The 72,089-nt window shown below is 39.3% G+C and overlaps 1 protein-coding gene and 2 long non-coding RNA genes across 3 annotated transcripts; 1 reads left to right on the forward strand and 2 right to left on the reverse strand.

The window, feature by feature from the left end:
- Window positions 1–44,571: 44,571 nt before the first annotated feature.
- On the reverse strand, window positions 44,572–45,573 carry LOC120908265. The gene is made up of 3 exons (XM_040319181.1): window positions 45,333–45,573; window positions 45,174–45,265; window positions 44,572–45,102 (listed from the first exon to the last, which is right to left on the reverse strand). The coding sequence occupies exons 1-3, from the start codon at window positions 45,388–45,390 to the stop codon at window positions 44,653–44,655; spliced, it is 600 nt and encodes a 199-aa protein (XP_040175115.1). The 5' UTR covers window positions 45,391–45,573; the 3' UTR covers window positions 44,572–44,652.
- An 11,007-nt stretch (window positions 45,574–56,580) lies between these two features.
- On the forward strand, window positions 56,581–57,008 carry LOC120908260. The gene is made up of 2 exons (XR_005741103.1): window positions 56,581–56,709; window positions 56,793–57,008. It is a non-coding gene; the product is annotated as an uncharacterized LOC120908260 (long non-coding RNA).
- A 5,562-nt stretch (window positions 57,009–62,570) lies between these two features.
- LOC120908261 lies at window positions 62,571–63,458 on the reverse strand. The gene is made up of 3 exons (XR_005741104.1): window positions 63,317–63,458; window positions 63,197–63,256; window positions 62,571–63,133 (listed from the first exon to the last, which is right to left on the reverse strand). It is a non-coding gene; the product is annotated as an uncharacterized LOC120908261 (long non-coding RNA).
- Window positions 63,459–72,089: the final 8,631 nt, after the last annotated feature.

Below are 72,089 nucleotides of genomic sequence, written 5' to 3' on the forward strand. Positions count from 1 at the left end.
CGCTTCTTCTTGTGTGTGCTTTACCGTTGCTCACCGCTTCAAGAACATTGCTGCTCACACACACGTCAGTCTGTGGCAAACAATTGGAGGGGGAGGATGTGTCGGTTTGCTCCAGAAATCGTGTGTGATTTTGGTGTTCTGGATTTGGTTCCATCGCTGTTTGTTTTGGTGGAATTGAAAAGGTAAGAATCATCAACCGATGTAAAACTGGGAGAGTAAGATGATGCTGATGGTGACGGATTATTTTCTTTGTTTCTTTTCCTGCTTTCATCCACTGATGGCGTCGAGCATCGCCGAGGATGTGATCGAATGCGGAATATCCTAAACGAGGAGCTTCATTCCGGATTTTGTTTGCAATAAGGTAAGTTATGATAACACACAAAGCATACCAAAAAGAGTGAGTAATCTTATTCTTAACTTTCATTTCTTCAACAGCGCTGAACTCATCCTCCAGCTTACAACGAACGGTCAACGGATGAGGAAGGAGAGGAGGGACGGCAAAGGTACACGCACAAACGTGCACACCTCAGCCTTGTCGGAGAACGAGAACACGGGAGGGGGAGACCGGCAACGTAGGTTCTATACGTTCTTCATTTACGCTCCCTTGTGCGTTCGTGCGTGCGTGCACGCGCGCGTCTATGTGTGTGTATGTGTGTGCATGCCTGCGTGCGTGGCTGTGTGTGTTTTTGCCGCTTCGCTTAACGAGATCCTACGGGATCACCTTGTGAAAAACACCAAGAGAGGGGGGAGGGGTAGGTGTATGTGTATGTGTGTGTATGTGTGCTTGCATGCGTACGTGGTTGTGAGTGTGTTTTTGCTGTTTCGCGATCTCCTACGGAATCAAAAGGGGGTGGGGGGGAAACACGAGGGGGGGAGGAATGAGGTGTGTATTTGTGTGCTAGCCTGCATGCGTGTGTGGTTTTTGTGTGTGTGTGTTTTTGCGTTCGCGTTCTCCTACGGGATCACCTTGCGAAAAACACCATGGGGAGGAGAAGGTGTGTGTGTGTTTTCTCTTCTTTGTCGTTTCGCACTCTCCCGTGGGTCTCCTTGTGTGCGTTAGTTTTTTGGTTTTTCAAGAAGAAAAAAAAATACTTCGAAAAATACCAGTGGGGAGGGTGTGTGTATGAATGAAAGAATGTGCTTAGAAAAAGAAAGTAGAAAAAAAAAAATATTGAACAACGGATTCGTAAGTGTGTTTGAACTCATTGCTATCCGAAAAAAGCGAAGGGGGGCTCTTGAAATGTAGTACACATGTATGCAACATGTATCGTGTCGCCGCGACGGTGTATCTCGCTCAATCCGTTAAGCCTGAAAAGTGCTTCTATCGGATCGTCTAATCGGGCGCCATTTAATCAATCCGTTAGCGAAAAGTCGCATGGATTTTGGTACCGGGGTAGGTGCTCTGTCAGCTGTTCGATGTCTTATAGACCTGTCATGATGCACTGCAATACGCCTTTCTTTTCGTTTCGAAAATGAAGCATTTTCATAGTTTAAATGAATATCCACCTACAGGGGTAAGATTCAACTCATAATTTACTAGTTATTCACATCTATAATAACATAGAAATCATTCAAATTTAATATTGAAAAATGTAAACAAACGTCCATGCCAAAACACATACAGTGCATACACATGGATTATGTACACACAATAGTTTAATACGTTTCAATCCTTTATATTTGATGTTATAATTGATTGAAAAGTTTAACAATAATTATTGATAGCTATTTTAAATATTTTGCACGCAATTTTAAGAAGAAAAAGAGACAAACTACGTAAACAAACTTAAAAATGTCCCGAATTGAATTCTATCTACTGTAGCTGTGAAGCGTTTGACAGCCAAGGTACTCACAGCACAGGTGGGTATCGAACATCACAGACAGAATCAACTGACATGTTCGACTCGACGTTTTTCTTGTTTGTTTGTTTGTGTCTGACAGTGCACCTCCATTTGATTATATGTCGGATGTCGTGTTCGATTGCTGCTAGAGCGCCGCCTAAAGCTGGCCCTACACGCTGCATTCATGTATGCGACTACAAATGACAGCTACACATTTTCTTTTGTTCTATTTGTCAAATGTAGCTACACGATGTAGCTATCGTATGGGAGCTTTTCAATCCGTGTATGTTCAGCTCAAGGTGGATTTAAAAATATCAGGTGGTGTACTCTAGTGCATTTTGACAATTCGTCACTTGACGTAAGGTCCCCAGGATTCAAAATTTGTTTACATTAATTAAATTTGTTCATATAATTTATCTACCCCATTTTTTCGAATAAATATTCTTTAAAAATATATTTTGGACTTTGTGAGTTCTTATTTAACATTGAAACATACATTAAAGTGTGTTATTTTGTGTTATTCTGTGAATTTATTCTAGAATTCTTTGTGTTTTCGACATTTTTGATGATAAAAATTAAGAAATCATTATTTTTTTTTTCAATTTTTACCTTAATTCCTCATTATCTACGAGCCGCATGGACAATGTACTTGAGATTAGAACTCATGCTAGCATGATTTTAAATTTCGTGCATAAACAAATCATCAAATCTTTTGTTAATATATTACGTTTTTTCGATAAAATCAATAGACACACTAAAATGCACATAATAACAAAGAAATCTGTTATATTTGCTAAGCTTTGTGTGCGGAAACCAATGGTCAACGGTTCTAAAATGACGTAAAGTCCCTCAACTATGGCGACCCCCCAAAGGCCCTAATCCACCACCTGATATTTTTAATCCACCTTGGAGGTGCACTGTCAGCCACAAACAAACAAACAAGACAAACATGTCAAATCCCATACATTTTTCATGTTCGATGTCGTGTTCGATTGGTGCTTGAGCGCCGGGTAAGCGGTGGCCACATGAAGCAACGATATAGCACACAAACAAAAAGAGAAAATAAACAATCAAAATTCACATGAAAGAGATCAAACAAAGGGAATACGGAGCAAAACAGCCTATTTATGAAAAAATAAATTATTTTGTTCTGTCTGTGAATTCTCCCCACTGTCAAACAGTGTGGCCAGATTATTTTGGCGGTTTTGGTAGGCGCATCAAAATTTCATCGGTAGTTTTCGGTAGATTAAAACTCGAAACTTAACTGAGTTAAAAGAAGTGAAAGCGAAAGAAGTGTTCAACGGGGGGTGGGGGGGGGGCTTTTGGTTGCGCTAATGCGCAAAATGAAAGTTCCATCTCACGAGAATATGCATCCTTTATCTAGGAGATGGATTAGATTTGGTTCAGCGGTCACACAAATGAAGTTCTTTTTGAAGTGTCGCTCTGAAAATTTTACTAGGAATTCTAAGCCAAAGAAGGACTAGATGCTATTTTTTTTCCCCAGTTCTTTTTCTCGGGGCTCCACGCGACCGCTTATGGCCGCAGCAGTTTGATTAATTTGATTGTTTTGATTGTTTGGCTGAGTGTTATAGTTCAATGATTAAAAAAAATGAGATTTTTTCCTTCAAACTCTACACTTTCCGTAGACATTGGTATTTCTGGTCACTTTGCCCACATACAAAAGCTTGCGGCAAAATCGCATGCGGCGAAGTTCTGACCGTTCCCTCAAACCGATCATGCGCGTTAGGCGGCGCTCTAGCAGCAATCGAACACGACATCCGACACGAACAAACCCATATAATCAAGGTGGAATGTATAATGAGGTGTAGTTATAGCGCTTTTGGCGATCCCCCCCCTGGGCTTCGATTTTGACAGATGGTTTTCCGCTTGTAGATGTATTGATGGATTTTTTACGTTTTGCATGGTCAATATTTGGTGGAGATCAATTTGGATGAATAGTTTAGTTTATTAGAACACAGCCCGTGATTTCCAATGAAAATTTTCCTAGGAGAACTTGAAACGTTCGCCAAACGCGGAAAACTAACTGTCAGTTTTCTTCGTCGATTCTTCTTCCACCTAGCTGTCAAAACGGGCTTATAACTTGACCTGATATCTTTACGGTCCTTGCATATAATCATATGGAGGTGCACTGTCAGACACAAACAAACAAACAAGAAAAACGTCGAGTCGAACATGTCAGTTGATTCTGTCTGTGATGTTCGATACCCACCTGTGCTGTGAGTACCTTGGCTGTCAAACGCTTCACAGCTACAGTAGATAGAATTCAATTCGGGACATTTTTAAGTTTGTTTACGTAGTTTGTCTCTTTTTCTTCTTAAAATTGCGTGCAAAATATTTAAAATAGCTATCAATAATTATTGTTAAACTTTTCAATCAATTATAACATCAAATATAAAGGATTGAAACGTATTAAACTATTGTGTGTACATAATCCATGTGTATGCACTGTATGTGTTTTGGCATGGACGTTTGTTTACATTTTTCAATATTAAATTTGAATGATTTCTATGTTATTATAGATGTGAATAACTAGTAAATTATGAGTTGAATCTTCCCCCTGTAGGTGGATATTCATTTAAACTATGAAAATGCTTTATTTTCGAGACGAAAAGAAAGGCGTATTGCAGTGCATCATGACAGGTCTATAAGACATCGAACAGCTGACAGAGCACCTATCGAACAGAGTCGTGTTTGTTTGTCTCGTTCGATTGGTCCCAGAAGCGCCGCCTTAGGCTGCGCTCTGGCACCACTCGAACACGACAACCGACTCGAACAAACCCATATAATCATATGGAGGTGCACCAAGGTGGATTTAAAAATATCAGGTGGTGGACTCTAGTGCATTTTGACAATTCGTCACTTGACGTAAGGTCCCCAGGATTCAAACTTTGTTTACATTAATTAAATTTGTTCATATAATTTATCTACCCCATTTTTTCGAATAAACATTCTTTAAAAATATATTTTGAACTTTGGGAGTTCTTATTTCTCAGGTCTCGTAGTACAGTCGTCAACTCGTACGACTTAACAACATGCCCGTCATGAGTTCAAGCCCCAAATAGACCGCGCCGCCATACGTAGGACTGACTATCCTGCTATGTGGGGAATCAATTAGTCACTGAAAGCCAAGCCCACAAGTGGGTAGAGGCAGGCCTTGACCGACATCGGTTGTTGAGCCAAAGAAGAAGAAGAGTTCTTATTTAACATTGAAACATACATTAAAGTGTGTTATTTTGTGTTATTCTGTGAATTTATTCTAGAATTCTTTGTGTTTTCGACATTTTTGATGATAAAAATTAAGAAATCATTATTTTTTTTTTCAATTTTTACCTTAATTCCTCATTATCTACGAGCCGCATGGACAATGTACTTGAGATTAGAACTCATGCTAGCATGATTTTAAATTTCGTGCATAAACAAATCATCAAATCTTTTGTTAATATATTACGTTTTTTTCGACAAAATCAATAGACATACTAAAATGCACATAATAACAAAGAAATCTGTTATATTTGCTAAGCTTTGTGTGCGGAAACCAATGGTCAACGGTTCTAAAATGACGTAAAGTCCCTCAACTATGGCGACCCCCCAAAGGCCCTAATCCACCACCTGATATTTTTAATCCACCTTGGAGGTGCACTGTCAGCCACAAACAAACAAACAAGACAAACATGTCAAATCCCATACATTTTTCATGTTCGATGTCGTGTTCGATTGGTGCTTGAGCGCCGGGTAAGCGGTGGCCACATGAAGCAACGATATAGCACACAAACAAAAAGAGAAAATAAACAATCAAAATTCACATGAAAGAGATCAAACAAAGGGAATACGGAGCAAAACAGCCTATTTATGAAAAAATAAATATTTTTTTCCGTCTGTGAATTCTCCACACTGTCAAACAGATTATTTTGGCGGTTTTGGTAGGCGCATCAAAATTTCATCGGTAGTTTTCGGTAGATTAAAACTCGAAACTTAACTGAGTTAAAAGAAGTGAAAGCGAAAGAAGTGTTCAACGAGGGGTGGGGGGGGGCTTTTGGTTGCGCTAATGCGCAAAATGAAAGTTCCATCTCACGAGAATATGCATCCTTTATCTAGGAGATGGATTAGATTTGGTTCAGCGGTCACACAAATGAAGTTCTTTTTGAAGTGTCGCTCTGAAAATTTTACTAGGAATTCTAAGCCAAAGAAGGACTAGATGCTATTTTTTTTCCCCAGTTCTTTTTCTCGGGGCTCCACGCGACCGCTTATGGCCGCAGCAGTTTGATTAATTTGATTGTTTTGATTGTTTGGCTGAGTGTTATAGTTCAATGATTAAAAAAAATGAGATTTTTTCCTTCAAACTCTACACTTTCCGTAGACATTGGTATTTCTGGTCACTTTGCCCACATACAAAAGCTTGCGGCAAAATCGCATGCGGCGAAGTTCTGACCGTTCCCTCAAACCGATCATGCGCGTTAGGCGGCGCTCTAGCAGCAATCGAACACGACATCCGACACGAACAAACCCATATAATCAAGGTGGAATGTATAATGAGGTGTAGTTATAGCGCTTTTGGCGATCCCCCCCCTGGGCTTCGATTTTGACAGATGGTTTTCCGCTTGTAGATGTATTGATGGATTTTTTACGTTTTGCATGGTCAATATTTGGTGGAGATCAATTTGGATGAATAGTTTAGTTTATTAGAACACAGCCCGTGATTTCCAATGAAAATTTTCCTAGGAGAACTTGAAACGTTCGCCAAACGCGGAAAACTAACTGTCAGTTTTCTTCGTCGATTCTTCTTCCACCTAGCTGTCAAAACGGGCTTATAACTTGACCTGATATCTTTACGGTCCTTGCATATAATCATATGGAGGTGCACTGTCAGACACAAACAAACAAACAAGAAAAACGTCGAGTCGAACATGTCAGTTGATTCTGTCTGTGATGTTCGATACCCACCTGTGCTGTGAGTACCTTGGCTGTCAAACGCTTCACAGCTACAGTAGATAGAATTCAATTCGGGACATTTTTAAGTTTGTTTACGTAGTTTGTCTCTTTTTCTTCTTTAAATTTCGTGCAAAATATTTAAAATAGCTATCAATAATTATTGTTAAACTTTTCAATCAATTATAACATCAAATATAAAGGATTGAAACGTATTAAACTATTGTGTGTACATAATCCATGTGTATGCACTGTATGTGTTTTGGCATGGACGTTTGTTTACATTTTTCAATATTAAATTTGAATGATTTCTATGTTATTATAGATGTGAATAACTAGTAAATTATGAGTTGAATCTTCCCCCCTGTAGGTGGATATTCATTTAAACTATGAAAATGCTTTATTTTCGAGACGAAAAGAAAGGCGTATTGCAGTGCATCATGACAGGTCTATAAGACATCGAACAGCTGACAGAGCACCTATCGAACAGAGTCGTGTTTGTTTGTCTCGTTCGATTGGTCCCAGAGCGCCGCCTTAGGCTGCGCTCTGGCACCACTCGAACACGACAACCGACTCGAACAAACCCATATAATCATATGGAGGTGCACAAGGTGGAATGTATAATGAGGTGTAGTTATAGCGCTTTTGGCGATCCCCCCCTGGGCTCCGATTTTGACAGATGGTTTTCCGCTTGTAGATGTATTGATGGATTTTTTACGTTTTGCATGGTCAATATTTGGTGGAGATCAATTTGGATGAATAGTTTAGTTTATTAGAACACAGCCCGTGATTTCCAATGAAAATTTTCCTAGGAGAACTTGAAACGTTCGCCAAACGCGGAAAACTAACTGTCAGTTTTCTTCGTCGATTCTTCTTCCACCTAGCTGTCAAAACGGGCTTATAACTTGACCTGATATCTTTACGGTCCTTGGAGGTGCACCAAGGTGGATTTAAAAATATCAGGTGGTGTACTCTAGTGCATTTTGACAATTCGTCACTTGAAGTAAGGTCCCCAGGATTCAAACTTTGTTTACATTAATTAAATTTGTTCATATAATTTATCTACCCCATTTTTTCGAATAAATATTCTTTAAAAATATATTTTAGACTTTGTGAGTGCTTATTTAACATTGAAACATACACTAAAGTGTGTTATTTTGTGTTATTCTGTGAATTTATTCTAGAATTCTTTGTGTTTTCGACATTTTTGATGGTAAAAATTAAGAAATCATTATTTTTTTTCAATTTTTACCTTAATTCCTCATTATCTACGAGCCGCATGGACAATGTACTTGAGATTAGAACTCATGCTAGCATGATTTTAAATTTCGTGCATAAACAAATCATCAAATCTTTTGTTAATATATTACGTTTTTTTCGACAAAATCAATAGACATACTAAAATGCACATAATAACAAAGAAATCTGTTATATTTGCTAAGCTTTGTGTGCGGAAACCAATGGTCAACGGTTCTAAAATGACGTAAAGTCCCTCAACTATGGCGACCCCCCAAAGGCCCTAACCGTAGCAATAGACGATGCGCAATCTCAGATTGCGCATATATTTATCTGTCAAACGGATCGGTTTGATATATTTATCTGTCAAAAAATATTTTTATATCTCGGACATATAATCTTGAAAATTTATGCGCAATCTTGGCGCAATCTGAAATTATATGGAAAGGACGTTTATAGCTCAGGGTTGGCTACGCAAAATGACATATGTTTTGATAAAACGAATATATGCGCAATCTGAGATTGCGCATCGTGTATTAATACGGTAATCCACCATCTGATATTTTTAATCCACCTTGGTTCAGCTGTCATATTGTGGTTGTCAAACATAGTTGGTTGTGTTTATATTATGCGGAGATCACTCCGGTTGTGTTTTTGCCGTGATACACAAAGTTTCTTTTTTTTTTTACAGTGGAAAAATGGAAATAAATCAACTTCTTCCAACTTTAGCGGCTGAAGTGGCTACTCACATGTTGATACTCATAGAAGAGGAAGACGAAGAACTGCAGCAAGAGGAAAATGCACGGCGCTGCTGGATGACCGATCTATTTCTGGAGAGGGAAAGCGTTTGGACCCGGCTGTTTAGGGCGATAGATGGCGAAGGACCAAACAACCGGCTAGAAAGTTTTCTACGTGTGAATCGCGAAGAATTTTACTATCTTTTAAATCGGATTGGTCCAAAAATTGAGCGACAAGATACAACGATGCGACCTTCGATCTGCCCGAAGCAACGATTATGCATCGGGCTTCGCTTTTTAGCTTCGGGAGACTCATATGAATCTCTTGCTTTTTTTGTTTAGGGTAAGTTTTATGCAATATTTGAACGATATAAAATGATAATAATATTACCATTTGTTTTAGGTTTCTAGCAGTTCCGTATCCCTTATTGTGCGTGATGTTTGTACACACATAATAAATGAATTGAAGGAATACGTTAAGGTATTATTTCACTGATTTAATATGATAACAGTTCCATATTAATACTCTCCTCTTACTTATAAGATGACCACTTTATCTAAGCTGTTTGTATATATAGTAATTTTAAGTTTGGTTTCGTTTTCTGGTGCTCGTGTTATTATAGTCTATTTTTCTAAAACTAATATATTGCCTAAAATTGCTGTTATACTATTTAACAAATGAACTTGTTGCAATAAACAACTATTCAGGTCATGTCACTAACGCAACCACAGGTTGAGAATATTTCTTTTGGTAATAATAATAATAATAATAATAATAATAATAATAATAATAATAATAATAATAATAATAATAAATGGGCCTTTTATTGCGTCAGTGCTTGCTAAATAAATTAATAACTAATTCTAAATAAGCCACACAAGAACACCCATTATTTTAATTCGTTTTTATTATATCTGATCAATTTATCAAATACATCAAATAAATCTGATTGCTATGCTTGTTAAGGCCAACGAACAGGCGACTGTTCATTTTGAAACAAAGTGATATATCACAGTAATTTAGCGTTTACTTTAAGTTTGCCTCTTTCTACAGCTTGTAAACTGGACGTCTACTTGGTATCAATATAACAAACCTACATAAATGCATTTTCTTATTTCAACATCCCAAATGTGCTTATATATGATTTGTCGCCTACTGAATTTATTATTTTAACTTATTTCGATCCATAATCATCATCAGTAATTCAAAACAATAGACAGTCAGTTTGTATCAGTTCAATCAGTTTTTAATTGAAAGAACAAAATAATTAAAGACACCAGCGAGAAAACTAGTTTTTCAAAAAAAAAAAAAATGTATTCCTCACTCATGGAGTCCTAAACCAGATCTGAACTAATTGCTGACAACTTGGCTAGTCGTCGGCTGGCTGGTTCGGTCGATTATTGCTGACAACTGTGACATTGCTGACTGTTACTGCAGTGTGGCTGCGCACGTGGCGGTGGCTGAGCGTGTTGTAAGTTTGGTGTGAATGAGTTCGGGGTGACGATTTTGAATGTCATGGCCAAGTAAAATGTAGATATATATTATAAGGCAGGCACATTATAAGCCGTTTTGGCAAATCATTCAACGCTAACTTGTAGTGTACTTAGGACGAGCACGCACTGCATCCGTCTAGGTCGGTGAGTTAACGAAGAGAAACGAAGATAACGATACAGAGCCCTTCGTTTAAGGGCAGCTTTAAAGAAAGCCGAAGGCGTACGTCAGGCCCTTGTCACTTATACGTTAAAAACTAGCTTAGCTTACATGTGTCGAAAAGAATGGGGTAAACGAGTGTTAATACTTAAATCTATATAGTCTGCGCGTGGGCTGTGTCAGATTTTTATAGAGCACTAAACTATTTGCCGCAACCATGTTGCGTTTTACACAACAGCTTGTTGTTTGCGTTGCCGTAGTTACCAACAAACCCTGTATTATATATTTTTTAAAGAATGAATAGTGCTTTTTCTATTGTTAAGTCTATGAATAGTTTGTCCATCAATCCACACAGCCCTGACCATGTTCGATGTAAAACAAATGGCTGCAACATTAAAACCTTGTGAACACGCAAAAAGCTTAATTATTTAATTTTTTGGCGTAGGATTATGCTAGAAATGACTGAATTCATAGTATAAAAATTATATTGACGGAAATAAATTTATGTCAAAACGTTTTTGAATATAAAAACTATTGCACATTGAGATTGTACCCTACTAAAAATAAAAAACTCAGTTAAACGTAAGGTTCACTGGACAATCTTTTTACTAACTAACCATAAAAATAGGAACGAACTTTGTCTTATAGCACAGTTAATTTTCCCAATGTTCGTTCCAACGTGCTGGGGAACTTTCATTTAAAATTTTATCAGTCTGGATTGGATGTTTCTACTATTATTGCTAACATAACCGCATATCACGAATTTAATGCAATTCGCGTCTCACGTCATACCCTCGCTTGATTCAGGTTTGCAAGTAGACACGATCTACACGGATTTCAAGGCCGCCTTTGATACCGTTCCCCACCACCTTCTGCTGTTAAAACTAAAAAAACTTGGTTTTTCTAATATGTTAATTGACTGGCTTTATTCTTTTTTAAACAGCAGGTCCATTCGTGTAAAAACCGACACTACCTTTTCTTCGTCCTTTTGTCCCTCCTCTGGAGTGCCACAAGGCAGCGTCTTGAGCCCACTCTTATTCGTACTTTTTGTCAGTGATGTTCATGCAATTCTCCCGTCGGAAGGTCATTTACTGTATGCTGATGATTTAAAAATATATTTAACTATCAGTACGAACAGCGACTGCCTTCGGCTCCAGGAGTTTCTGAACTCATTCTCTTTATGGTGCTCCTTCAACCAGCTAAGTCTTTGCCCTGAAAAATGCTCTGTAATATCCTTCTGTCATAACCGCAACCCTATCCATTACGAATATTCGCTCTCCTATTCTGTGCTGTCTCGAACCTCCCTTATACGTGATCTTGGCGTCCTTTGGGATGATACATTATCACTAAACGAACATTTAGAGTCGGTTGTCGCAAGTGCTTCTAGAACGCTGGGTCTTATATGTAGACTTACCAGAGATTTTCGTGATCCACTTTGCCTCAAGTCACTTTATTGTTCTTTAGTTAGATCAACATTGGAATACGCTTCAGTGGTCGTTGGTCCAGTCCGTTCTGGATGGATCTTAAGATTTGAAAAGGTCCAAAAGCGTTTCACTAGGTTCGCTTTTCGACGAATGGCTGGCCCCAATGCCGCTATGCCCAGCTACGAATCTCGCTGCAATTTACTAGGTCTAGAATCCCTGGAAGTAAGACGCTCCCAAGCGCGCGTCCTTTTCATCGGACGCATGCTCAATGGGCTTATTGATGCTCCCACTCTCCTTGAGAAGATTGGCTTGTACACACCCTCCAGAAATTTAAGGGCACGTAGCGCACTAAACATGGTTTCTCGTCACACCACATTTGGTTCCAACGAGCCTCTTCTCCTGTGTGTTCGCACTTTTAATACTAGCACAGATCCTCCCCACCCCCGTTTATAATCCTTTATAATCCTTTTCCCTTTTCTTTTTATAATACTCTTCCCTATCCTCTTTTTTTCTCATCCTCTTTTTTCCGACTATCATATCTAATATTATTCACTCTTCTTTTCTTACATTTGTATTTTATTCTAATATCTGTTTTTCATGTGCTCAAAAGTTCGCTTTAGTATTAGGAATTTAGATAGGTTAAGTTAGGAATTAGTTAGATTTAGGAATTGTGAAACCATCAGGCTGACAATTTGAATAAACTTGAAATGAAATGAAATGAAATGAAATATCCCTTCATGGGCATTTATGTTGTAGGCTAACGTGGACGAGATGGTTTGATACTGGTGGGACAAAATGTCAAACTCGCGACGTAAAAGACGCATTCGCATATAGCTCAGTGTATTTTCTTGAAAATCGCGCTGTTTATCATACTATTTTCCGGTTTCTGTATAATCACAGTATTTTGGAACACGGTTCCATTATCGTTCAATAGTGCGTTTGTCTCTGCTGACCCAAAATACTCCCGTAAATTTCGTTTTTCGGATCGCATCTGAGTTCGCGCGTCCTGACCGCCATCGCTCTTGTTGCTGCAACGACAACCTGCATCGTTCCCGCAGAATGGCCCGTATTTGCAACGCCTGCACCATGGAAATTGCGGAGGCATCTATCAGCTGCTGCCTGTGCGACTCTCCATTTCATCAGCGCTGCACTTCGGTTCCTGCTGATCTGTTCCAGCGCATTTCGGAATATAAACAAATACACTGGTGCTGTGTTGGCTGCAACAACGTATTTATGAATCCGCGCACCAAGTTCGTAAAAGATGCAGCCATGCAATCTGGCTTCCAGGCGGCAATTACAACAGTAGCCGAAAGCATCAAGACCGTTATGGAGCCTTTGACTAGTGAAATCAAATCTGGGTTTGCACGGTTGAGCCAACTCGATCTAAAAACTCCACGTAGCAGTCACCCTCCCGCAAAAATTCGTCGCATAAATCCATCCAAACGTTTGTTTTCTGATGTCACTAAGGACAATCACGCATTGTTTACATTCGGTGCTACGAGCAATCAAAGAAATAGCCAAAACAACAATACGGAGCGAATTGTCGATATTCAACGCAAAACTCATGCACCACCTGTAATAACTGGCACAAAAAAGGATATAGCATCTTTTCCTATCAAAATAGTTCCCGCTCATTCAACGGTGCAAAAATGCGCGCTGTATATTTCCCGGCTCTCTCCCGATACAACCAGTGACCAAATTGTACAAATGGTCAAACAAGCTTTATCGATTGATGATGCTACTGCATACTGTCTTATTCGCCAGGGTACAAATACAGCGACACTCTCATTCCTGTCATTTAAAGTGTTAGTGCCTTTATCACTACGTGACAAGGCTCTTTCCCCCGACACCTGGCCCCTTGGCCTGTCAGTACGTGAATTCATTGACTACCGAAATCAACAACCGGGTGCAAATTTTTGTCTACAACCGCCAATGGGTCTCTCCACCCCTACAACTTTGCCTACGGTGCTAAATATTCGGTCACCGCCACTGCTGGACCACACAATTCTATCGGCACACACTCCACGCACTTCACCAACACCGTAGACCCACTAATATTTTCCGGTATTCATTTCACGCGCATTGCACACACTCACAGTCACACAAATAATCCTGACATGACTCATGAATCGAGGAACACTGGCGCTGAAACAACTTTAGTGAATGTTAATTGCACTTACCTGACGAATGTTCTTCCAGCAACAAACGATATTCTTTCTGCTGAGGCAGTGCTTGACGAAGGGCGCACGCAGCTTGATGATCGTGAGACCAAAACAAACCATCGCCATAGAACGGACACTACACTCACACAATCGCATGACTATCATGTCAATCCTACAGGGGTCGCCTGCCGTAATAATCAAGGACGAACAATGACGAATAATGACCTTAGCATTTATTACCAAAACGTTCATGGACTACGCACTAAACTTGAGGATGTGTACATTGCTTCTAGTGAGCTTGATCATGATATTATTGTTCTCACAGAAACATGGCTTGATGATACCATACTTTCGCAGCAAGTAATCTGTGACAAATACGCTATCTATAGAAGCGATAGAAATGCTAATAACAGTGCCAGACAGATAGGTGGTGGTGTCCTGATTGCTGTTTCCAAACGTCTCAAATGCCTTCCTGTGCACACCAATATAACGAGTATCGAACACTGCTGGGTTAAAATCCTGTTGCCTTCAAGTAAAATATTTGTCGGTGTAAGTTACATCCCTCCTGACCTTAGTACAAATACTGCAACTATGACTGCTCTCGACGAGGCTCTTGATAGTGTGAGTGTTTCTATGAACGACAACGATACGATGTGTCTGTTGGGTGACTTCAACCAACCAATGATCTCCTGGCGTGCTATCGATAGGCACTATGAACCCGCGTCATCCATGCCTGGTCAAAATCGCTTTTTGGATTTGATAAATTATCATTGCTTAAAACAAATCAGTGGCATAGTAAATGACCTAGGAAGGCAATTGGATCTTGTGTTTGTTTCAAATGATCTTGAAGATAGCGTGCCTGTGCAGTCAGTCTATGTCTCCCTTGTCGCGATTGTTCCGGTTGATAACCACCATCCACCATTGGAAATCAAGCTGCAGTTTTCCCACACTAGTTCAGACGATAATTCCGGCATAGTCTTGCCTGGTGCTGTATCTGCTTATAATTTTGCCAGAGCTGATTTTGTTAGCATAAAGCAAGCGTTGAGGGACACTGATTGGACTGGACTTCGAAACATGGATGTAGAAGCTGCTTCTGAATACCTTACGTCAGCAGTGTCAGACATTATTGAGCAATTCGTACCTAAACGAATATTTACAAATTCTCAACCATGGTGCACTAGATACCTTAAAAGGTTAGAAAGAATGCGTCGTTCTGCGTATCGTATATTCAGTCGTACACGCAATGAAGCCGATAGAAGCAATTTCCTGGAGGCTGCAAGAATCTTCAAGTTTCATAACCGAAAATTGTATGCTAATTACATTCGCCGTGTCCAGATATCCATTCGGGCATGTCCAAAATCATTTTGGAACTTTATGGACCGTAAGATGAAACGTACTTCCCTCCCATCATGCATGACACTTGATGGTCGATTGTTTACTGACACGCGAGAAATATGTAATGGTTTTGCTGAGCTGTTTGCGCGTAGCTGCACGAGCTTTCCCGAACAAAACCAGAAGATAGAGGAAGCGTTACGTTTCGTGGCACAAGACTCCGTTGACATTTTATTGCCTTCTTTTACTATCGATGATGTTCGTTCAATGGCTTCAAAGCTGAAACCCTCCTTAGCCTCTGGACCCGATAACATTCCGGGAATAGTTATCGTATCATGCATCGATGAATTGGCTTCACCACTAGCATCCATTTTTAATAATTCACTTCGCACTGGTTTCTTCCCTGACCTATGGAAAAAGTCATGGATATTTCCCGTTTACAAAAAAGGCGACAGAACTTCCATCTCAAATTATCGGGCTATTTCGATGCTATGTGCTCCCAGTAAGCTGTTCGAATTATTAGTCCATAAACATATAATGCATGGTGCTATTAACATATTTACACCTTTGCAACATGGCTTCCTACCTGGACGCTCCACCGTCACAAACCTAGTGCAGTTCTTGCATTTTACTTACAAGCAGCTAGACAAAGGGTTCTAAGTAGATACTGTTTACACTGATTTTCACTCTGCTTTCGATAGCGTCAATATCCATACCTTGACTAGCAAACTTTTAAAACTTGGTTTTCATATCAGCATAGTTAGGTGGCTGAATTCGTATCTGTCGCGTCGTTCAGTACGTATTAAGATTGGAGATTGCATCTCTAGTGAATTTAGCAGGGTCTCTGGTGTTCCTCAAGGCAGCATTTTAGGGCCTCTATTATTTAATCTCTTTATTAATGACATTGTTTACGCTATACCTGACTGCCCGGTGCTACTGTACGCAGATGACCTTAAAATGTACTTTCCTGTGCGTAGTTCTATTGACTGTCTCCGATTACAAGGCTTTCTTTCTGTTTTTAACCTTTGGTGTTCCTTAAACTGTTTGTCACTCAATGTTAGTAGAGTGCTCGGTCATTTCGTTTACTCGTGCGAGAACTCCATTATGTTTTGATTATATTCTTTCTGACACTTTATTGCCTCGATCTGAAACTGTTAGGGACTTAGGCATTATATTAGACACGAAACTTGTTTTAGACAAACAATTTGACGACGTAATTGCTAGGGCTAACAGGACTCTTGGACACATAATTAGAAGTAGCAAAATGTTTCATGACCCTCTCTGTTTAAAATCACTTTACTGTTGCCTTGTTCGTCCTTTGATTGAGTACGCTTCAGTTGCTTGGTTTCCGGAGCAAGTCACTAGAATTGAGAGGCTTGAGAGGATCCAGCGAAAATTTACCCGGGTAGCTATTAAGCGGCTTCCGTGGAGACATAACGACGTGCTACCAGCTTATCATACGAGGTGTCAGTTGTTAGGGCTTGAAACTTTGGAAAAGAGAAGAATGGTTGCCCAAGGAATTTTTATGTTCAAACTATTAACTGGAAGAATCGATGCACCTCTATTGCTAAGTCATGTAAATTTGTATGTCCCTACTAGACCTTTAAGAACTCGACAATTTTTAATAACTGACTTTCGTTATCGTCTTTTCTGTGCTAGGGATCCGTTGTTATTAATGTCCAAGAATTTTAATTTATTTTCAAATTTTGTAGACCTGTCCTTTAGTGTACCGAAATGTACTAGCGTCATTCGAGATTGCATTACGTCTAATTTTAGGAACACATAGTTTATAAGACATTAGTTTTAATTGTGTATGTAGGCCATGGAGGCTCGATACTCTATAATAAATAAATAAATAAACTCACCATTGACGCGTAAGCGGTCATTGGTCAATGTGTTTGTGCAATCCATCCGGGTCATCGTTTGCGCGGTCAACGGGGTTGACCGGCGAACACGCCGGCATTTGACAACTGGCAAAAGCAGAAATCACACGCGAAGGGAACGGCGGGAATGTTTTGTTTTTGTATTTTAAATGTTAGAATAACGTCTAAGTTTTATTGTATAAGTTCATGTGTCGTTTATATAAGAACGCGTGTACCTCTTTGTGTACGAAACAAATGAAAGAAAGGAACTGAACACTAATGTTTTAGGTTGTCATACAAACAGAGAGATTTAATCGTTTTAATACATAGTTTATAACAGTGATAATGGCTAGTATCATTGAATCTGTTCGTAGCGGGAATGTACGGTGTTCACAAGAAATTCTAGGGAAGGCAACACATTTCTCGTGCCCGTTTTTCCAATGTCGCGGTATAGCAATAATTTAAAGCAACTATCTAGTAAGTCACGAAAATGAGTGTCGGGACGTAAGCCACCGCTACAAACGTATTCAATAATATCCGCGAATATGTATGAGTTATTGTAATGATTATAACATAACGGGGCGGTCCTGGTACAGTCGTCAACTCGAAGGACTCAATAACATATCCGCCATGGGTTCAAACCTAGAACGGACCGTCCCCCCGAAGCTAGGATTGACCGACTACGTGGTAATGAATTAAGTCCCGAAAGCTTGTATATAGGCCGGCATGTCCGCGTAGGACGTTACGCCAAATACTTCTATAGAAGAAGAAGAACAAAACGTTGTTTAATAATATTTTTTTCAAATAACTTTGCTTTACAGTTGCCGTCTACTGCTACAGAATGGTTGAAGATTTCAAAAGGATTCGAGGAAAAATGGAATCTTCCTCATGTAATTGGTGCCATTGATGGAAAACATGTCACCTTAAAACAACCAGCTAATAGCGGAAGCCAGTTTTTCAACTATAAAAGCACTTTCAGCATTGTTTTGCTTCGCATAGTAGATGCTAATTCAAATTTTATATTTGCTGACGTCGGTTGCCAGGGTCGAATTTCTGATGGTTGAGTGTTAGCAAACAGTGCTATATACCAGAAACTGGAGCGCCGGGAGCTAAATATACCCTCTCCTGAAATTTTACAAGTTCCTTACGAGATCGAGGTTCCCTATTTTTTTTTGGGTGATCAAGCGTTTGCATTGAAAGAATATTGTCTCCGGCCTTTTGCTGGAATGCATACCGCAAACTCAATAGAACGCCACTTTAACTACAGACATTCGCGAGCTCGTCGAACGGTAGAAAACGGTTTTGGCATTGATGTAAAGGTCTGGCGAGTTTTAGCAAAACCAATGGAATTAGAACCACAAGTAGCTGAAAAAATCGTTCTGGCAACAATTCATCTACACAACTTTAGACGTCGGCACTTGCTTTGGAATTATAATACAACTCTTCTTGCACCCACAAGAAATACGGCATCTAGATCCTCTTCCTCTCAAGAGTCTAACGTTGACTGTTAGAAACTGGCGCTCTAACCAAAAAAGAGAGAACAAAGTGAATTTGTTAGGTAAGCACTGAGGGTGCACCAAAAAATTAGTTTTTTTCTTTATTCTCTGTTATCTTCGCTCTTGGGTGTTTTTATCGCAATTGATCGTTTCCGCGGTTTTTCTGCCTTTTTAACTGCTTGCGCACACACAAAACATCGCCTTAGCTGACAGTTTGTTGGAACCTTATAACAGTTTCCAACATTCTCCCCTCCAGTGCGACAAAGTTAGCTCTCTTTCTAACCACCGAACTAGACCACGTTAACTGTTGTCACACTCCTATTCTGACTGTCAGCTAATGTTTGTTTACCTTCCGCAAAATAAACGTGGTTACTCGTGTAGCTGAACAAAAAAGACGGATTACCATTCATCTCGATATTGTTGTGTGCCTAAACCGATCAAAACTGTTTCTACACATAAGTGGATCGCATACTACACACATGAATTTGTTCGCTGCGGACAATCTTTTGTAACGGCGCCTCTCACTTTACCTAGCGAATTAGCTATCAGCGCAGTACGGAGAACCGTGCGCTCCCCGCTTCTGTACCTCACACCTCTCCTCTGTACGCAATGATTCAATCGCTCACAGCTTCTGCAACCGGACCGCACACACATACTCGCAGAGTACCACGATACGCACGGATGATTTGGCATGAGTATCCTGACGTCCTATTATCTGCTGCTGAAATTAAATTAAGTTTTTGTTTCAGCCGTACATACCGCCACAAGCCGTTCATTATTCCATGAGGTAGTCCAATGTTGCACTGCAGCAGGCAACATTTAGTGGCAAGATCCCTCACGATCGACCAGACCGGATCCCTTCTCGACGACACAGAAGACTCCATCCTCCCAATCTCTCTGGATTCCGGGATAGAAATTCTGTTCCTTGACGAACGTGGGACATGGTTCGAGCCGTCGCGCGAGTTTAGTCTCCACTCCAGTGCTTCGTTCTACTTGCTGCAGCTCCTCAGGCCATGGTTTCATGCTCAGTCGTGGCATGACTTCTTCGAGCTCGATTGCAACGCAGGGTTCGAAGTAAGCACCTGACTCCGATGGTTCTAAAGCTTCGCTTTCCTCGATCAATTCCTGTCTTTCAAAGGTGACCCCACCACTTGTAGCATCTTTCAACCCCGCAGGACGCAGCCAGAAACGGTGATGAGCCTCGATGTACGTGTCTTCTAAGACAGTGTTTGTGTGCAATGTCGCGTTGATAGTATTAGTGAACGATTTTAGATTGTGTGTGTTGTGGATCACTGCGCGGTTATGACGTTTATCAGGGCATGTGTGTGTAGTTGTGTCGCCACTGACGTTCGTCCGATTCGCATCACCATTGCGGTCGAGGTCAATACACGGCGGGGAAGGGGTTTGACCCCGGAACATGTCCCCGTGCGGCTCGTGATGCCCGTAGCCAAATTGATCAGGATACGGTGCGCCCGAACGATCTGTTGCCCGGCACCGTTCCTCATCCTTTTCAAGCTCACGGATATCATTTAACTCACGCTCTAGTTGCTTTATTCGTTGCTGTCTTTTGTGTGATTCGCGGATCTTACGCTGGGTCTCAGCGTTTTGCAGACGCAACGCTTCCGCTTGCGTAAATTGAAGCACCAATTCCCGATAGACACGATACGCTACGTCCCGATAGTTGGAAAAGGTCTCACCTACGTTGCCGGTAGTCATTACTGCAGCCCTGGAGTCATGCATCCAATCTGTCGCGATGTGGTCCCGCACCTGCATTCTTGGTGTCGCGTCACGGCCCGTGACGCACCTGCTCGTGCCCGCCTCACGCGAAGATTCTGCTAAAGCTTCACACATTACGAGCGAGCCAAAAGACGTTGTGAAGGAACTATTGCGTCCTGCCGTCCGACTCGCTACGGGAATGTTTGCTTTCTCCCGTTCCACTCCGTGTAAATACTGCATGAAATCCATGGTGTTTGCACTACTCGACCTAGTGAACGTTTTCCTTTTTATCACGCGCGCGATTCAACACTAACGGTACTTCGGTGGCTTCCGATATTTTTCGTTTCGCGATTTAGTTTTAAGCGTCGATGTGTTCCAAACTAATTTTTTGGAATGTTAGAAACTGGCGCTCTAACCAAAAAAGAGAGAACAAAGTGAATTTGTTAGGTAAGCACTGAGGGTGCACCAAAAAATTAGTTTTTTTCTTTATTCTCTGTTATCTTCGCTCTTGGGTGTTTTTATCGCAATTGATCGTTTCCGCGGTTTTTCTGCCTTTTTAACTGCTTGCGCACACACAAAACATCGCCTTAGCTGACAGTTTGTTGGAACCTTATAACAGTTTCCAACATTGACCCTACTACAATGTTACCTCTTCGACACGTTCCGTTGAGGCCGTCTAGAGTGTTGCAAAACATGCGATTACACTTAGCACGACATTTAAAGTTTAATGATCCATTACCATTTGATTTACCGCAACCGCGCAGAGTTGTGTAATTTTCGGAAGCATATAAACCACCACGTACTAATTAGAATTATGGTATTAAGCGAAAGCAAATTTGTATTTGATTTTTGTGTGCATTGCGAAATCTTTATGAATGTTTCCTATTTTTCCTAACACGTTTTATATTTTCCTTTCGTGGAAATAAAAATCATTTATTTGTGATTTGTAGCATTCTTTATAAATAAAGGCACCGTTTACTTGAGGCAAGCCTCGCAAGTTAAAAAGCTAACTGTGGTGAACTATATACTAATATTATTTTTTAAAGAATAGTAGAATTCTTTACATGGCAATTAACTCAATGTGTGCATACAATCTGAAAAACCAAGGAAGAATAACTGAAACTAATAAAGTTCCTATCGTTATGCTAAACCGATGCAAACATGAAATGTAAGGCGTAGGCGTACATACAAAATAAATGTCATTATTACTATGAATGATACGAATAAGTTTTTTTTATAAACAGGAATTATCTTAAGCAATACGGCCTTTTTGGACCGTTACTCCTGGACAGTAAAAACAGAAATTTCGGATTTTCACAGTTCATGGAAAATAATTACAATGCTCAATTCAGTAATTCATAAAATTCATTAATTCCAAAAACACTTAAACTATCTTAACAATACATAATACATAACAATACATAATTCACTTATTCATAAAATTCTTAAATTCCAACAAACACTTAAACTATGTTAACACTTAAATTTTAATCCTACAGATATGCATGATCATGCATCGAGGAGGCATGTTGGTCCACATAAAATTGATCAATTTGATCATTCATGACCGTCGTTATGGACCTGATCAGTTTAGCACAGAACTCTGGATGTTTATCTTCGAAGGTGGCAACTTGTGCCTCTACAAAGTTGCCCAGAGCCCGGGCTTTTGTGCAAGGTGCAGCAGCAGTAGCAGTATTAGCAATGCTTTGAATGGCTGTCAAGCATTCGCTAATCTGACTTGATCGAGTCGTTTCACTAAATTTTCTTCCTTTGGACGCTGTGCGACCCTCTAGCATGCCACTAGAGGAGCCAGTGGAGGATGTTGTGGCAGTTGTCGTGGCTGTTGTTGAGGCAGTTGAACTGCATGAAGCGGCGGTTGCAGGAGCGGTCGAGATAACAACAGGTTCCCGAGAAGTTCCTTCAAGATTTGCCTGACATGAGAACAGAAATGCTATATTAATTTACTCCTCCACAAAACGATACATAAACACTGTCTACTTACAGTATTGATTGGACGACGTGGAGCTGTCGTTTCATGTAGAAACGACATATGCTCGTAGGCATACCAAACCTCCTTCAATAGCTCGCTGGAACCTGAATATTTATACAATAGAAACGATCTTAACAAATATGAAGTAATAAAATAGCTAAATTTACTCACCGGAACCTGTTGTCTGACTCAAAGCGATCTCCTTTTTTGTCCGCCGGTAGGAATTCATTAAATTCCTCCATTTAGCATGAACGCACTGTGGATCCTCCTCCAGCACGGATGCTATCTGTTGCCAGGCTTGATGCCTTATTTCGTTATTTTTATACTGGCGATCAGTATCTAACCAGATGCACGGATAAGTTTTCACCAAATTGATCAATTCAATGACTTTTTCCTCATCTTGAATAGGCTAAAATAATAAAACAACCAATAATTTAGTGTGTCATTCTATGAGAAAAGGTGTAACTTACATTTTTATTCGATTTTTGGGCGGTTTTAGCTCCTTCCATTGTTAAGTGCTGGCGTGGTTGACTGCTATTCGAAATTGTCCGCCTGAAAACTTCCAAGGAATCTCCAAACACAATACCAACAAATCCCCACATAATGTATCGAACTTTTTTTTTCGTATACGTTTATTAAAGCCTCATTTTATTCTCAATATTATTATTGCCCTCAAATAAAACATTACATAAAATATTTTTAGTAATTTGTATTTATTTTATCAGTAACTTAAATAAGCACGTAATTTTAAATTTTATTTCACTCAAATTTAAAAATTGAATTCGATGATCATCCCTCCCTTCAACACTTGAAACAGTAATGTAAACATAGCAGGTGGAAGACACGTCACTTGTCGCCGCTCGTAACCCGCATACATCGGGTTACGAGCGGCGACGAGCTGACAGATCGAGAACAATGGAAATTTGTAGCTGTCATTTGTAGCCGCATACATGAATGCAGCGTGTAGGGCCAGCTTTAGGCGGCGCTCTAGCAGCAATCGAACACGACATCCGACACGAACAAACCCATATAATCATCACAAACAAACAAACAAGAAAAACGTCGAGTCGAACATGTCAGTTGATTCTGTCTGTGATGTTCGATACCCACCTGTGCTGTGAGTACCTTGGCTGTGAAACGCTTCACAGCTACAGTAGATAGAATTCAATTCGGGACATTTTTAAGTTTGTTTACGTAGTTTGTCTCTTTTTCTTCTTAAAATTGCGTGCAAAATATTTAAAATAGCTATCAATAATTATTGTTAAACTTTTCAATCAATTATAACATCAAATATAAAGGATTGAAACGTATTAAACTATTGTGTGTACATAATCCATGTGTATGCACTGTATGTGTTTTGGCATGGACGTTTGTTTACATTTTTCAATATTAAATTTGAATGATTTCTATGTTATTATAGATGTGAATAACTAGTAAATTATGAGTTGAATCTTCCCCCCTGTAGGTGGATATTCATTTAAACTATGAAAATGCTTCATTTTCGAGACGAAAAGAACGGCGTATTGCAGTGCATCATGACAGGTCTATAAGACATCGAACAGCTGACAGAGCACCTATCGAACAGAGTCGTGTTTGTTTGTCTCGTTCGATTGGTCCCAGAGTGCCGCCTTAGGCTGCGCTCCGGCACCACTCGAACACGACAACCGACTCGAACAAAACCATATAATCATATGGAGGTGCACCAAGGTGGATTTAAAAATATCAGGTGGTGGACTCTAGTGCATTTTGACAATTCGTCACTTGACGTAAGGTCCCCAGGATTCAAACTTTGTTTACATTAATTAAATTTGTTCATATAATTTATCTACCCCATTTTTTCAAATAAACATTCTTTAAAAATATATTTTGAACTTTGGGAGTTCTTATTTAACATTGAAACATACATTAAAGTCCCAAGCTCCCGACCACGCTGGTTTTCGCTGGTCTTTTCGGGGATAATTCGTTAACGAATTTTCCCCGAAAAGACCAGCGAAATACAGATCATTTTCGGGGATAGTGAACACACGTGAAGGATGAACCCATGCAAAAAAGAGCTAAAAATAGAAATGAACATTCGGATTCATTCCCTTCCCTCATATTCCAATTCATGCTCATGCTTCATCCTTGATGCTACCAACCACATCGCTAATTCTACTTCGAATCACTTTGCCAGTTGCGCCACCATTAGTGATGGGCGTTTCGGTGCGCACCAACGGCTCCGGAGCCGGCTCCGGACTAACGGCTCCGGAGCCGGCTCCGACTTTTTCCCGGAGCCGGCTCCGCTCCGACGGCTCCGGAGCCGGCTCCGCTCCTACGGCTCCGGAGCCGGCTCCGCTCCGACGGCTCCGGGGCCGTCTCCGCTCCGACGGCTCCGGAGCCGGCTCCGCTCCGACGGCTCCGGAGCCGGCTCCGCTCCGACGGCTCCGGAGCCGGCTCCGTTCCGACGGCTCCGAAGCCGGCTCCGCACCAACGGCTCCGGAGCCGGCTCCGCACCAACGGCTCCGGAGCCTGCTCCGCGCCAACGGCTCCGTAGTCGGCTCCGGACCGACGGCTCCGTAGTCGGCTCCGGACCGACGGCTCCGTAGTCGGCTCCGGACTAACGGTACTCACGGCTCCGTTCCAATGGCTGCGGAGCCGGCTTCAGGCCCACCGTTCCGGGGCCGGCGACGAATCAACGGCTCCAAACCAACGGCTCCGAACTAACGGTTCAATAGAGACATCATTGTATGATAGCGTAATAAAAAAACTAATATATCTTCTCGCACGTGTGGAAACCAATACACGATGTGATTGCAGTATTGACATGCATGACGTTGTGTAGCATTCGTTGGTCTCGCCTTTCTTAACAATATTCAAAAGACATCGATGTTTTTTTTTTTGATAAATTCTTTTATACATGACTTACTCCGCTATTTACGGATTTTCTCGATTGAAACTTCATTGAAAAAGTTATTTTGGTCCTTTGTGTTAAAACCGGCTCCGGAGCCGTTGGAGCGGAGCCGGCTCCGGAGCCGTTGGAGCGGAGCCGGCTCCGGAGCCGTGGGTGCGGAGCCGGCTCCGGAGCCGTTGGTGCGGAGCCGGCTCCGGAGCCGTTGGTGCGGAGCCGGCTCCGGAGCCGTCGGAGCGGAGCCGGCTCCGGAGCCGTGGGTGCGGAGCCGGCTCCGGAGCCGGCTCCGGAGCCGGCTCCGAAATTGTCTGGAGCCGGTCGGAGCCGGCTCCGGCTTCGAGCCGTTTTGCCCATCACTAGCCACCATATTATTATTCATGATCGTGCTATTTGCTTGTTTTGTTGTATGAAGGGGTACTGATACTAAATGAATTAAAAGAAATAAATAAAACAATAAAAATTGACTATTAAACACGCATTTCTAACAATGAGTAAAGGGGTCTGAAGTTACTGGAGCTGCATGTTTTAAAAAGAAATCAAAACTTTAAATCATCGATGAAAACAATAAAAATGGAATTGAACTCATGTCGACCATGGTGCAAACATTACACCATTACCATTTGACCACTACTAGTTCATGAACATGAATCGTCATCTATCAGTTTTAAACTCTTCAAATATAGCACAATGAACAAAGAGATGTGTAAAAGTTCATCGATGCGTGTGAGAGAGTAGAGCTGATGAATAGAAAGAGATGGCATGAGTTTATGTTCATTATCCCCGAAAAATTTCGCTTGGGGTGTGTTATTTTGTGTTATTCTGTGAATTTATTCTAGAATTCTTTGTGTTTTCGACATTTTTGATGATAAAAATTAAGAAATCATTTTTTTTTCAATTTTTACCTTAATTCCTCATTATCTACGAGCCGCATGGACAATTTACTTGAGATTAGAACTCATGCTAGCATGATTTTAAATTTCGTGCATAAACAAATCATCAAATCTTTGGTTAATATATTACGTTTTTTCGATAAAATCAATAGACACACTAAAATGCACATAATAACAAAGAAATCTGTTATATTTGCTAAGCTTTGTGTGCGGAAACCAATGGTCAACGGTTCTAAAATGACGTAAAGTCCCTCAACTATGGCGACCCCCCAAAGGCCCTAATCCACCATCTGATATTTTTAATCCACCTTGGTTCAGCTGTCATATTGTGGTTGTCAAACATAGTTGGTTGTGTTTATATTATGCGGAGATCACTCCGGTTGTGTTTTTGCCGTGATACACAAAGTTTCTTTTTTTTTACAGTGGAAAAATGGAAATAAATCAACTTCTTCCAACTTTAGCGGCTGAAGTGGCTACTCACATGTTGATACTCATAGAAGAGGAAGACGAAGAACTGCAGCAAGAGGAAAATGCACGGCGCTGCTGGATGACCGATCTATTTCTGGAGAGGGAAAGCGTTTGGACCCGGCTGTTTAGGGCGATAGATGGCGAAGGACCAAACAACCGGCTAGAAAGTTTTCTACGTGTGAATCGCGAAGAATTTTACTATCTTTTAAATCGGATTGGTCCAAAAATTGAGCGACAAGATACAACGATGCGACCTTCGATCTGCCCGAAGCAACGATTATGCATCGGGCTTCGCTTTTTAGCTTCGGGAGACTCATATGAATCTCTTGCTTTTTTGTTTAGGGTAAGTTTTATGCAATATTTGAACGATATAAAATGATAATAATATTACCAGTTGTTTTGGGTTTCTAGCAGTTCCGTATCCCTTATTGTGCGTGATGTTTGTACACACATAATAAATGAATTGAAGGAATACGTTAAGGTATTATTTCACTGATTTAATATGATAACAGTTCCATACTAATACTCTCCTCTTACTTATAAGATGACCACTTTATCTAAGCTGTTTGTATATATAGTAATTTTAAGTTTGGTTTCGTTTTCTGGTGCTCGTGTTATTATAGTCTATTTTTCTAAAACTAATATATTGCCTAAAATTGCTGTTATACTATTTAACAAATGAACTTGTTGCAATAAACAACTATTCAGGTCATGTCACTAACGCAACCACAGGTTGAGAATATTTCTTTTGGTAATAATAATAATAATAATAGTAATAATAATAATAATAATAATAATAATAATAATAATAATAATAATAATAATAATAATAATAAATGGGCCTTTTATTGCGTCAGTGCTTGCTAAATAAATTAATAACTAATTCTAAATAAGCCACACAAGAACACCCATTATTTTAATTCGTTTTTATTATATCTGATCAATTTATCAAATACATCAAATAAATCTGATTGCTATGCTTGTTAAGGCCAACGAACAGGCGACTGTTCATTTTGAAACAAAGTGATATATCACAGTAATTTAGCGTTTACTTTAAGTTTGCCTCTTTCTACAGCTTGTAAACTGGACGTCTACTTGGTATCAATATAACAAACCTACATAAATGCATTTTCTTATTTCAACATCCCAAATGTGCTTATATATGATTTGTCGCCTACTGAATTTATTATTTTAACTTATTTCGATCCATAATCATCATCAGTAATTCAAAACAATAGACAGTCAGTTTGTATCAGTTCAATCAGTTTTTAATTGAAAGAACAAAATAATTAAAGACACCAGCGAGAAAACTAGTTTTTCAAAAAAAAAAAAAAAATATTCCTTACTCATGGAGTCCTAAACCAGATCTGAACTAATTGCTGACAACTTGGCTAGTCGTCGGCTGGCTGGTTCGGTCGATTATTGCTGACAACTGTGACATTGCTGACTGTTACTGCAGTGTGGCTGCGCACGTGGCGGTGGCTGAGCGTGTTGTAAGTTTGGTGTGAATGAGTTCGGGGTGACGATTTTGAATGTCATGGCCAAGTAAAATGTAGATATATATTATAAGGCAGGCACATTATAAGCCGTTTTGGCAAATCATTCAACGCTAACTTGTAGTGTACTTAGGACGAGCACGCACTGCATCCGTCTAGGTCGGTGAGTTAACGAAGAGAAACGAAGATAACGATACAGAGCCCTTCGTTTAAGGGCAGCTTTAAAGAAAGCCGAAGGCGTACGTCAGGCCCTTGTCACTTATACGTTAAAAACTAGCTTAGCTTACATGTGTCGAAAAGAATGGGGTAAACGAGTGTTAATACTTAAATCTATATAGTCTGCGCGTGGGCTGTGTCAGATTTTTATAGAGCACTAAACTATTTGCCGCAACCATGTTGCGTTTTACACAACAGCTTGTTGTTTGCGTTGCCGTAGTTACCAAGAAACCCTGTATTATATATTTTTTAAAGAATGAATAGTGCTTTTTCTATTGTTAAGTCTATGAATAGTTTGTCCATCAATCCACACAGCCCTGACCATGTTCGATGTAAAACAAATGGCTGCAACATTAAAACCTTGTGAACACGCAAAAAGCTTAATTATTTAATTTTTTTGGCGTAGGATTATGCTAGAAATGACCGAATTCATAGTATAAAAATTATATTGACGGAAATAAATTTATGTCAAAACGTTTTTGAATATAAAAACTATTGCACATTGAGATTGTACCCTACTAAAAATAAAAAACTCAGTTAAACGTAAGGTTCACTGGACAATCTTTTTACTAACTAACCATAAAAATAGGAACGAACTTTGTCTTATAGCACAGTTAATTTTCCCAATGTTCGTTCCAACGTGCTGGGGAACTTTCATTTAAAATTTTATCAGTCTGGATTGGATGTTTCTACTATTATTGCTAACATAACCGCATATCACGAATTTAATGCAATTCGCGTCTCACGTCATACCCTCGCTTGATTCAGGTTTGCAAGTAGACACGATCTACACGGATTTCAAGGCCGCCTTTGATACCGTTCCCCACCACCTTCTGCTGTTAAAACTAAAAAACTTGGTTTTTCTAATATGTTAATTGACTGGCTTTATTCTTTTTTTAAACAGCAGGTCCATTCGTGTAAAAACCGACACTACCTTTTCTTCGTCCTTTTGTCCCTCCTCTGGAGTGCCACAAGCGTCTTGAGCCCACTCTTATTCGTACTTTTTGTCAGTGATGTTCATGCAATTCTCCCGTCGGAAGGTCATTTACTGTATGCTGATGATTTAAAAATATATTTAACTATCAGTACGCACAGCGACTGCCTTCGGCTCCAGGAGTTTCTGAACTCATTCTCTTTATGGTGCTCCTTCAACCAGCTAAGTCTTTGCCCTGAAAAATGCTCTGTAATATCCTTCTGTCATAACCGCAACCCTATCCATTACGAATATTCGCTCTCCAATTCTGTGCTGTCTCGAACCTCCCTTATACGTGATCTTGGCGTCCTTTGGGATGATACATTATCACTAAACGAACATTTAGAGTCGGTTGTCGCAAGTGCTTCTAGAACGCTGGGTCTTATATGTAGACTTACCAGAGATTTTCGTGATCCACTTTGCCTCAAGTCACTTTATTGCTCTTTAGTTAGATCAACATTGGAATACGCTTCAGTGGACGTTGATCCAGTCCGTTCTGGATGGATCTTAAGATTTGAATAGGTCCAAAAGCGTTTCACTAGGTTCGCTTTTCGACGAATGGCTGGCCCCAATGCCGCTATGCCCAGCTACGAATCTCGCTGCAATTTACTAGGTCTGGAATCCCTGGAAGTAAGACGCTCCCAAGCGCGCGTCCTTTTCATCGGACGCATGCTCAATGGGCTTATTGATGCTCCCACTCTCCTTGAGAAGATTGGCTTGTACGCACCCTCCAGAAATTTAAGGGCACGTAGCGCACTAAACATGGTTTCTCGTCACACCACATTTGGTTCCAACGAGCCTCTTCTCCTGTGTGTTCGCACTTTTAATACTAGCACAGATCCTCCCCACCCCGTTTATAATCCTTTATAATCCTTTTCCCTTTTCTTTTTATAATACTCTTCCCTATCCTCTTTTTTTCTCATCCTCTTTTTTCCGACTATCATATCTAATATTATTCACTCTTCTTTTCTTACATTTGTATTTTATTCTAATATCTGTTTTTCATGTGCTCAAAAGTTCGCTTTAGTATTAGGAATTTAGATAGGTTAAGTTAGGAATTAGTTAGATTTAGGAATTGTGAAACCATCAGGCTGACAATTTGAATAAACTTGAAATGAAATGAAATGAAATGAAATATCCCTTCATGGGCATTTATGTTGTAGGCTAACGTGGACGAGATGGTTTGATACTGGTAACTCACCATTGACGCGTAAGCGGTCATTGGTCAATGTGTTTGTGCAATCCATCCGGGTCATCGTTTGCGCGGTCAACGGGGTTGACCGGCGAACACGCCGGCATTTGACAACTGGCAAAAGCAGAAATCACACGCGAAGGGAACGGCGGGAATGTTTTGTTTTTGTATTTTAAATGTTAGAATAACGTCTAAGTTTTATTGTATAAGTTCATGTGTCGTTTATATAAGAACGCGTGTACCTCTTTGTGTACGAAACAAATGAAAGAAAGGAACTGAACACTAATGTTTTAGGTTGTCATACAAACAGAGAGATTTAATCGTTTTAATACATAGTTTATAACAGTGATAATGGCTAGTATCATTGAATCTGTTCGTAGCGGGAATGTACGGTGTTCACAAGAAATTCTAGGGAAGGCAACACATTTCTCGTGCCCGTTTTTCCAATGTCGCGGTATAGCAATAATTTAAAGCAACTATCTAGTAAGTCACGAAAATGAGTGTCGGGACGTAAGCCACCGCTACAAACGTATTCAATAATATCCGCGAATATGTATGAGTTATTGTAATGATTATAACATAACGGGGCGGTCCTGGTACAGTCGTCAACTCGAAGGACTCAATAACATATCCGCCATGGGTTCAAACCTAGAACGGACCGTCCCCCCGAAGCTAGGATTGACCGACTACGTGGTAATGAATTAAGTCCCGAAAGCTTGTATATAGGCCGGCATGTCCGCGTAGGACGTTACGCCAAATACTTCTATAGAAGAAGAAGAACAAAACGTTGTTTAATAATATTTTTTCAAATAACTTTTATTTACAGTTGCCGTCTACTGCTACAGAATGGTTGAAGATTTCAAAAGGATTCGAGGAAAAATGGAATCTTCCTCATGTAATTGGTGCCATTGATGGAAAACATGTCACCTTAAAACAACCAGCTAATAGCGGAAGCCAGTTTTTCAACTATAAAAGCACTTTCAGCATTGTTTTGCTTCGCATAGTGGATGCTAATTCAAATTTTATATTTGCTGACGTCGGTTGCCAGGGTCGAATTTCTGATGGTGGAGTGTTAGCAAACAGTGCTATATACCAGAAACTGGAGCGCCGGGAGCTAAATATACCCTCTCCTGAAATTTTACAAGTTCCTTACGAGATCGAGGTTCCCTTTTTTTTTTTGGGTGATCAAGCGTTTGCATTGAAAGAATATTGTCTCCGGCCTTTTGCTGGAATGCATACCGCAAACTCAATAGAACGCCACTTTAACTACAGACATTCGCGAGCTCGTCGAACGGTAGAAAACGGTTTTGGCATTGATGTAAAGGTCTGGCGAGTTTTAGCAAAACCAATGGAATTAGAACCACAAGTAGCTGAAAAAATCGTTCTGGCAACAATTCATCTACACAACTTTAGACGTCGGTACTTGCTTTGGAATTATAATACAACTCTTCTTGCACCCACAAGAAATACGGCATCTAGATCCTCTTCCTCTCAAGAGTCTAACGTTGACTGTTAGAAACTGGCGCTCTAACCAAAAAAGAGAGAACAAAGTGAATTTGTTAGGTAAGCACTGAGGGTGCACCAAAAATTAGTTTTTTCTTTATTCTCTGTTATCTTCGCTCTTGGGTGTTTTTATCGCAATTGATCGTTTCCGCGGTTTTTCTGCCTTTTTAACTGCTTGCGCACACACAAAACATCGCCTTAGCTGACAGTTTGTTGGAACCTTATAACAGTTTCCAACATTCTCCCCTCCAGTGCGACAAAGTTAGCTCTCTTTCTAACCACCGAACTAGACCACGTTAACTGTTGTCACACTCCTATTCTGACTGTCAGCTAATGTTTGTTTACCTTCCGCAAAATAAACGTGGTTACTCGTGTAGCTGAACAAAAAAGACGGATTACCATTCATCTCGATATTGTTGTGTGCCTAAACCGATCAAAACTGTTTCTACACATAAGTGGATCGCATACTACACACATGAATTTGTTCGCTGCGGACAATCTTTTTGTAACGGCGCCTCTCACTTTACCTAGCGAATTAGCTATCAGCGCAGTACGGAGAACCGTGCGCTCCCCGCTTCTGTACCTCACACCTCTCCTCTGTACGCAATGATTCAATCGCTCACAGCTTCTGCAACCGGACCGCACACACATACTCGCAGAGTACCACGATACGCACGGATGATTTGGCATGAGTATCCTGACGTCCTATTATCTGCTGCTGAAATTAAATTAAGTTTTTGTTTCAGCCGTACATACCGCCACAAGCCGTTCATTTTTCCATGAGGTAGTCCAATGTTGCACTGCAGCAGGCAACATTTAGTGGCAAGATCCCTAACGATCGACCAGACCGGATCCCTTCTCGACGACACAGAAGACTCCATCCTCCCAATCTCTCTGGATTCCGGGATAGAAATTCTGTTCCTTGACGAACGTGGGACATGGTTCGAGCCGTCGCGCGAGTTTAGTCTCCACTCCAGTGCTTCGTTCTACTTGCTGCAGCTCCTCAGGCCATGGTTTCATGCTCAGTCGTGGCATGACTTCTTCGAGCTCGATTGCAACGCAGGGTTCGAAGTAAGCACCTGACTCCGATGGTTCTAAAGCTTCGCTTTCCTCGATCAATTCCTGTCTTTCAAAGGTGGCCCCACCGCCACTTGTAGCATCTTTCAACCCCGCAGGACGCAGCCAGAAACGGTGATGAGCCTCGATGTACGTGTCTTCTAAGACAGTGTTTGTGTGCAATGTCGCGTTGATAGTATTAGTGAACGATTTTAGATTGTGTGTGTTGTGGATCACTGCGCGGTTATGACGTTTATCAGGGCATGTGTGTGTAGTTGTGTCGCCACTGACGTTCGTCCGATTCGCATCACCATTGCGGTCGAGGTCAATACACGGCGGGGAAGGGGTTTGACCCCGGAACATGTCCCCGTGCGGCTCGTGATGCCCGTAGCCAAATTGATCAGGATACGGTGCGCCCGAACGATCTGTTGCCCGGCACCGTTCCTCATCCTTTTCAAGCTCACGGATATCATTTAACTCACGCTCTAGTTGCTTTATTCGTTGCTGTCTTTTGTGTGATTCGCGGATCTTACGCTGGGTCTCAGCGTTTTGCAGACGCAACGCTTCCGCTTGCGTAAATTGAAGCACCAATTCCCGATAGACACGATACGCTACGTCCCGATAGTTGGAAAAGGTCTCACCTACGTTGCCGGTAGTCATTACTGCAGCCCTGGAGTCATGCATCCAATCTGTCGCGATGTGGTCCCGCACCTGCATTCTTGGTGTCGCGTCACGGCCCGTGACGCACCTGCTCGTGCCCGCCTCACGCGAAGATTCTGCTAAAGCTTCACACATTACGAGCGAGCCAAAAGACGTTGTGAAGGAACTATTGCGTCCTGCCGTCCGACTCGCTACGGGAATGTTTGCTTTCTCCCGTTCCACTCCGTGTAAATACTGCATGAAATCCATGGTGTTTGCACTACTCGACCTAGTGAACGTTTTCCTTTTTATCACGCGCGCGATTCAACACTAACGGTACTTCGGTGGCTTCCGATATTTTTCGTTTCGCGATTTAGTTTTAAGCGTCGATGTGTTCCAAACTAATTTTTTGGAATGTTAGAAACTGGCGCTCTAACCAAAAAAGAGAGAACAAAGTGAATTTGTTAGGTAAGCACTGAGGGTGCACCAAAAAATTAGTTTTTTTCTTTATTCTCTGTTATCTTCGCTCTTGGGTGTTTTTATCGCAATTGATCGTTTCCGCGGTTTTTCTGCCTTTTTAACTGCTTGCGCACACACAAAACATCGCCTTAGCTGACAGTTTGTTGGAACCTTATAACATTTTCCAACATTGACCCTACTACAATGTTACCTCTTCGACACGTTCCGTTGAGGCCGTCTAGAGTGTTGCAAAACATGCGATTACACTTAGCACGACATTTAAAGTTTAATGATCCATTACCATTTGATTTACCGCAACCGCGCAGAGTTGTGTAATTTTCGGAAGCATATAAACCACCACGTACTAATTAGAATTATAGTATTAAGCGAAAGCAAATTTGTATTTGATTTTTGTGTGCATTGCGAAATCTTTATGAATGTTTCCTATTTTTCCTAACACGTTTTATATTTTCCTTTCGTGGAAATAAAAATCATTTATTTGTGATTTGTAGCATTCTTTATAAATAAAGGCACCGTTTACTTGAGGCAAGCCTCGCAAGTTAAAAGCTAACTGTGGTGAACTATATACTAATATTATTTTTTAAAGAATAGTAGAATTCTTTACATGGCAATTAACTCAATATGTGCATACAATCTGAAAAACCAAGGAAGAATAACTGAAACTAATAAAGTTCCTATCGTTATGCTAAACCGATGCAAACATGAAATGTAAGGCGTAGGCGTACATACAAAATAAATGTCATTATTACTATGAATGATACGAATAAGTTTTTTTTATAAACAGGAATTATCTTAAGCAATACGGCCTTTTTGGACCGTTACTCCTGGACAGTAAAAACAGAAATTTCGGATTTTCACAGTTCATGGAAAATAATTACAATGCTCAATTCAGTAATTCATAAAATTCATTAATTCCAAAAACACTTAAACTATCTTAACAATACATAATACATAACAATACATAATTCACTTATTCATAAAATTCTTAAATTCCAACAAACACTTAAACTATGTTAACAATTAAATTTTAATCCTACAGATATGCATGATCATGTATCGAGGAGGCATGTTGGTCCACATAAAATTGATCAATTTGATCATTCATGACCGTCGTTATGGACCTGATCAGTTTAGCACAGAACTCTGGATGTTTATCTTCGAAGGTGGCAACTTGTGCCTCTACAAAGTTGCCCAGAGCCCTGGCTTTTGTGCAAGGTGCAGCAGCAGTAGCAGTATTAGCAATGCTTTGAATGGCTGTCAAGCATTCGCTAATCTGACTTGATCGAGTCGTTTCACTAAATTTTCTTCCTTTGGACGCTGTGCGACCCTCTAGCATGCCACTAGAGGAGCCAGTGGAGGATGTTGTGGCAGTTGTCGTGGCTGTTGTTGAGGCAGTTGAACTGCATGAAGCGGCGGTTGCAGGAGCGGTCGAGATAACAACAGGTTCCCGAGAAGTTCCTTCAAGATTTGCCTGACATGAGAACAGAAATGCTATATTAATTTACTCCTCCACAAAACGATACATAAACACTGTCTTCTTACAGTATTGATTGTACGACGTGGAGCTGTCGTTTCATGTAGAAACGACATATGCTCGTAGGCATACCAAACCTCCTTCAATAGCTCGCTGGAACCTGAATATTTATACAATAGAAACGATCTTAACAAATATGAAGTAATAAAATAGCTAAATTTACTCACCGGAACCTGTTGTCTGACTCAAAGCGATCTCCTTTTTTGTCCGCCGGTAGGAATTCATTAAATTCCTCCATTTAGCATGAACGCACTGTGGATCCTCCTCCAGCACGGATGCTATCTGTTGCCAGGCTTGATGCCTTATTTCGTTATTTTTATACTGGCGATCAGTATCTAACCAGATGCACGGATAAGTTTTCACCAAATTGATCAATTCTATGACTTTTTCCTCATCTTGAATAGGCTAAAATAATAAAACAACCAATAATTTAGTGTGTCATTCTATGAGAAAAGGTGTAACTTACATTTTTATTCGATTTTTGGGCGGTTTTAGCTCCTTCCATTGTTAAGTGCTGGCGTGGTTGACTGCTATTCGAAATTGTCCGCCTGAAAACTTCCAAGGAATCTCCAAACACAATACCAACAAATCCCCACATAATGTATCGAACTTTTTTTTTCGTATACGTTTATTAAAGCCTCATTTTATTCTCAATATTATTATTGCCCTCAAATAAAACATTACATAAAATATTTTTAGTAATTTGTATTTATTTTATCAGTAACTTAAATAAGCACGTAATTTTAAATTTTATTTCACTCAAATTTAAAAATTGAATTCGATGATCATCCCTCCCTTCAACACTTGAAACAGTAATGTAAACATAGCAGGTGGAAGATACGTCACTTGTCGCCGCTCGTAACCCGCATACATCGGGTTACGAGCGGCGACGAGCTGACAGATCGAGAACAATGGAAATTTGTAGCTGTCATTTGTAGCCGCATACATGAATGCAGCGTGTAGGGCCAGCTTTAGGCGGCGCTCTAGCAGCAATCGAACACGACATCCGACACGAACAAACCCATATAATCATCACAAACAAACAAACAAGAAAAACGTCGAGTCGAACATGTCAGTTGATTCTGTCTGTGATGTTCGATACCCACCTGTGCTGTGAGTACCTTGGCTGTCAAACGCTTCACAGCTACAGTAGATAGAATTCAATTCGGGACATTTTTAAGTTTGTTTACGTAGTTTGTCTCTTTTTCTTCTTAAAATTGCGTGCAAAATATTTAAAATAGCTATCAATAATTATTGTTAAACTTTTCAATCAATTATAACATCAAATATAAAGGATTGAAACGTATTAAACTATTGTGTGTACATAATCCATGTGTATGCACTGTATGTGTTTTGGCATGGACGTTTGTTTACATTTTTCAATATTAAATTTGAATGATTTCTATGTTATTATAGATGTGAATAACTAGTAAATTATGAGTTGAATCTTCCCCCTGTAGGTGGATATTCATTTAAACTATGAAAATGCTTCATTTTCGAGACGAAAAGAAAGGCGTATTGCAGTGCATCATGACAGGTCTATAAGACATCGAACAGCTGACAGAGCACCTATCGAACAGAGTCGTGTTTGTTTGTCTCGTTCGAGTGGTCCCAGAGTGCCGCCTTAGGCTGCGCTCTGGCACCACTCGAACACGACAACCGACTCGAACAAACCCATATAATCATATGGAGGTGCACCAAGGTGGATTTAAAAATATCAGGTGGTGGACTCTAGTGCATTTTGACAATTCGTCACTTGACGTAAGGTCCCCAGGATTCAAACTTTGTTTACATTAATTAAATTTGTTCATATAATTTATCTACCCCATTTTTTCGAATAAACATTCTTTAAAAATATATTTTGAACTTTGGGAGTTCTTATTTCTCGTACGACTTAACAACATGCCCGTCATGAGTTCAAGCCCCAAATAGACCGCGCCGCCATACGTAGGACTGACTATCCTGCTATGTGGGGAATCAATTAGTCGCTGAAAGCCAAGCCCACAAGTGGGTAGAGGCAGGCCTTGACCGACATCGGTTGTTGAGCCAAAGAAGAAGAAGAGTTCTTATTTAACATTGAAACATACATTAAAGTGTGTTATTTTGTGTTATTCTGTGAATTTATGCTAGAATTCTTTGTGTTTTCGACATTTTTGATGATAAAAATTAAGAAATCATTTTTTTTTTCAATTTTTACCTGAATTCCTCATTATCTACGAGCCGCATGGACAATTTACTTGAGATTAGAACTCATGCTAGCATGATTTTAAATTTTGTGCATAAACAAATCATCAAATCTTTTGTTAATATATTACATTTTTTCGATAAAATCAATAGACACACTAAAATGCACATAATAACAAAGAAATCTGTTATATTTGCTAAGCTTTGTGTGCGCAAACCAATGGTCAACGGTTCTAAAATGACGTAAAGTCCCTCAACTATGGCGACCCCCCAAAGGCCCTAATCCACCATCTGATATTTTTAATCCACCTTGGTTCAGCTGTCATATTGTGGTTGTCAAACATAGTTGGTTGTGTTTATATTATGCGGAGATCACTCCGGTTGTGTTTTTGCCGTGATACACAAAGTTTCTTTTTTTACAGTGGAAAAATGGAAATAAATCAACTTCTTCCAACTTTAGCGGCTGAAGTGGCTACTCACATGTTGATACTCATAGAAGAGGAAGACGAAGAACTGCAGCAAGAGGAAAATGCACGGCGCTGCTGGATGACCGATCTATTTCTGGAGAGGGAAAGCGTTTGGACCCGGCTGTTTAGGGCGATAGATGGCGAAGGACCAAACAACCGGCTAGAAAGTTTTCTACGTGTGAATCGCGAAGAATTTTACTATCTTTTAAATCGGATTGGTCCAAAAATTGAGCGACAAGATACAACGATGCGACCTTCGATCTGCCCGAAGCAACGATTATGCATCGGGCTTCGCTTTTTAGCTTCGGGAGACTCATATGAATCTCTTGCTTTTTTTGTTTAGGGTAAGTTTTATGCAATATTTGAACGATATAAAATGATAATAATATTACCATTTGTTTTAGGTTTCTAGCAGTTCCGTATCCCTTATTGTGCGTGATGTTTGTACACACATAATAAATGAATTGAAGGAATACGTTAAGGTATTATTTCACTGATTTAATATGATAACAGTTCCATACTAATACTCTCCTCTTACTTATAAGATGACCACTTTATCTAAGCTGTTTGTATATATAGTAATTTTAAGTTTGGTTTCGTTTTCTGGTGCTCGTGTTATTATAGTCTATTTTTCTAAAACTAATATATTGCCTTAAACTGCTGTTATACTATTTAACAAATGAACTTGTTGCAATAAACAACTATTCAGGTCATGTCACTAACGCAACCACAGGTTGAGAATATTTCTTTTGGTAATAATAATAATAATAATAGTAATAATAATAATAATAATAATAATAATAAATGGGCCTTTTATTGCGTCAGTGCTTGCTAAATAAATTAATAACTAATTCTAAATAAGCCACACAAGAACACCCATTATTTTAATTCGTTTTTATTATATCTGATCAATTTATCAAATACATCAAATAAATCTGATTGCTATGCTTGTTAAGGCCAACGAACAGGCGACTGTTCATTTTGAAACAAAGTGATATATCACAGTAATTTAGCGTTTACTTTAAGTTTGCCTCTTTCTACAGCTTGTAAACTGGACGTCTACTTGGTATCAATATAACAAACCTACATAAATGCATTTTCTTATTTCAACATCCCAAATGTGCTTATATATGATTTGTCGCCTACTGAATTTATTATTTTAACTTATTTCGATCCATAATCATCATCAGTAATTCAAAACAATAGACAGTCAGTTTGTATCAGTTCAATCAGTTTTTAATTGAAAGAACAAAATAATTAAAGACACCAGCGAGAAAACTAGTTTTTCAAAAAAAAAAATGTATTCCTTACTCATGGAGTCCTAAACCAGATCTGAACTAATTGCTGACAACTTGGCTAGTCGTCGGCTGGCTGGTTCGGTCGATTATTGCTGACAACTGTGACATTGCTGACTGTTACTGCAGTGTGGCTGCGCACGTGGCGGTGGCTGAGCGTGTTGTAAGTTTGGTGTGAATGAGTTCGGGGTGACGATTTTGAATGTCATGGCCAAGTAAAATGTAGATATATATTATAAGGCAGGCACATTATAAGCCGTTTTGGCAAATCATTCAACGCTAACTTGTAGTGTACTTAGGACGAGCACGCACTGCATCCGTCTAGGTCGGTGAGTTAACGAAGAGAAACGAAGATAACGATACAGAGCCCTTCGTTTAAGGGCAGCTTTAAAGAAAGCCGAAGGCGTACGTCAGGCCCTTGTCACTTATACGTTAAAAACTAGCTTAGCTTACATGTGTCGAAAAGAATGGGGTAAACGAGTGTTAATACTTAAATCTATATAGTCTGCGCGTGGGCTGTGTCAGATTTTTATAGAGCACTAAACTATTTGCCGCAACCATGTTGCGTTTTACACAACAGCTTGTTGTTTGCGTTGCCGTAGTTACCAACAAACCCTGTATTATATATTTTTTAAAGAATGAATAGTGCTTTTTCTATTGTTAAGTCTATGAATAGTTTGTCCATCAATCCACACAGCCCTGACCATGTTCGATGTAAAACAAATGGCTGCAACATTAAAACCTTGTGAACACGCAAAAAGCTTAATTATTTAATTTTTTTGGCGTAGAATTATGCTAGAAATGACCGAATTCATAGTATAAAAATTATATTGACGGAAATAAATTTATGTCAAAACGTTTTTGAATATAAAAACTATTGCACATTGAGATTGTACCCTACTAAAAATACAAAACTCAGTTAAACGTAAGGTTCACTGGACAATCTTTTTTTACTAACTAACCATAAAAATAGGAACGAACTTTGTCTTATAGCACAGTTAATTTTCCCAATGTTCGTTCCAACGTGCTGGGGAACTTTCATTTAAAATTTTATCAGTCTGGATTGGATGTTTCTACTATTATTGCTAACATAACCGCATATCACGAATTTAATGCAATTCGCGTCTCACGTCATACCCTCGCTTGATTCTGGTTTGCAAGTAGACACGATCTACACGGATTTCAAGGCCGCCTTTGATACCGTTCCCCACCACCTTCTGCTGTTAAAACTAAAAAAACTTGGTTTTTCTAATGTGTTAATTGACTGGCTTTATTCTTTTTTAAACAGCAGGTCCATTCGTGTAAAAACCGACACTACCTTTTCTTCGTCCTTTTGTCCCTCCTCTGGAGTGCCACAAGGCAGCGTCTTGAGCCCACTCTTAGTCGTACTTTTTGTCAGTGATGTTCATGCAATTCTCCCGTCCGAAGGTCATTTACTGTATGCTGATGATTTAAAAATATATTTAACTATCAGTACGCACAGCGACTGCCTTCGGCTCCAGGAGTTTCTGAACTCATTCTCTTTATGGTGCTCCTACAACCAGCTAAGTCTTTGCCCTGAAAAATGCTCTGTAATATCCTTCTGTCATAACCGCAACCCTATCCATTACGAATATTCGCTCTCCAATTCTGTGCTGTCTCGAACCTCCCTTATACGTGATCTTGGCGTCCTTTGGGATGATACATTATCACTAAACGAACATTTAGAGTCGGTTGTCGCAAGTGCTTCTAGAACGCTGGGTCTTATATGTAGACTTACCAGAGATTTTCGTGATCCACTTTGCCTCAAGTCACTTTATTGTTCTTTAGTTAGATCAACATTGGAATACGCTTCAGTGGTCGTTGGTCCAGTCCGTTCTGGATGGATCTTAAGATTTGAAAAGGTCCAAAAGCGTTTCACTAGGTTCGCTTTTCGACGAATGGCTGGCCCCAATGCCGCTATGCCTACGAATCTCGCTGCAATTTACTAGGTCTGGAATCCCTGGAAGTAAGACGCTCCCAAGCGCGCGTCCTTTTCATCGGACGCATGCTCAATGGGCTTATTGATGCTCCCACTCTCCTTGAGAAGATTGGCTTGTACGCACCCTCCAGAAATTTAAGGGCACGTAGCGCACTAAACATGGTTTCTCGTCACACCACATTTGGTTCCAACGAGCCTCTTCTCCTGTGTGTTCGCACTTTTAATACTAGCACAGATCCTCCCCACCCCCGTTTATAATCCTTTATAATCCTTTTCCCTTTTCTTTTTATAATACTCTTCCCTATCCTCTTTTTTTCTCATCCTCTTTTTTCCGACTATCATATCTAATATTATTCACTCTTCTTTTCTTACATTTGTATTTTATTCTAATATCTGTTTTTCATGTGCTCAAAAGTTCGCTTTAGTATTAGGAATTTAGATAGGTTAAGTTAGGAATTAGTTAGATTTAGGAATTGTGAAACCATCAGGCTGACAATTTGAATAAACTTGAAATGAAATGAAATGAAATGAAATATCCCTTCATGGGCATTAATGTTGTAGGCTAACGTGGACGAGATGGTTTGATACTGGTAACTCACCATTGACGCGTAAGCGGTCATTGGTCAATGTGTTTGTGCAATCCATCCGGGTCATCGTTTGCGCGGTCAACGGGGTTGACCCGCGAACACGCCGGCATTTGACAACTGGCAAAAGCAGAAATCACACGCGAAGGGAACGGCGGGAATGTTTTGTTTTTGTATTTTAAATGTTAGAATAACGTCTAAGTTTTATTGTATAAGTTCATGTGTCGTTTATATAAGAACGCGTGTACCTCTTTGTGTACGAAACAAATGAAAGAAAGGAACTGAACACTAATGTTTTAGGTTGTCATACAAACAGAGAGATTTAATCGTTTTAATACATAGTTTATAACAGTGATAATGGCTAGTATCATTGAATCTGTTCGTAGCGGGAATGTACGGTGTTCAAAAGAAATTCTAGGGAAGGCAACACATTTCTCGTGCCCGTTTTTCCAATGTCGCGGTATAGCAATAATTTAAAGCAACTATCTAGTAAGTCACGAAAATGAGTGTCGGGACGTAAGCCACCGCTACAAACGTATTCAATAATATCCGCGAATATGTATGAGTTATTGTAATGATTATAACATAACGGGGCGGTCCTGGTACAGTCGTCAACTCGAAGGACTCAATGACATATCCGCCATGGGTTCAAACCTAGAACGGACCGTCCCCCCGAAGCTAGGATTGACCGACTACGTGGTAATGAATTAAGTCCCGAAAGCCTGTATATAGGCCGGCATGTCCGCGTAGGACGTTACGCCAAATAGAAGAAGAAGAACAAAACGTTGTTTAATAATATTTTTTCAAATAACTTTTCTTTACAGTTGCCGTCTACTGCTACAGAATGGTTGAAGATTTCAAAGGATTCGAGGAAAAATGGAATTTTCCTCATGTAATTGGTGCCATTGATGGAAAACATGTCACCTTAAAACAACCAGCTAATAGCGGGAGCCAGTTTTTCAACTATAAAAGCACTTTCAGCATTGTTTTGCTAGGCATAGTGGATGCTAATTCAAATTTTATATTTGCTGACGTCGGTTGCCAGGGTCGAATTTCTGATGGTGGAGTGTTAGCGGTTTCGGACACTCCTGAGGCAGGCCAAGACCGTAAAGCGGTTGTAGCGCCGGATAAGTGAGTAAGTAAGGAGTGTTAGCAAACAGTGCTATATACCAGAAACTGGAGCGCCGGGAGCTAAATATACCCTCTCCTGAAATTTTACAAGTTCCTTACGAGATCGAGGTTCCCTATTTTTTTTTGGGTGATCAAGCGTTTGCATTGAAAGAATATTGTCTGCGGCCTTTTGCTGGAATGCATACCGCAAACTCAATAGAACGCCACTTTAACTACAGACATTCGCGAGCTCGTCGAACGGTAGAAAACGGTTTTGGCATTGATGTAAAGGTCTGGCGAGTTTTAGCAAAACCAATGGAATTAGAACCACAAGTAGCTGAAAAAATCGTTCTGGCAACAATTCATCTACACAACTTTAGACGTCGGCACTTGCTTTGGAATTATAATACAACTCTTCTTGCACCCACAAGAAATACGGCATCTAGATCCTCTTCCTCTCAAGAGTCTAACGTTGACCCTACTACAATGTTACCTCTTCGACACGTTCCGTTGAGGCCGTCTAGAGTGTTGCAAAACATGCGATTACACTTAGCACGACATTTAAAGTTTAATGATCCATTACCATTTGATTTACCGCAACCGCGCAGAGTTGTGTAATTTTCGGAAGCATATAAACCACCACGTACTAATTAGAATTATGGTATTAAGCGAAAGCAAATTTGTATTTGATTTTTGTGTGCATTGCGAAATCTTTATGAATGTTTTCTATTTTTCCTAACACGTTTTATATTTTCCTTTCGTGGAAATAAAAATCATTTATTTGTGATTTGTAGCATTCTTTATAAATAAAGGCACCGTTTACTTGAGACAAGCCTCGCAAGTTAAAAGCTAACTGTGGTGAACTATATACTAATATTATTTTTTAAAGAATAGTAGAATTCTTTACATGGCAATTAACTCAATATGTGCATACAATCTGAAAAACCAAGGAAGAATAACTGAAACTAATAAAGTTCCTATCGTTGTGCTAAACCGATGCAAACATGAAATGTAAGGCGTAGGCGTACATACAAAATAAATGTCATTATTACTATGAATGATACGAATAAGTTTTTTTTTATAAACAGGAATTATCTTAAGCAATACGGCCTTTTTGGACCGTTACTCCTGGACAGTAAAAACAGAAATTTCGGATTTTCACAGTTCATGGAAAATAATTACAATGCTCAATTCAGTAATTCATAAAATTCATTAATTCCAAAAACACTTAAACTATCTTAACAATACATAATACATAACAATACATAATTCACTTATTCATAAAATTCTTAAATTCCAACAAACACTTAAACTATGTTAACACTTAAATTTTAATCCTACAGATTTGCTGATCATGCATCGAGGAGGCATGTTGGTCCACATAAAATTGATCAATTCGATCATTCATGACCGTCGTTATGGACCTGATCAGTTTAGCACAGAACTCTGGATGTTTATCTTCGAAGGTGGCAACTTGTGCCTCTACAAAGTTGCCCAGAGCCCTGGCTTTAGTGCAAGGTGCAGCAGCAGTAGCAGTATTAGCAATGCTTTGAATGGCTGTCAAGCATTCGCTAATCTGACTTGATCGAGTCGTTTCACTAAATTTTCTTCCTTTGGACGCTGTGCGACCCTCTAGCATGCCACTAGAGGAGCCAGTGGAGGATGTTGTGGCAGTTGTCGTGGCTGTTGTTGAGGCAGTTGAACTGCATGAAGCGGCGGTTGCAGGAGCGGTCGAGATAACAACAGGTTCCCGAGAAGTTCCTTCAAGATTTGCCTGACATGAGAACAGAAACGCTATATTAATTTACTCCTCCACAAAACGATACACAAACACTGTCTTCTTACAGTATTGATTGTACGACGTGGAGCTGTCGTTTCATGTAGAAACGACATATGCTCGTAGGCATACCAAACCTCCTTCAATAGCTCGCTGGATCCTGAATATTTATACAATAGAAACGATCTTAACAAATATGAAGTAATAAAATAGCTAAATTTACTCACCGGAACCTGTTGTCTGACTCAAAGCGATCTCCTTTTTTGTCCGCCGGTAGGAATTCATTAAATTCCTCCATTTAGCATGAACGCACTGTGGATCCTCCTCCAGCACGGATGCTATCTGTTGCCAGGCTTGATGCCTTATTTCGTTATTTTTATACTGGCGATCAGTATCTAACCAGATGCACGGATAAGTTTTCACCAAATTGATCAATTCTATGACTTTTTCCTCATCTTGAATAGGCTAAAATAATAAAACAACCAATAATTTAGTGTGTCATTCTATGAGAAAAGGTGTAACTTACCAAGGACCGTAAAGATATCAGGTCAAGTTATAAGCCCGTTTTGACAGCTAGTTGGAAGAAGAATCGACGAAGAAAACTGACAGTTAGTTTTCCGCGTTTGGCGAACGCTTCAAGTTCTCGAAGGAAAATTTCCATTTTAAATCACGGGCAGTTTTCTAATAAACTAAAATATTCACCCAAATTGATCTCCACGAAATATTAACGATGCAAAACGTAAACAATCCATCAATACATATACAAGCGGAAAACCATCTGTCAAAATAGGAGCCCAGGGGGGGGATCGCCAAAACCGCTATAACTACACCTCATTATACATTCCACCTTGGTAACTTACATTTTTATTCGATTTTTGGGCGGTTTTAGCTCCTTCCATTGTTAAGTGCTGGCGTGGTTGACTGCTATTCGAAATTGTCCGCCTGAAAACTTCCAAGGAATCTCCAAACACAATACCAACAAATCCCCACATAATGTATCGAACTTTTTTTTTCGTATACGTTTATTAAAGCCTCATTTTATTCTCAATATTATTATTGCCCTCAAATAAAACATTACATAAAATATTTTTAGTAATTTGTATTTATTTTATCAGTAACTTAAATAAGCACGTAATTTTAAATTTTATTTCACTCAAATTTAAAAAATGAATTCGATGATCATCCCTCCCTTCAACACTTGAAACAGTAATGTAAACATAGCAGGTGGAAGATACGTCACTTGTCGCCGCTCGTAACCCGCATACATCGGGTTACGAGCAAAGTGAATGAAAGGGAGGTGAGCTTATGTAGAACATTTGGCTTGCGGGATTTTAGAAAAATGAAATAAAGTTTGACAGTTTGTAACCGGGTCGGCTGGACGGTTTGTTTACATTTGATAGCTATTGGACTGGTCCATGTTGTTGATGCAACGGCGAGAAGTGTGTGACTAAAATTCGTGTAAAAGAAAATAGTACGCTTTCGGGTGTTAATATTTTATTATACCACGTAAAATATAAATTGTACAAGTTGCAAGGAATGTATTAAATGGATTTATTTTTTATTTTTAGAGAAAAAGCAAATCTGGAAGCAGCGTTGTTTGTAGCTGTGTCCACAGAAGTTTGTAGGAAGCAACATGCCTCGCTCATGTGCAGCTGCATTCTGCAAAAATAATGCAGAAAATGTAAAGAAGCGGGGTTTGAACATTACTTTCCACTCGTTTCCATCAGATGATTCTTTGCCTAAGTGGATTGATTTCTGTAAGCGGGATGAGCATTGGAAACCAACCAAAATATCTACTGTGTGCTCTCTCCATTTCAAACCCGACGACTATCAAATGGCAAAATCATCTTTACCACAAACCTTGCCAGTACTGAAGAGATTGAAGCCATATGGTAAGGAAAGATATGAGCTTTATGCAGTAATTATCATTTCATCACATTATCATCTCTTTATTAGCTATTCCATCATTGATACAACCAGCCGATTTTATTCAAAACGAGCCATCGAATATGATAGCCCCATTGAAAGAGTGTAACCAGCCAAATGTAGAATTTCAAACAGATTCAGAATATTTCAGCGATGTAGAGAACGTGCCCAGCCAAACAAGTATAGACATGAAAAGGGAACTTGATCAAATGAAAGAAGATAATCGAAAACTGATCGAAATGAATACTAATTTAAGAGATAAACTGCATTCATACTTCAATGAAAATAAGCGACTAAAGGCAGAAATAGATAGCTTACAGAAACATATTTCAAAAAAGGATGCAGGTATAGATGAAGCTGCACTTGTCACAGCAATGAAAAAAAGATTGAAGCCAACATTATCTGAAAACCAGATAGATATTATTTTGAAAAAGAAACAACGTGTAGTTTGGACGAAAGAGGAAATTGGCTCCGCTTTGACACTCAAATATTTTGGATTGCGATGCTACAAATATTTGGCTAAAGATGGAAAGTTTCCTTTACCTGCAGACGCAACTTTAAAACGATACACAAAGAACCTCGTTGTAAAGGAAGGGATTTTGGATGATGTTCTTAGATTAATAAGCAATTTAACCAGCACTTTTACTGAAAAAGATCGCCTTTGTGCTCTGTCTTTCGATGAAATGAAAGTTAACAAAATAATTGAACTGGACAAAGCATCGGATGAGATAATTGGACCACATAACTATCTGCAGGTCGTGATGGCTCGAGGACTGTGTAACAAATGGAAACAACCTGTGTACATAGGATTTGATAAGAAAATGACAAAAGAAATACTCTTGAAGATAATTGAAAAACTAAGTGAAATAAATATTAACGTTGTAGCTATCATCAGTGACAACTGCTCTACAAATGTAAGTTGCTGGAAAGAACTGGGAGCTCAAGACTACGAAAGGCCGTATTTCCAACATCCCACAACTTTAAATAACGTGTACGTAATCCCTGATGCACCTCATTTATTAAAGCTACTAAGGAATTGGTTTTTGGATAGTGGATTTACGTACACGGAAAACATATAAAGGCAGACCTACTTTTTGACATGATAGCCACTAGAAATGAAACAGAGATTACACCTTTATATAAGTTGAGTAAAACTCATTTAGTTATGACGCCACAAGAGCGTCAGAATGTTCGACGTGCCGCACAGCTGCTCTCACATACTACTGCTATTTCCTTGCGTCGTTATTTTAAAAATAATGCTGAAGCTACGGACTTGGCGAATTTCATAGAAAAAGTTGACTTATGGTTCAGCATATCGAACTCCTATAGTCCTTTCGCCAAATTAGACTATAAAAAATCTTATACAGCAAGCGACGATCAGATAAAAGCATTAGATGAAATGTTCGAATTAGTTTCAAATATGACCGTGATTGGTAAGCATAGCTTGCAAATTTTTCAAAAGTCGTTGCTGATGCAGATAACGTCTCTTAAAATGCTTTATGATGATCTTCATAAAAGACACAACATTTCCTTCATATACACTCACAAGGTAATTAATGACATAAAAAACATCATATATTCATATTGATCTATCATCCTTTTTAATTTAGCTCAATCAAGATGTACTGGAGAATTTTTTCTCACAGCTAAGGCAGATAGGAGGGGTATATGATCATCCCTCACCAATGAGCTGCATTCATCGTATTAAGATGATTATATAAGGAAAAGCACCTACGTTCCTTAAAAATCAAACAGACTTGGAGCCATCTACATTTTCTTGTACAGATGAATATATCTCATCGCAAATTCGGACATCGATTGAGATTGAAAATGAAGGTTCTGAACAAGCTAATGACGGTGATATAATTTCAGCATCAATCATTACCTCGGCCTTAAATCAACCCCCAGTTAAACAAAGCATACAAGCCGATACCCTGAGTTCAAAAAGCAGTGAAATGTTAAGCTCCGTCAGTAGTTCCGCTATAGAGCTTCCTGAACAAGACAGCGACGGACTCGAGTACATTATGGGTTATATTGGGCGTCAATGCTTTGAAAAGTTTCCGTATTTAAATTTGGGTAATCTTAGTCTGAATTTGAATAGCGACCATTCGTATAGCCATCCACCTTCATTTGTAAAGCATTTGTCGGTTGCTGGTTTGTTTGTTCCTTCAGAAGCTTTTTTGAAACAAGTATACAAAATGGAGAAAATCTTCCAAAAAGAGCACCCAAATGGGAATTTTAACAAAAAACGTTACATATCAAAAAGATTAGTTAAGCGACTTCAAAAAGAATTCCCCGAGTTACCGCTAATAGTTCTACAACAATTTGCTAAACATCGCATAAATATACGTATCAAATTTCTTAATATGAAAATAGCGAATGAAAAAAGGGCTAATAACAAACGAAAAGCACCATCACATTCCAAAACTGCGAAAAAATGCGAAAAATTACAAATTAGTTGCTTCGTTTAACGGATGTATAAAACAGACCGAAATATGAATTACATAAATTTACTTATAACTTTTGATTATGTATAAATTATAAATGTATATATTAGTGAATAAGCACATTTTTTAAATAATATCATGATGGATTATAAACGGTGAAATTAACCAGGTTGACTCTAATGATAATATTCATTTAGAGACTAACTATTCCGACTATAACATATAAATGAAATAAATGAAGTTGTTCGCAATGTTGTTTGTTTCCCTAGCAAAATACCAATAGCAGCCACCGGCCACCGGCATGCGGGAAAGTTAACTGGCAGGCCCTGGGACCTGCCATCGGGCTGAACGTGTTAAACGATTGGCACGGCGATCAATTCAGAAAAAAAGATGTTGAGTATATTTGTAACAGTCATGCTTGTGAGCATACTATTTTGCTTCTGATGATTCTTTTGAGTAGCGCTAGCATGTACCGATGCACTTGTTTTTTCAACAAATAACGTATGTAATTTCAACCGTCATCTGGTATCGTAGCATTCTAAGAGTTTGGTTAGGCTATCTTATTCGGTTCTAATGCTCCAGTGTTAGATTTCGCTAATATTTACGTTGCCTAAGCTGTTTAGTTGCAATTGTTGGCCTGGAAAAATACCAAAAATGAGTTATATAGAAATGTAGCAAATGAAGAACTTCAAGTATCATCAAGCTCGTAAGATTACAGTCAAGCTTCTGTGCTGCATATGAGCCGGAATATTTCATCGCCTTTGATGCGGGACTTCCTTTCTGCAGCCGAGGTGGAATGCACCATCATCGTGATGCGATGCAGTCGGGACCATATACGCCGAGGCCGATGCAGAAGGTGATGCGCTTAAGGGAGGGAGAATGACTTCCTCCCTTGATGTGCGGCTGCAGCGGGTGGTGTGAAGCCTGGCCAATGGAGTCGCCAACGATGAAACGGCAGCAGGGGCCAATCTCTTTAGGGTTCACAAAGCAGCACGTTCTACTGTAACGTAAGCACGTAACATCATATCCGAATTCCGTAATGAATTGTTTCCAATATCTGAAAATAATACAAATCAGTAACTATTCCATGAAGGTAAGGAATTACATTGATGAGGGACTTACATTAGAATACTGAAATAATTAAACAATCCATACAATGCCTGTTGAAGAAATAAAACTGATTGTGCGTCGATGTTATGCACAGGAAGAAAAGGTAAACAATACCGGTTATATAGTGTCAAATTTGACAATCGTCATGGCGACCTAAATCTTTCGATAAGCTCACCTCCCTTTCATTCACTTTGATTGAAAAGCTCCCAAACGATAGCTACATCGTGTAGCTACATTTGACAAATAGAACAAAAGAAAATGTGTAGCTGTCATTTGTAGTCGCATACATGAATGCAGCGTGTAGGGCCAGCTTTAGGCGGCGCTCTAGCAGCAATCGAACACGACATCCGACACGAACAAACCCATATAATCATATGGAGGTGCACTGTCAGACACAAACAAACAAACAAGAAAAACGTCGAGTCGAACATGTCAGTTGATTCTGTCTGTGATGTTCGATACCCACCTGTGCTGTGAGTACCTTGGCTGTCAAACGCTTCACAGCTACAGTAGATAGAATTCAATTCGGGACATTTTTAAGTTTGTTTACGTAGTTTGTCTCTTTTTCTTCTTAAAATTGCGTGCAAAATATTTAAAATAGCTATCAATAATTATTGTTAAACTTTTCAATCAATTATAACATCAAATATAAAGGATTGAAACGTATTAAACTATTGTGTGTACATAATCCATGTGTATGCACTGTATGTGTTTTGGCATGGACGTTTTGTTTACATTTTTCAATATTAAATTTGAATGATTTCTATGTTATTATAGATGTGAATAACTAGTAAATTATGAGTTGAATCTTCCCCCCTGTAGGTGGATATTCATTTAAACTATGAAAATGCTTCATTTTCGAGACGAAAAGAAAGGCGTATTGCAGTGCATCATGACAGGTCTACAAGACATCGAACAGCTGACAGAGCACCTATCGAACAGAGTCGTGTTTGTTTGTCTCGTTCGATTGGTCCCAGAGTGCCGCCTTAAGCTGGCCCTACACGCTGCATTCATGTATGCGGCTCAAGGTGGAATGTATAATGAGGTGTAGTTATAGCGGTTTTGGCGATCCCCCCCCTGGGCTCCTATTTTGACAGATGGTTTTCCGCTTGTATATGTATTGATGGATTGTTTACGTTTTGCATCGTTAATATTTCGTGGAGATCAATTTGGGTGAATATTTTAGTTTATTAGAAAACTGCCCGTGATTTAAAATGGAAATTTTCCTTCGAGAACTTGAAGCGTTCGCCAAACGCGGAAAACTAACTGTCAGTTTTCTTCGTCGATTCTTCTTCCACCTAGCTGTCAAAACGGGCTTATAACTTGACCTGATATCTTTACGGTCCTTGATGCGGCTACAAATTTCCATTGTTCTCGATCTGTCAGCTCGTCGCCGCTCGTAACCCGATGTATGCGGGTTACGAGCGGCGACAAGTGACGTATCTTCCACCTGCTATGTTTACATTACTGTTTCAAGTGTTGAAGGGAGGGATGATCATCGAATTCAATTTTTAAATTTGAGTGAAATAAAATTTAAAATTACGTGCTTATTTAAGTTACTGATAAAATAAATACAAATTACTAAAAATATTTTATGTAATGTTTTATTTGAGGGCAATAATAATATTGAGAATAAAATGAGGCTTTAATAAACGTATACGAAAAAAACGTTCGATACATTATGCGGGGATTTGTTGGTATTGTGTTTGGAGATTCCTTGGAAGTTTTCAGGCGGACAATTTCGAACAGTAGTCAACCACGCCAGCACTTAACAATGGAAGGAGCTAAAACCGCCCAAAAATCGAATAAAAATGTAAGTTACACCTTTTCTCATAGAATGACACACTAAATTATTGGTTGTTTTATTATTTTAGCCTATTCAAGATGAGGAAAAAGTCATAGAATTGATCAATTTGGTGAAAACTTATCCGTGCATCTGGTTAGATACTGATCGCCAGTATAAAAATAACGAAATAAGGCATCAAGCCTGGCAACAGATAGCATCCGTGCTGGAGGAGGATCCACAGTGCGTTCATGCTAAATGGAGGAATTTAATGAATTCCTACCGGCGGACAAAAAAGGAGATCGCTTTGAGTCAGACAACAGGTTCCGGTGAGTAAATTTAGCTATTTTATTACTTCATATTTGTTAAGATCGTTTCTATTGTATAAATATTCAGGTTCCAGCGAGCTATTGAAAGAGGTTTGGTATGCCTACGAGCATATGTCGTTTCTACATGAAACGACAGCTCCACGTCGTACAATCAATACTGTAAGTAGACAGTGTTTATGTATCGTTTTGTGGAGGAGTAAATTAATATAGCGTTTCTGTTCTCATGTCAGGCAAATCTTGAAGGAACTTCTCGGGAACCTGTTGTTATCTCGACCGCTCCTGCAACCGCCGCTTCATGCAGTTCAACTGCCTCAACAACAGCCACGACAACTGCCACAACATCCTCCACTGGCTCCTCTAGTGTCATGCTAGAGGGTCGCACAGCGTCCAAAGGACGCAAAAGAAAATTTAGTGAAACGACTCGATCAAGTCAGATTAGCGAATGCTTGACAGCCATTCAAAGCATTGCTAATACTGCTACTGCTGCTGCACCTTGCACTAAAGCCAGGGCTCTGGGCAACTTTGTAGAGGCACAAGTTGCCACCTTCGAAGATAAACATCCAGAGTTCTGTGCTAAACTGATCAGGTCCATAACGACGGTCATGAATGATCAAATTGATCAATTTTATGTGGACCAACATGCCTCCTCGATGCATGATCATGCATATCTGTAGGATTAAAATTTAAGTGTTAACATAGTTTAAGTGTTTGTTGGAATTTAAGAATTTTATGAATAAGTGAATTATGTATTGTTATGTATTATGTATTGTTAAGATAGTTTAAGTGTTTTTGGAATTAATGAATTTTATGAATTACTGAATTGAGCATTGTAATTATTTTCCATGAACTGTGAAAATCCGAAATTTCTGTTTTTACTGTCCAGGAGTAACAGTCCAAAAAGGCCGTTTTGCTTAAGATAATTCCTGTTTATAAAAAAACTTATTCGTATCATTCATAGTAATAATGACATTTATTTTGTATGTACGCCTACGCCTTACATTTCATGTTTGCATCGGTTTAGCATAACGATAGGAACTTTATTAGTTTCAGTTATTCCTCCTTGGTTTTTCAGATTGTATGCACACATTGAGTTAATTGCCATGTAAAGAATTCTACTATTCTTTAAAAAATAATATTAGTATATAGTTCACCACAGTTAGCTTTTAACTTGCGAGGCTTGTCTCAAGTAAACGGTGCCTTTATTTATAAAGAATGCTACAAATAACAAATAAATGATTTTTATTTCCACGAAAGGAAAATATAAAACGTGTTAGGAAAAATAGAAAACATTCATAAAGATTTCGCAATGCACACAAAAATCAAATACAAATTTGCTTTCGCTTAATACCATAATTCTAATTAGTACGTGGTGGTTTATATGCTTCCGAAAATTACACAACTCTGCGCGGTTGCGGTAAATCAAATGGTAATGGATCATTAAACTTTAAATGTCGTGCTAAGTGTAATCGCATGTTTTGCAACACTCTAGACGGCCTCAACGGAACGTGTCGAAGAGGTAACATTGTAGTAGGGTCAACGTTAGACTCTTGAGAGGAAGAGGATCTAGATGCCGTATTTCTTGTGGGTGCAAGAAGAGTTGTATTATAATTCCAAAGCAAGTGCCGACGTCTAAAGTTGTGTAGATGAATTGTTGCCAGAACGATTTTTTCAGCTACTTGTGGTTCTAATTCCATTGGTTTTGCTAAAACTCGCCAGACCTTTACATCAATGCCAAAACCGTTTTCTACCGTTCGACGAGCTCGCGAATGTCTGTAGTTAAAGTGGCGTTCTATTGAGTTTGCGGTATGCATTCCAGCAAAAGGCCGGAGACAATATTCTTTCAATGCAAACGCTTGATCACCCAAAAAAAAATAGGGAACCTCGATCTCGTAAGGAACTTGTAAAATTTCAGGAGAGGGTATATTTAGCTTCCGGCGCTCCAGTTTCTGGTATATAGCACTGTTTGCTAACACTCCACCATCAGAAATTCGACCCTGGCAACCGACGTCAGCAAATATAAAATTTGAATTAGCATCCACTATGCGAAGCAAAACAATGCTGAAAGTGCTTTTATAGTTGAAAAACTGGCTCCCGCTATTAGCTGGTTGTTTTAAGGTGACATGTTTTCCATCAATGGCACCAATTACATGAGGAAAATTCCATTTTTCCTCGAATCCTTTGAAATCTTCAACCATTCTGTAGCAGTAGACGGCAACTGTAAAGAAAAGTTATTTGAAAAAAATATTATTAAACAACGTTTTGTTCTTCTTCTTCTATTTGGCGTAACGTCCTACGCGGACATGCCGGCCTATATACAGGCTTTCGGGACTTAATTCATTACCACGTAGTCGGTCAATCCTAGCTTCGGGGGGACGGTCCGTTCTAGGTTTGAACCCATGGCGGATATGTTATTGAGTCCTTCGAGTTGACGACTGTACCAGGACCGCCCCGTTATGTTATAATCATTACAATAACTCATACATATTCGCGGATATTATTGAATACGTTTGTAGCGGTGGCTTACGTCCCGACACTCATTTTCGTGACTTACTAGATAGTTGCTTTAAATTATTGCTATACCGCGACATTGGAAAAACGGGCACGAGAAATGTGTTGCCTTCCCTAGAATTTCTTGTGAACACCGTACATTCCCGCTACGAACAGATTCAATGATACTAGCCATTATCACTGTTATAAACTATGTATTAAAACGATTAAATCTCTCTGTTTGTATGACAACCTAAAACATTAGTGTTCAGTTCCTTTCTTTCATTTGTTTCGTACACAAAGAGGTACACGCGTTCTTATATAAACGACACATGAACTTATTTGTTATTTGTTATTTGTTATTTATTAATTAAAATTCAACGGACCGCAAATGGCCCACTTGAAGCGAATTCATTTACATTCATTCATTATAACGTAGTCACATTTCGGTCATTCATTTGTCACGCTTAGTCTTAAGTAACATAATTAACATGTAAAAGGTCGCACGACACGAATACTATTTAACAATGCGGTGCGCGACATGTCAGGTTGATGACGCTCACAAATGACATTAAACTCACGGCACATACGAATAAACGGATCAGAGGAGCCAAAGCGAGTGCGGCGTTCCTCTACGTCAAGTAGCGATCTAGCTCGGAGCGATCTCGGCGGGACATACATGTTGAGCCTCGAAAGAAGCGCGGGCGAGTCGATCCGATTGTCAAGAAGTCCCGCGACAAACAGCCCCCAGGACAATCGCATGGCAATCGGATTGAACGCGCAACATTTTCCATACAATCCGTAGTGTTGCGTTTTCTTCGCGCCAACTTTGCCTGTATTTTCAATGAGCCAAGCGATTTTACCCCCTCCTACACGCATTGTATCCTACAGCACGCTTGTCGCGGCAACGTTCACCACATACACACACACATCTCCACACTCAGCGTACGATATCTTCCCTGTTGCTGTTCTGGACTCAGACAAAATTTGTGTTTCTACACTTATTGTTCAAAAAAGTAGTAGCTCCTAGGATCTGACTTTACAAACAAATATCAAAATATTATGTTCTGCTAATGATATTGCACTAGATTTAATTGCACTACATGAAGTTTTTACATATCTTTCGTAAAAAATTGTCAGAGTATGAAAACGTCGTTACAATTTGTCATGAATAATTTAAATTTTAAGATTTTCGCGCATAAAATTATGACGCGCGCTGTACATGTGCCTGCTGAATTCTTATATCTGTCTCGCTTCTACACATGTGTGCATTACCGCTGTCATCCAGTTGAAAACTTTGTTGTGATTCGTATTAGTGTTGATATTTTTGTTATCTAAGGAACCTTTGATTTGCAATTTAGATCATCAAATAGTATAGATTTATCATTTCATGAGCAACATAATACCACCAGTACCTCAGTGTTGTGATCTAACGAGTATTTAATAATTGAAATAAACTATATTTACGTTATTGTGTTATACTTGCTGTTTGAGCAATACGCTTGCTGTAAATTTGAATTCGGTAAGTAACAGGCTTAATTTGGAATGGTTAATGTGTTTATAATGTAAAACGATAAAGTTACTGAGTGTGTTCATGTTTTTTAGGTAAACAAGTGACTTCAAGATATTCTATTGTCCATGCCCAATCCCACCCAACTTGCCCCACCAGGGATTTGCGAGTCTACGCCAGGGAACAGCGTTCAGTCCGAGAGTCCGGCAGTGATCCAAAATACCAAATAGGTACACGCGGAAATATTCGTGACTGAATATGGAATGTAACTTGTCCGTGTTTCCATGGCTGCTAGGATCCCACGTCCGGAATTATGTGTTGTGCTCACTTGAGTTGACTGCTTTTTCCATAGTTGGCGGCATCTGATATCTGTATGTCGCTGCTCTTCGTTGCTGCTTCGCTCCACGATGGATGTGGATACGGGTGTCCTTGCTTGCTGGGTAGATTGGTATGAGTTCCACAAACTGCAATACGTTCATACCAATTTCCCACGCCAATTGCTGACTTACGCTGTACCAGTCTGAGCAATCTGCAGCACTCCAGAAGCACTCCTGGCAGTCCCCGTACCGCACAGGTGGTGCGTAGCATAACGCCGAATCGGTGGCTGCTGCCAGCAGGTGAGAACGATTCATGTGAACGACACGATCACTCTACTGACGGTGATAGAGACTACTTCCGGAGATAGCTTTAAACTTGAACAACAGAACCAAACCATAACCCTTACTTTGCACGATGGCATTTCAGCTGACAGTGTCCATGCGGATGGCGGATGTGTAACGCCACAGCCATCAGGCAGTGTTTATCCCGAGCGTTAATGCTGTCAAACGATATGGCCGTTATGCCCGTGTTGACAATACACAAGATTAAGTGATAGGAAAACCACACGCCGCGTAGGGCGTACCGGTCATTGGACATTGACATTGTTGTGAATCCTATTCCTCTTGGTACAGGTGAATGAATATACGTTGCTGAAGTATTTTTCCGAGTGCATTCACAGCACCAAAGCTAATATTTTCGAAAGGTTATCTAGGCTTGGGGAGCAATATCATTTGTTGTCGGTTTTAATACGGTGCAAATGACCGCTCGAAAGACGAGTTTACCAGGTATTCCTGTTTCGATACTATCGTCGTAGCAAGTTGAATTATTTTCAATGTTCTGGGGCTTTTTACGTTGCCATCTCAGCAGGCAGCTCAGTGCCAACCGTTACAGGCATCATATAATTGCTCGCCGTCGAGAGCTTTCTCCACCTTTGCCCTCACCTATTTTGATGAATTGGAAACATGAAACTGTTAGCACATGCTAACTTTAATGACATTCTCGTTCACGCGGTTTTCATTAAAATGATGTTCCGCTGCCTCCTTTTACCCAGGTAATGGCGCACAGGGATTTCTGGTGCGCACGTTATAGCATGTGCGTTGAAGTATTTCACTACAAGCATCGGCAAGCACCTCAAATATCGTTCTCAGCTGTATCTCTCTCCCTCTCTCGGATATCAATGCTGCGAATTCCAATATGGAACGAGTCCAAGTTACAAAGGGTCGTTTTCCACCTGCTGCTAACGCATCGGTCGCGCTGTCGACTGTCATGTGAATTATGCCGTGATCGATACGACTGGGGCTGTTGCGCACGCACCTGATTTTCATCGAGCCCTTGCATCTCAAACTTTGTCATCCCGTGGTCGGACCTCGGGGATAGGAGCACAGGGCATTAGTGTGAAAAAGTACATGAAATTAAATTGTAACTATGTATACGAATTATGTAGTTGAATATTCGTTAACAGAGTTGTTTAAACGATGTATGTGAAAAAGAGTTCGAATGAATGCCCTGTACAGTTCATATTTATATTTAAAATTATTATTCAGGCTGTTGAACATTAAAAGATACTTCCCTTTCTTTATGAGAAAGGACTTTCTTTAGTTTTACAAAATGTACAAATACGTTTGAGAAACTCCCTCGTGAGTTTTTAAAAGATATGTTTATTTTTCGGCAGCGAAACACAGACTAATTTGCTAAGTTTTATGTTTCGGCGCTGCTTGGTGTTCTTCGCCTACCGGTCACGTTACCAACCACATGCCGTGATCATGTTCATCCCGCCTGCATGGTGTCATCTGCATACCGGACGGTCCACTCGATCAATACGGCACCGCACATGGAGCTTACGTTCGTGATCTGCGCCGATTGTCGTAGGAACCCGCTTCCGGTATGGTTCCAGTTGGTACACGACACCGCGTGATGGCGAGCGCACCAAGCACTTTGTCTAGCACCTGTGTACATATCTGAACATTGTTTGATTTACTATAAAGGTAGAGTCATTGTACCAGTATTGGGCTGGTCAGAGCAGCAGTTTAACTAAAACTGTTCATAAACTTACAATTTCAATATTGTTTGATGAAAATGTTCTTATTTTGCTTTATAAACTACTGTTATACTACTGTACCCCCAGTATGTCAAGTTACAAATGCTTTTTTTTATATATAAGCAAAACGTCCTCACACTATTACAGTCCTCAGGTGGTAAAACTAAAAAAAACTCGTCGTGAATTCAAGCCTTCTATGGATCGGTCCCTTGTGTCAAGGATTGAATATCCGTCTGCATGGTACTAATAAGCCTAGAAGCCCGGTACAGCCCTGCCCTTAGGTCGTTACGCCAAATAACAGCAATTTCATAAATACATTATTATGGTTCAATACACCACGGGTCCTGTCGAACACCCGGAAAATGTAAAGCTCTTAAAATGTAATTTGATTTTATGTTAAATACGTTGATGTTATGCATCGCATTTTGCACACATTCGCGTATTTTGTTACCCTGTCGAAACCTGTCAAAACTAAAAACTTATACTGTTAACCTGGTAGATTTGTACAAAGTCTACCATTTCTTAAATATAAATAATACACATAAACATAACTCATAAACATACCTGCTAAACAAATAAAACTTACTCTTAACTTACAAAAAGGCTTATTCATACCTGGAAAACTAAGAAAATTTTACAGGCATACGAAACCATAAAAAACGCAGGTAACTTTTACAACAGCTAGAACACGCACCTGTGCATAAAAACCCCAGGCAATTAAATGGTTCGTATGTTGTGCAAAGGTAAATTTACATACCTTTTCATACTTCGGGTTGTATAAATTTTGCTCCTAATACAGCATGCCCCTCATTCGCAAATACGTTGTTGTTTGTGTGACATCTCTGTTCTAATTCGGAGCTCTGCCATTGTGTCTCGTGTATTTCTTGAAAAGTGTAAGCTCGATTAGTGATGGAAAATATTCCATATTCGCAACAACTTAAAAGAACCGGAAAACTTTATAAAGATGCTGATGCTAAGGCAAAAGTATCAAGATTGGATACCCAGTCTAGTGCAACGCATAGTGAAACGCAAATTGATCTGAGGAATTAGCCTTCAACATCCTCTGCATTACCTTTTACTGCAGCTGATATATTACCAAATCAAGCAAACATAGACGCAAGTATCAATTTAACAATCATAAGCGATTGTGATTCTGAAGGACACAATGAAAACATCGACATTAACGAGGATGAGGATATTGAAAATTTGGACATCAACGAGCCTGATGAAAATGAAACCATTAACATCAACGAAGAGCAAGAGGATGACGAAACAGATGAAATCGAAATAGAAAATCTGGATCTTAAAGAATGCTTAAAAATCTGGTCATTGGTTTCCAATATAGACCATAAATCGCTTCGGTTTCTGCTGAGAATTTTACGTACAAACTGTGATGCTTCTCTTCCTAAAGATCCTCGTACATTACTAAAAACTCCAAAGAAACCTGCAGGAATTACAAACATCACTGGAGGGCAGCTGTGGTACCAAGGAATAAAGACATGCCTCATGAAAAAGTTTCGGTAAGTTCAATACAAATGGAATCGCAATTTCAAATATTAATTTATTTTTGTCTTTTTTTCTTTAACAGCACCGCCAACCTTGATGACTATATTTCAACACTAAGCCTGAAAGTGTTTTTTGATGGATTACCACTTCATAGGAGCACCAATCTGGAGTTTTGACCAATCTTGGCGAGCATCGACGAACTCCCAAACGAAGCGCCGATGAAAGTGGGTATTTATTGTGGATTGAAGCATCCACAAAACATAGAGGAATATTTACGACAACTTGTAGATGAGTTGAAAGAATTGACTACCAGTGGTATTGTTATACACAACCGTTTCATCAAAATCAACCTGCTTTACTTCATCGCTGATACTCCTGCTAGAGCTCTGCTAAAAGGTAAATATTCATTTACACTATTACTTCTCTACCAGCTAAAAGTAAAGCTAACAAGCTTCTTTCTTTTCCGTTTATTAACAGGAGTTGTGAATTTTAACGGATTGCAAGGATGCATTAAATGCACATGTCAAGGAACAAAGGAAAACAATAGAACTATTTTTAGAGGAGTTTCTGCCGAGCAACGAACTAACAAAGCATTTCGAGATGGCGATTATATGCCAGAGCATCAAAGAGAACTAACTCCTCTATTGGAGCTAGAATGTTTAGATATGATAAAACAATTTATTGTGGCTGATGAATTGCATCTAATTCACCATGGAGTATTCAAGAAACTAATTAAGAGATGGAGGGATTTAGAGCGTGGCTTTTTACCTAGATGGTCTGATCAACAATGTGAGACAATTTCATCAAAATTAGCCGACATTCAGCTTCCATCCGAAATTCATAGAAGGCTACGACATTTAAAGTATTTGGATAAATGGAAAGCGACCGAGTTCAGATCATTCCTTCACTACGGGAGCATAGTTGTTTTGCGTGATAATATATCAGACGAGCAATATTCCCATTTTATGTTGCTATTTTGTTCAATTACTCTACTATCATCAAAAGCGTACGAAGAGCATTGGCCAAAAGCAGGAAAAATGTTAAATCGTTTTGTAATGGACTACGAAACAAATTACGGACCAAACGGTTTAACCAGCAACGTACACAATCTTCAGCACGTTCTAGAAGATGTCAAAAACTACGGCCCACTTCCATTAATATCAACATATCCGTTTGAAAATGAACTACGTCTTTTGAAGCTGCTGTTAAGGAGTGGAGTGAACTGTTTACAACAAGTGATAAACCGTTTGGCAGAATTAGATCAACTTGACAACCGACATAAAAATACAGAGGAGAATATTAAATATCCATGCGTTAAACACCACTGCGATAAGAGGACAGCACATATACGTCAAGGATTAATGTTACAGCAAGGAGATAGAAACGGATGGTTTTTAACGAAGGATAATCATGTGGTTAGATTTGAATCAGCAGTTGAACGCGCATCAACAGTGGTTATAAAAGGAAAAAAGCTTCTGACCAGCGAGGAATATTTTTACAAGCCTATAAGTTCATTCCTTTTGAACATATCGAAGGGTAATATGAATGAGTTATCATCATTTTCAGATGAGTTTTTCCCTCAAAGTATAAAGTGTAAGTTAGTAGCTATAAAAACAATGTCAGAGGAGTATGTGTACATTCCATTGCTTCATACTTTAGAAACATAAATAAATAAACATATTCATAAAGAGCAATCCTGACAGTTCATTTATTTAATAATAGTTCACATTGCTTAGAATTTTAAATTCTTTTAATTTTAATTCATTTCATAAATTCAAACTTTGTTTCATTATATACTTAACATATGTTATCACAAGTATAAGATCATGTGTAAGCATATCGAACATAATTAACATAATATAATGTAATATATAAAGGAACATGCTTTGTTATTAATTCTATTTTCTCTAGCATTACCTTATTTAGTGTTTAGGCTTAAAATTATGAGAAGTAGAAGCACGAGCTCCGGACAGATTAAGTCTAGAGCTGGCATGTCGTAATTTCTGTCCTATATAATCAAAAACAAATCTTTCCGCCGGTTTCTCAAATTTTGTCTCCGCAATTTCCAAGAATAATTTTTTAATGTTAGTGTAGGACGAGAAAGGAATCTTTTGCTCTGTTTTACTGCGTCCGGACCAAGTCATTTTAGCTAAAAATTGCCGGGAAAATAGTAAGTCCAATGCTTGGTGTATTTGGTATTTAGAGTTCCCTAACTTTAATGAACTTCGCAGTTCCGTTAAAATTTTTTGTTTAAAAGTACCGTTTGATTCTCCTAGCTGGCTTTCAAAATCCTCTAATTGTTTTTGGTCCTGTATTGCTTCGAAATCAAATTCATTTACTGGCTCACTATGTCCTGATTTTTCGTGTAATACATCTATTATGTAATCTAATTTGGTATTTAAAATGTCCAATTTGCGCTCTAATGTTGAATTTGTTTTTTGCTTTTCTGATTGGCTGATGTAGTTGCAGTCGTAGTTGAGGTTGTTGTAGGTATTGCCTTACTATTGTCATTTGGTGCGGGTGTCGATATCGGTATGGATAGGGTTTCATCGAATGAATTGTTGTAAAGATAATCTGTAACAAAGCAAATTAATAAACTTATTCAAGTACATTTAATTTTATTATCATCTCACTCACCATCTAATGAATTGCATCTAGAACGTGGCAAATACTGAAGATGTGACCCTGTCATGGAGACTGCAAATAGATTAATATTTAAAAATGGGATATTTTCAAGATTGTTAAGGCACTTCATACCATTTGATGTGGAAACATTTGTTGTTGGATCTTGTTGGTATTGTACTTCAAATTGTGTTTCTACCAATACTGTTTGAAATTTTTCATGGCTATTTTTTGGAGATCTTGTTGTTGTTGTGCCTCTTTCTGTTGTTGTTGTCGTTTTTCTTTCTGTTGTTGTTGTTGTTTCTCTTTCTGTTGTTGTTGTTGCTCATTTTCTTGTTGAGGTTCTAGTTGATTTTGTTTGTGTGTTGAACAAACTGGAGTTTCTTGTTCTTGTTTAGGATTCATTGATGATCGCCAGGGACACTTCGTTAAGTATGACATTATTGCTTGCACGTCGGCGGTTGGGGGAGCTAATAAAACTGGAAATTTGTTTGATATTACTGTGTTAAAATTTTGATGGTGAGTTACGAACATGTTTGCAATGATTATATGCTAGTGGTGAGTCATACGTTTCATTTCACAATCCGTGGATGTGATCCAAACGGAATCGATTCCAACCCGTGAAGTGCAGCGGGTGCGCTTATTTTGAGTTGGAATCAAATCTGACCCGTGGATGTATCGAGTTGGTGTCGACCCTAATCATTGTTGTCGGGTTACAATCATGTTCGTCATAGTTTGTTCTATATACGGTGCCGATAACAACTATTCGTTGCATTTTGGTCCTCCGCCAACAATTTCCTCAGATTTATTTCCTTGTTCCTTACCATTTTCATTAGTGGGTGCCTTTTTTTGTTTTCCGTTTTGGGATATGACGATGACGAGGTGCTTGCTGCTTGGATCGTATCATTCGTTGTGCTGTTATCGGAAACAACTTCTTCTTTCACTGAAAATGCTACACGTTAATTAATGAAATCACTCCTACAAATATTGTCTTACCAATGGTTTCCGTTTTTGTCTTTGACGGTTTGATGACGGTTTTAAAATCTGCAATTGGTCGGCTTGACTTCGGTTGGACTATATTGCACGCTGAAAATAATTGCATACATTTAACAATCGTACATGTAAACAATGCAATGCAATCTTACCTTTTTTTTAGTTCCAGGTTCTTCATTTTCCTTCTCCAAAATATTGCGGGATCTTTTTCCAGATGCAGGAATCTTCTTACCTCTACCGTACTGCGCCACGTTGTTTTGGTTCATTTTCGGAATCTATATCCAACGCAAAAACATATCAGCCAAATTGTTGAGAACAAACAAAACAAAGCGAACATTGTTACACTTACCGTATCTAATATATTTCTGTTATTTGAATGATTTAGAAACACATCAACTACTAGATCCACTTCAACACTTTGTTTGCATTACAAACTGACAGCTCGCGTACGTTCCGTGTACGGGTCGGGGGTTGTGGTTGTGTGAGTGAGCGAATTTTCGTTCTCATCGCAACCACTGCATGAATTCACAAATACAGACGCATGCACGGTGAAGAGACATCGCATGATACATATCACACGTTGCTGCAACACGACTATGTCGCGTCATTCAAACTATCCGTTAAGCCTGAAAAGTGCTTCTATCGGATCGTCTAATCGGGCGCCATTTAATCAATCCGTTAGCGAAAAGTCGCATGGATTTTGGTACCGGGGAGCCTCTGAGCGTTGCTGTTCCGCTGCTTCAGCGTCTCGATGCCAAGCAACGCACAGCGTCCCTCATAGTCAAGTTGAACACTCCAGGAGCGCAAAGCGAACCGCGTGAATTTGCGCTGAATCGACTCTAAACAAGCTAGGGGGCGAACAGCTGTAGGCCACCATACTACTGAAGCGTATTCTAACACTGGTCGCACCAAAGCACAGTATAGCGTCTTGATGCAGATCGGGTCAGTGATGTCTCGTGCTATTTCTTTTAGTAAGCCGATCAATTGGTTACCCTTAGTGACAACGTGTTCTAGCTGGTCGTGGAAGCTCAACTTTTCGTCAAGGAGCACTCCTAGATCCGTGACACAGCTTTTGCGACCAATGGTAGTTCCATTTAACGCATAGTCATACACTAAGGGGCACCGCTTTCTCGCAAACGTAACGACAACACACTTCTCGACGCACAATTCAAGACCATTCAAAGAGCACCATGACTGGAAGGCACTTAGAGTGGCTTGAAGGCGGAGTTGGTCTGACCGGTCACGGATAGGCAGGAACAGCTTCGCGTCGTCTGCATACAGTAGGTGGCCGTCAGGACAATAAAACTTAGACGTTATGCTAACATTTAAAATACAAAAACAAAACATTCCCGCCGTTCCCTTCGCGTGTGATTTCTGCTTTTGCCAGTTGTCAAATGCCGGCGTGCTCGCCGGTCAACCCCGTTGACCGCGCAAACGATGACCCGGATGGATTGCACAAACACATTGAACAATGACCGCTTACGCGTCAATGGTGAGTTACCAGTATCAAACCATCTCGTCCACGTTAGCCTACAACATTAATGCCCATAAAGGGATATGCGGTTATGTTAGCAATAATAGTAGAAACATCCAATCCAGACTGATAAAATTTTACATGAAAGTTCCCCAGCACGTTGGAACGAACATTGGGAAAATTAACTGTGCTATAAGACAAAGTTCGTTCCTATTTTTATGGTTAGTTAGTAAAAAAGATTGTCCAGCGAACCTTACGTTTAACTGAGTTTTGTATTTTTAGTAGGGTACAATCTCAATGTGCAATAGTTTTTATATTCAAAAACGTTTTGACATAAATTTATTTCCGTCAATATAATTTTTATACTATGAATTCAGTCATTTCTAGCATAATCCTACGCCAAAAAATTAAATAATTAAGCTTTTTGCGTGTTCACAAGGTTTTAATGTTGCAGCCATTTGTTTTACATCGAACATGGTCAGGGCTGTGTGGATTGATGGACAAACTATTCATAGACTTAACAATAGAAAAAGCACTATTCATTCTTTAAAAAATATATAAGACAGGGTTTGTTGGTAACTACGGCAACGCAAACAACAAGCTGTTGTGTAAAACGCAACATGGTTGCGGCAAATAGTTTAGTGCTCTATAAAAATCTGACACAGCCCATGCGCAGACTATATAGATTTAAGTATTAACACTCGTTTACCCCATTCTATTCGATACATGTGAGCTAAGCTAGTTTTTAACGTATAAGTGACAAGGGCCTGACGTACGCCTTCGGCTTTCTTTAAAGCTGCCCTTAAACGAAGGGCTCTGTATCGTTATCTTCGTTTCTCTTCGTTAACTCACCGACCTAGACGGATGCAGTGCGTGCTCGTCCTAAGTACACTACAAGTTAGCGTTGAATGATTTGCCAAAACGGCTTATAATGTGCCTGCCTTATAATATATATCTACATTTTACTTGGCCATGACATTCAAAATCGTCACCCCGAACTCATTCACACCAAACTTACAACACGCTCAGCCACCGCCACGTGCGCAGCCACACTGCAGTAACAGTCAGCAATGTCACAGTTGTCAGCAATAATCGACCGAACCAGCCAGCCGACGACTAGCCAAGTTGTCAGCAATTAGTTCAGATCTGGTTTAGGACTCCATGAGTAAGGAATACATTTTTTTTTTGAAAAACTAGTTTTCTCGCTGGTGTCTTTAATTATTTTGTTCTTTCCATTAAAAACTGATTGAACTGATACAAACTGACTGTCTATTGTTTTGAATTACTGATGATGATTATGGATCGAAATAAGTTAAAATAATAAATTCAGTAGGCGACAAATCATATATTAGCACATTTGGGATGTTGAAATAAGAAAATGCAATTATGTAGGTTTATTATATTGATACCAAGTAGACGTCCAGTTTACAAGCTGTAGAAAGAGGCAAACTTAAAGTAAACGCTAAATTACTGTGATATATCACTTTGTTTCAAAATGAACAGTCGCCTGTTCGTTGGCCTTAACAAGCATAGCAATCAGATTTATTTGATGTATTTGATAAATTGATCAGATATAATAAAAACGAATTAAAATAATGGGTGTTCTTGTGTGGCTTATTTAGAATTAGTTATTTATTTATATAGCAAGCACTGACGCAATAAAAGGCCCATTTATTATTATTATTATTATTATTATTATTATTATTATTATTATTATTATTATTATTATTATTATTATTATTATTATTATTATTATTATTATTATTATTATTATTATTATTATTACCAAAAGAAATATTCTCAACCTGTGGTTGCGTTAGTGACATGACCTGAATAGTTGTTTATTGCAACAAGTTCATTTGTTAAATAGTATAACAGCAATTTTAGGCAATATATTAGTTTTAGAAAAATAGACTATAATAACACGAGCACCAGAAAACGAAACCAAACTTAAAATTACTATATATACAAACAGCTTAGATAAAGTGGTCATCTTATAAGTAAGAGGAGAGTATTAGTATGGAACTGTTATCATATTAAATCAGTGAAATAATACCTTAACGTATTCCTTCAATTCATTTATTATGTGTGTACAAACATCACGCACAATAAGGGATACGGAACTGCTAGAAACCTAAAACAAATGGTAATATTATTATCATTTTATATCGTTCAAATATTGCATAAAACTTACCCTAAACAAAAAAAGCAAGAGATTCATATGAGTCTCCCGAAGCTAAAAAGCGAAGCCCGATGCATAATCGTTGCTTCGGGCAGATCGAAGGTCGCATCGTTGTATCTTGTCGCTCAATTTTTGGACCAATCCGATTTAAAAGATAGTAAAATTCTTCGCGATTCACACGTAGAAAACTTTCTAGCCGGTTGTTTGGTCCTTCGCCATCTATCGCCCTAAACAGCCGGGTCCAAACTAGGCTTGGGCAATTTGATTCTTTTCAGTGAACGCGTGCGATGTAGTTCGTTCAGTATGATGAACTGAACGCGTGCGGTAAGTCAGTCGCTCAATTGTAGCTAAGTACCATATTTTAAAATATTATGTTTAATTTTATCGAGATTTTAATGCAAGAACAAAAAGTTATTGCTTTTAAGGCTGCATTTTTAATTATAAATACCGTCAGTCCGAGATACGCGGTTCATACATAACTAGGTAACTAGGTTTTTACATTAAACCATTTATGTATCACAATTCATGTAGAAAATTTGAAAATTTCTGGTTTTTAAGAGGCTCTACAATTTTTGGTAAAACAGTAATTTATCTTGCATTTGAGAATCCTTTGAGCCAATTATACTAATTGCACACAAGAACTTAGAAAACGTAGCTCGAGAACAAACTGTATATACTTAAGTTGATTTGTAACGAAAGCTAATCTAAATGAGTAAAATCTACAAGCTTTTCTTTTTTATGTTGCTGTGCGGTTAACGAGTTCTTTTTGTGCGACTGAACTAACTGAACGCGCGTGCGGCAGTGTGCGGCAAGAGTTCTTTTGTGCGACTGAACTAACTGAACGCGCGTGCGACAGTGTGCGACAAGAGCTCTTTTTGTGCGGTAGTGTGCGACTGACCCCACTGAAATCGCGTGCAGCAGTGAGCGACCGAACTAACAGAACGCGCGTGCGGCAGTGTGCGACAAGAGTTCTTTTTGTGCGGTAGTGTGCGACTGACCCAACTGAACACGCGTGCGGCTGTTTGCGAATGACCCATCGGCTATGAGTGTTCTTTCTCACTCAGAATGGGGTCAGTGTGCGGCAGGAGTTCTTTTGTGCGGCTGTGTGCGATTGATCAATCTGACCACGCTAGCAATATGTGCATTCTTTCTCGCGCAAAGTGCGATCGATCTTCTTGTGTCGTTGTGTGTGACAAATTCTGCCGACCCAAAACGAATGTTTTTTTTTTCGTTCAATCTATGACACCGACAGTTATCTTGCATCTCTTTCAGAGCACATTTCAGTTAGTTCTGTATGCGTGCGGAAGACCTACCCGTTCACTTTTTCGCGTGCGGCGATCAACCGCACACTATAATGAACTGAGTGTGCGGCATAGGTCTCGCACAATTGTCCCATGCCTATACACGATGTAGCTATCGTTTGGGAGCTTTTCAATCCGTGTATGTTCAGCTGTCATATTGTGGTTGTCAAACATAGTTGGTTGTGTTTATATCAAGGTGTTATAAATGACAAGGTGAAGTTGTTCAGAGCAAAATGACATTTCTCGACTTGACACATCTCTTCCGGGGGCTCCGGTATAAAAATCGGGGAGGGCTGGTGCGGGGTAATGAAATTTGTATGCAGAGAGTGACAGATGTCCCCCACAATGTCGCCCAGCAAAAGCGGTAAAAATCAACCTTCTAAATACATTATCCTTGTTTTATATTATGCGGAGATCACTCCGGTTGTGTTTTTGCCGTGATACACAAAGTTTCTTGTTTTTACAGTGGAAAAATGGAAATAAATCAACTTCTTCCAACTTTAGTGGCTGAAGTGGCTACTCTCATGTTGATACTCATAGAAGAGGAAGACGAAGAACTGCAGCAAGAGGAAAATGCACGGCGCTGCTGGATGACCGATCTATTTCTGAAGAGGGAAAGCGTTTGGACTAGGCATGGGACAATTGTGCGAGACCTATGCCGCACACTCAGTTCATTATAGTGTGTTGCGTTTTGAATAAAATCGGCTGGTTGTATCAATGATGGAATAGCTAATAAAGAGATGATAATGTGATGAAATGATAATTACTGCATAAAGCTCATATCTTTCCTTACCATATGGCTTCAATCTCTTCAGTACTGGCAAGGTTTGTGGTAAAGATGATTTTGCCATTTGATAGTCGTCGGGTTTGAAATGGAGAGAGCACACAGTAGATATTTTGGTTGGTTTCCAATGCTCATCCCGCTTACAGAAATCAATCCACTTAGGCAAAGAATCATCTGATGGAAACGAGTGGAAAGTAATGTTCAAACCCCGCTTCTTTACATTTTCTGCATTATTTTTGCAGAATGCAGCTGCACATGAGCGAGGCATGTTGCTTCCTACAAACTTCTGTGGACACAGCTACAAACAACGCTGCTTCCAGATTTGCTTTTTCTCTAAAAATAAAAAATAAATCCATTTAATACATTCCTTGCAACTTGTACAATTTATATTTTACGTGGTATAATAAAATATTAACACCCGAAAGCGTACTATTTTCTTTTACACGAATTTTAGTCACACACTTCTCGCCGTTGCATCAACAACATGGACCAGTCCAATAGCTATCAAATGTAAACAAACCGTCCAGCCGACCCGGTTACAAACTGTCAAACTTTATTTCATTTTTCTAAAATCCCGCAAGCCAAATGTTCTCCATAAGCTCACCTCCCTTTCATTCACTTTGCTCGTAACCCGATGTATGCGGGTTACGAGCGGCGACAAGTGACGTATCTTCCACCTGCTATGTTTACATTACTGTTTCAAGTGTTGAAGGGAGGGATGATCATCGAATTCATTTTTTAAATTTGAGTGAAATAAAATTTAAAATTACGTGCTTATTTAAGTTACTGATAAAATAAATACAAATTACTAAAAATATTTTATGTAATGTTTTATTTGAGGGCAATAATAATATTGAGAATAAAATGAGGCTTTAATAAACGTATACGAAAAAAAACGTTCGATACATTATGCGGGGATTTGTTGGTATTGTGTTTGGAGATTCCTTGGAAGTTTTCAGGCGGACAATTTCGAACAGTAGTCAACCACGCCAGCACTTAACAATGGAAGGAGCTAAAACCGCCCAAAAATCGAATAAAAATGTAAGTTACACCTTTTCTCATAGAATGACACACTAAATTATTGGTTGTTTTATTATTTTAGCCTATTCAAGATGAGGAAAAAGTCATAGAATTGATCAATTTGGTGAAAACTTATCCGTGCATCTGGTTAGATACTGATCGCCAGTATAAAAATAACGAAATAAGGCATCAAGCCTGGCAACAGATAGCATCCGTGCTGGAGGAGGATCCACAGTGCGTTCATGCTAAATGGAGGAATTTAATGAATTCCTACCGGCGGACAAAAAAGGAGATCGCTTTGAGTCAGACAACAGGTTCCGGTGAGTAAATTTAGCTATTTTATTACTTCATATTTGTTAAGATCGTTTCTATTGTATAAATATTCAGGTTCCAGCGAGCTATTGAAAGAGGTTTGGTATGCCTACGAGCATATGTCGTTTCTACATGAAACGACAGCTCCACGTCGTACAATCAATACTGTAAGTAGACAGTGTTTATGTATCGTTTTGTGGAGGAGTAAATTAATATAGCGTTTCTGTTCTCATGTCAGGCAAATCTTGAAGGAACTTCTCGGGAACCTGTTGTTATCTCGACCGCTCCTGCAACCGCCGCTTCATGCAGTTCAACTGCCTCAACAACAGCCACGACAACTGCCACAACATCCTCCACTGGCTCCTCTAGTGGCATGCTAGAGGGAGTCGCACAGCGTCCAAAGGACGCAAAAGAAAATTTAGTGAAACGACTCGATCAAGTCAGATTAGCGAATGCTTGACAGCCATTCAAAGCATTGCTAATACTGCTACTGCTGCTGCACCTTGCACTAAAGCCAGGGCTCTGGGCAACTTTGTAGAGGCACAAGTTGCCACCTTCGAAGATAAACATCCAGAGTTCTGTGCTAAACTGATCAGGTCCATAACGACGGTCATGAATGATCAAATTGATCAATTTTATGTGGACCAACATGCCTCCTCGATGCATGATCATGCATATCTGTAGGATTAAAATTTAAGTGTTAACATAGTTTAAGTGTTTGTTGGAATTTAAGAATTTTATGAATAAGTGAATTATGTATTGTTATGTATTATGTATTGTTAAGATAGTTTAAGTGTTTTTGGAATTAATGAATTTTATGAATTACTGAATTGAGCATTGTA

This window comes from Anopheles arabiensis, unplaced genomic scaffold, assembly GCF_016920715.1.
Source record: "Anopheles arabiensis isolate DONGOLA unplaced genomic scaffold, AaraD3 Autosomal_pericentromeric_contig0003, whole genome shotgun sequence".
Lineage (NCBI taxonomy): Eukaryota > Metazoa > Arthropoda > Insecta > Diptera > Culicidae > Anopheles > Anopheles arabiensis.

Bases quoted from the DNA above. Each gene is read 5' to 3' on its own strand.
- LOC120908265 (XM_040319181.1), bottom strand. From the start codon at position 45,390: ATGAATTCCTACCGGCGGACAAAAAAGGAGATCGCTTTGAGTCAGACA. The intron at 45,266-45,332 runs GTGAGTAAATTT...ATAAATATTCAG, and splicing joins GAGTCAGACAACAGGTTCCG to GATCCAGCGAGCTATTGAAG. The intron at 45,103-45,173 runs GTAAGAAGACAG...TTCTCATGTCAG, and splicing joins CACGTCGTACAATCAATACT to GCAAATCTTGAAGGAACTTC.